General features: G+C 48.3%; 1 protein-coding gene across 1 annotated transcript; it reads right to left on the bottom strand.

The window, feature by feature from the left end:
* Positions 1-22,669: 22,669 nt before the first annotated feature.
* LOC140400064 (histone H2B-like) lies at positions 22,670-61,758 on the bottom strand. Its single transcript, XM_072489544.1, has 3 exons — positions 61,589-61,758; positions 61,316-61,400; positions 22,670-23,427 (listed from the first exon to the last, which is right to left on the bottom strand). The coding sequence occupies exon 3, from the start codon at positions 23,353-23,355 to the stop codon at positions 22,969-22,971; it is 387 nt and encodes a 128-aa protein (XP_072345645.1). The 5' UTR covers positions 23,356-23,427; positions 61,316-61,400; positions 61,589-61,758; the 3' UTR covers positions 22,670-22,968.
* Positions 61,759-72,089: the final 10,331 nt, after the last annotated feature.

The following is a 72,089-nucleotide window of genomic DNA, read 5'->3' as shown; positions in this document are numbered from 1 at the left end:
GTGTGCGCGCGAGAGAGAGTGGGTGTGCGCGCGAGAGAGAGTGGGTGTGCGCGCGAGAGAGAGTGGGTGTGCGCGCGAGAGAGAGTGGGTGTGCGCGCGAGAGAGAGTGGGTGTGCGCGCGAGAGAGAGTGGGTGTGCGCGCGAGAGAGAGTGGGTGTGCGCGCGAGAGAGAGTGGGTGTGCGCGCGAGAGAGAGTGGGTGTGCGCGCGAGAGAGAGTGGGTGTGCGCGCGAGAGAGAGTGGGTGTGCGCGCGAGAGAGAGTGGGTGTGCGCGCGAGAGAGAGTGGGTGTGCGCGCGAGAGAGAGTGGGTGTGCGCGCGAGAGAGAGTGGGTGTGCGCGCGAGAGAGAGTGGGTGTGCGCGAGAGAGAGTGGGTGTGCGCGAGAGAGAGTGGGTGTGCGCGAGAGAGAGTGGGTGTGCGCGAGAGAGAGTGGGTGTGCGCGAGAGAGAGTGGGTGTGCGCGAGAGAGAGTGGGTGTGCGCGAGAGAGAGGATGTGTGAGTGAGTGAGTGGGTGGATGTGTGTGTGTGTGTGGGGGGGTGAGAGAGTGGGTGTGAGAGAATGTGTGTGTGTGTGTGTGAGAGTGGGTGGATGTGTGAGAGAGTGGGTGGATGTGTGAGAGAGTGGGTGGATGTGTGTGAGAGTGGGTGGATGTGTGTGAGAGTGGGTGGATGTGTGTGAGAGTGGGTGGATGTGTGTGAGAGTGGGTGGATGTGTGTGAGAGTGGGTGGATGTGTGTGAGAGTGGGTGGATGTGTGTGAGAGTGGGTGGATGTGTGTGAGAGTGGGTGGATGTGTGTGAGAGTGGGTGGATGTGTGTGAGAGTGGGTGGATGTGTGTGAGAGTGGGTGGATGTGTGTGAGAGTGGGTGGATGTGTGTGAGAGTGGGTGGATGTGTGTGAGAGTGGGTGGATGTGTGTGAGAGTGGGTGGATGTGTGTGTGAGTGGGTGTGTGAGAGAGTGCGTGTGTGAGCGAGTGAGCCTCTGTATTTTACATTGTCACTCTTTGATATGTAACACATATTTTACTCTTGCTGCTGTCACTGGGGTGTGTGTGTCTGTGAGAGAGAGAGTGTGTTTTACCATCACGGTCTCTGTGATATATGATGCATATTTTACTGCTTACTGCTCAGTTACTGTTGTGTCAAAGAGTGTGTGAATATCAGAGTATGAGAATATGAGAGTGTGAGTGTGAGTGAGGAAGTGTGTGCGAGGGAATGTGTCACTATGTCTGCAAGAGTGTATGAGTGTGAGAAATAGTCTGCGTGAGTGTGTGTGTGTTTTACCTTCATTGTCTCTGTGATATTTCACACATATTTTACTGCTCAGTTACTGGTGTGCGAGTGTGTTTATCCTCACTATCTGGCTATCATATATAATATATTTTACTGCTTACTGCTCAGTTACTGAAGTGTGAGAGTGGCGAGAGTGTGTTTTACCCTCACTGTCCCTCTGCGATATATAACACATATTGAACTGCTTACTGCTCAGTGACTGGTGTGTCCATGTGTGAGGCAGTCTGAGAGAGAGGGACTAGGAGTGTGAGAGAGTGAGTGTGCAAGTGTGTGTGAGAGTTAGTGTTTGCCAGAGAAATAGTGAGTGTGTGTCACACTGTCTCTCATTATCCCTGTGATATATAAAGCATATTTTACCACTCAGTTACTGATGTGTGTGTGTGAATGAGAGAGTGTATGAATGTGTGTGAGAGAGAATGTGTGAGAGAGAGTGAAATACGAGTTATATAGCACAGAGACAGTGAGGGTTAACACACACTCACACTCTCTCTCTCTCACACCAGTAACTGAGCAATAAGCAGTAGAATATTCAATATATATCACAGAGAGACAGTGGTTACTATCACAGAGGTTACTACACACACTCATAGGTCGATTGTCCCGAAAGACGTGCTGTTAGGTAATTTGGACATTCTGAATTCTCCCTCACTGTAACTAAACAGGCGCCAGAATGTGGCGACTGGGGGCTTTTCCAGGAACTTCATTGCAGTGTTAATGTAAGTCTACTTGTGACAATAAAGATTATTATAAGATAGAGTCATAGTCTATCTCCGACTCTATCTATGTGTGTGTATGTGTTAACCTCACTGTCTCTCTGTGATAGAAAATGAATATTTTACTGCTTACTGCTCAGGTACTGGTGAGTGAGAGTGTGTAAGTGAGAGAGTGTGAGTTTTACCCTCATTGTTTCTATGATGTATAACATATTTTACTGCTTCCTGCTCAGTTATTGTTGGGAGAGCACAGTACGAAGTCTTACAACACCAGGTTAAAGTCCAACAGGTTTGTTTCGATGTCACCAGCTTTCGGAGCGCTGCTCCTTCCTCAGGTGAATGAAGAGGTATGTTCCAGAAACACATATATAGACAAATTCAAAGATGCCAAACAATGCTAGGAATGCGACCATTAGCAGGTGATTAAATCTTTACAGATCCAGAGATGGGGTAACCCCAGGTTAAAGAGGTGTGAATTGTGTCAAGCCAGGACAGTTGGTAGGATTTCGCAGGCCAGATGGTGGGGGATGAATGTAATGCGACATGAATCCCAGGTCCCGGTTGAGGCCGTACTCATGTGTGCGGAACTTGGCTATAAGTTTCTGCTCGGCGATTCTGCATAGTCGCGGGTCCTGAAGGCCGCCTTGGAGAACGCTTACCCGGAGATCAGAGGCTGAATCCCCTTGACTGCTGAAGTGTTCCCCGACTGGAAGGGAACATTCCTGCCTGGTGATTGTTGCGCGATGTCCGTTCATTCGTTGTCGCAGCGTCTGCATGGTCTCGCCATTGTACCACGCTTCGGGACATCCTTTCCTGCAGCGTATGAGGTAGACAACGTTGGCCGAGTCGCACGAGTATGTACCGCGTACCTGGTGGGTGGTGTTCTCACGTGTAATGGTGGTATCCATGTCGATGATCTGGCACGTCTTGCAGAGATTGCCATGACAGGGTTCTGTGGTGTCGTGGTCACTGTTCTGAAGACTGGGTAGTTTGCTGCAAACAATGGTTTGTTTGAGGTTCATCCCCCACCATCTGGCCTGCGAAATCCTACCAACTGTCCTGGCTTGACACAATTCAGACCTCTTTAACCTGGGGTTACCCCATCTCTGGATCTGTAAAGATTTAATCACCTGCTAATGGTCGCATTCCTAGCATTGTTTGGCATCTTTGAATTTGTCTATATATGTGTTTCTGGAACATACCTCTTCATTCACCTGAGGAAGGAGCAGCGCTCCGAAAGCTAGTGACATCGAAACAAACCTGTTGGACTTTAACCTGGTGTTGTCAGACTTCGTACTGTGCTCACCCCAGTCCAACGCCGGCATCTCCACATCATTGTTGGGAGAGTGAGTGGTGTGTGTGTGTGAGAGAGAGTGAGTTTGGCTGTCAGTTTTACCCTCACTGTCTTTGATATACAACACATATTTTACTCAGGTGTGTGTGTGTGTTTTACCCTCACTATGTATCTGTAATATATAACACATATTTTACTCTTACAGGTGTGTGTGAGTTTTACCCTCCTATGTATCTGTGATATATAACACATATTTTACTCTTACAGGTGTGTGTGTGTTTTACCCTCACTATGTATCTGTGATATATAACACATATTTTACTCTTACAGGTGTGTGTGTGAGTTTTACCCTCACTATGTATCTGTGATTATATAACACATATTTTACTCTTACAGGTGTGTGTGAGTTTTACCCTCACTATGTATCTGTGATATATAACACATATTTTACTCTTACAGGTGTGTGTGTGTGTGTTTTACCCTCACTATGTTTCTGTGATATATAACACATATTTTACTCTTACAGGTGTGTGTGTGTTTTACCCTCACTATGTATCTGTGATATATAACACATATTTTACTCTTACAGGTGTGTGTGTTTTACCCTCACTATGTATCTGTGATTATATAACACATATTTTACTCTTACAGATGTGTGTGAGTTTTACCCTCACTATGTATCTGTGATTATATAAACACATATTTTACTCTTACAGGTGTGTGTGTGTTTTACCCTCGCTATGTATCTGTGATATATAACACATATTTTACTCTTACAGGTGTGTGTGTGTTTTACCCTCACTATGTATCTGTGATATATAACACATATTTTACTCTTACAGGTGTGTGTGTGTTTTACCCTCACTATGTATCTGTGATATAGAACACATATTTTACTCTTACAGGTGTGTGTGTGTTTTACCCTCACTATGTATCTGTGATATAGAACACATTTTTAACTGCTTACTGCTCAGTGACTGGTATGTGTGTGAGTGAGAGTGACTGAGTGTGTGTGAGAGAGAGTGTGTGTGAGAGGCAGTGACTGTGAGTGTGTGAGTGAGATAGTGAGTGTTAGTGTGTGTGTGAAAGCGAGGGAGTGTGAGTGAGAGTGTGTGAGTGAGGGAATGTGAGTGAGTGAAAGTATGTGAGTGAGATGGGGAGTGTTTGTGTGAGGGAGTGAGTGTGAGTGAGAGTGTGTGAGGGAGTGAGTGTGTGTGAGTGAGTGAGAGTCTGTGTGAGGGAGTGAGTGTCTGTATGTGTGCGGGATAGTGAGTGTTTGTGTATGTGTGTGAGAGAGCAACAGGGTGAAAAGTGGATGTGCTGCTGATGGGCAGCAGGGTGGCACAGTGGTTAGCACTGCTGCCTGACAGTGTCAGAGACCTGGGTTCGATTCCGACTTCGGGCGACTGTGTGGAGTTTGTACATTCTTCCGTGTCTGTTTGGGTTTCCTCCGGTTTCCTCCCACAGTCCAAAGATATGCAGGTTACGGGGTTTGGATATGCTAAACTGACCCTCGGTGGGGTTACAAGGAGAAGGTGGGAGATTGGTCTTAGCGTGGCGTGCTCATTCAGAGGGTCAATGCAGACATGATGGGTTGAATGGTCTCCTTCTGCACTGTAGGGTTTCTATGAGAGAGAGAGTGTTTGTGAGTGTGTGTGACTGTGTCTGAGAGAGTGTGCAAGAGACAGAGTGTGTGTGTGCCTGTTACCCTCACTGTTTCTCTCTGATATGTAACAAATATTTTACTGCTCAATATGCAGTAAAATGTGAGACAGTGTGTGAGAGACAGCGTGAGCGTGTGATTTACCCTCACTGTCTCTCTATGGTGTATAACACATTTTACAGCTTACTGCTCAGTTACTGCTGTCTGACTGAGTGAGAGAGTGTGAGTGAGAGAGTGCATGTTTTACCCTCACTGTATCTCTGTGGTATATATTGCATACTTTATTGCTTCCTGCTCAGTGACTGGTGTGTGTGTGTGAGAGAGAGAGAGAGAGAGAGTGTGAGTGAGTGAGTGAGTATTAACCTCACAGTCTCTCTGTGATATATAAATAATATTTTATTGATTATTACCATGTTCTGGATTTCTGAGTGTCTGTGGGAGACACAGTGCATGGGTGTGTGTGTGAGAGAGAGAGTGTATGAGAGAAAGAGTGTGAGTGAGTGTGTATAAACCTCACTGTTACTCTGTGCTCTATATAACATATTTTGCTGCTTAATGCTCAGTGATTGGTATGTGTGTGTTTCACCCTCAGACTCTGCGCTATATAATGCTTATGTAGTGCTTACTGCTAAGTTACTTGTGAGTGAACATGTGCATAAGAAAACATGAGTGTGTGTTTTACCCTCACTGTCTCTCTGTGATAGAATGCACTGCCTGTGGAAGTAGTTGAGTCGGAAACATTAGGGACCTTCAAGCAGCTATTGGATAGGTACATGGATTACGGTAAAATGATATAGTGTAGATTTATTTGTTCTTAAGGGCAGCACGGTAGCATTGTGGATAGCACAATTACTTCACAGCTCCAGGGTCCCATGTTCGATTCTGGCTTGGGTCACTGTCTGTGTGGAGTCTGCACATCCTCCCCGTGTATGCGTGGGTTTCCTCCGGGTGCTCCGGTTTCCTCCCACAGTCCAAAGAACATAGAACATAGAAAATACAGCACAGAACAGGCCCTTCGGCCCACAATGTTGTGCCGAACCTTTGTCCTAGATTAATCATAGATTATCATTGAATTTACAGTGCAGAAGGAGGCCATTCGGCCCTTTGAGTCTGCACCGGCTCTTGGAAAGAGCACCATACCCAAACTCAACACCTCCACCCAACACCAAGGGCAATTTGGACATTAAGGGCAATTTATCATTGGCCAATTCACCTAACCCGCACATCTTTGGACTGTGGGAGGAAACCGGAGCACCCGGAGGAAACCCACGCAGACACGGGGAGGACGTGCAGACTCCGCACAGACAATGACCCAAGCCGGAATCGAACCTGGGACCATGGAGCTGTGAAGCAATTGTGCTATCCACAATGCTACCGTGCTGCCCTTAAGAACAAATAAATCTACACTATATCATTTTACCGTCATCCATGTACCTATCCAATAGCTGCTTGAAGGTCCCTAATGTTTCCGACTCAACTACTTCCACAGGCAGTGCATTCCATGCCCCCACTACTCTCTGGGTAAAGAACCTACCTCTGATATCCCTCATATATCTTCCACCTTTCACCTTAAATTTATGTCCCCTTGTAATGGTTTGTTCCACCCGGGGAAAAAGTCTCTGACTGTCTACTCTATCTATTCCCCTGATCATCTTATAAACCTCTATCAAGTCGCCCCTCATCCTTCTCCGCTCTAATGAGAAAAGGCCTAGCACCCTCAACCTTTCCTCGTAAGACCTACTCTCCATTCCAGGCAACATCCTGGTAAATCTTCTTTGCACCTTTTCCAGAGCTTCCACATCCTTCCTAAAATGAGGCGACCAGAACTGTACACAGTACTCCAAATGTGGCCTTACCAAAGTTTTGTACAGCTGCATCATCACCTCACGGCTCTTAAATTCAATCCCTCTGTTAATGAACGCGAGCACACCATAGGCCTTCTTCACAGCTCTATCCACTTGAGTGGCAACTTTCAAAGATGTATGAACATAGACCCCAAGATCTCTCTGCTCCTCCACATTGCCAAGAACTCTACCGTTAACCCTATATTCCGCATTCATATTTGTCCTTCCAAAATGGACAACCTCATACTTTTCAGGGTTAAACTCCATCTGCCACTTCTCAGCCCAGCTCTGCATCCTATCTATGTCTCTTTGCAGCCGACAACAGCCCTCCTTACTATCCACAACTCCACCAATCTTCGTATCATCTGCAAATTTACTGACCCACCCTTCAACTCCCTCATCCAAGTCATTAATGAAAATCACAAACAGCAGAGGACCCAGAACTGATCCCTGCGGTACGCCACTGGTAACTGGGATCCAGGCTGAATATTTGCCATCCACCACCACTCTCTGACTTCTATCGGTTAGCCAGTTCGTTATCCAACTGGCCAAATTTCCCACTATCCCATGCCTCCTTACTTTCTGCATAAGCCTACCATGGGGAACTTTATCAAATGCCTTACTAAAATCCATGTACACTACATCCACTGCTTTACCTTCATCCACATGCTTGGTCACCTCCTCAAAGAATTCAATAAGATTTGTAAGGCAAGACCTACCCCTCACAAATCCGTGCTGACTATCCCTAATCAAGCAGTGTCTTTCCAGATGCTCAGAAATCCTATCCTTCAGTACCCTTTCCATTACTTTGCCTACCACCGAAGTAAGACTAACTGGCCTGTAATTCCCAGGGTTATCCCTAGTTCCTTTTTTGAACAGGGGCACGACATTCGCCACTCTCCAATCCCCTGGTACCACCCCTGTTGACAGTGAGGACGAAAATATCATTGCCAACGGCTCTCCAATTTCATCTCTTGCTTCCCATAGAATCCTTGGATATATCCCGTCAGGCCCGGGGGACTTGTCTATCCTCAAGTTTTTCAAAATGCCCAACACATCTTCCTTCCTGACAAGTATTTCCTCGAGCTTACCAATCTGTTTCACACTCCAACAATATCGCCCCTCTCATTTGTAAATACAGAAGAAAAATACTCATTCAAGACCTCTCCTATCTCTTCAGACTCAATACACAATCTCCCGCTACTGTCCTTGATCGGACCTACCCTCGCTCTAGTCATTCTCATATTTCTCACATTTCTCACATATGTGTAAAAGGCCTTGGGGTTTTCCTTGATCCTACATGCCAAAGATTGTTCATGCCCTCTCTTAGCTCTCCTAATCCCTTTCTTCAGTTCCCTCCTGGCTATCTTGTATCCCTCCAATGCCCTGTCTGAACCTTGTTTCCTCACATTGGCCACCAAAGATGTGCAGGTTAGGTGGATTGGCCATTATAAATTGCCCTTAGTGTCAAAAATTGCCCTTAGTGTTGGGTGGGGTTACTGGGTTATGGGGATAGGGTGAAGGTGTTGACCTTGGGGAGGGTGCTCTTTCCAAGAGCCAGTGCAGACTCGATGGGCCGAATGGCCTCCTTCTGCACTGTAAATTCTATGATAATGCATATTTTACTGCTTACTGTGAGAGGATGTGTGAGTGTGTTTTACCCTAACTGTCTGTGTATGATCTATGGCATATTTTACTGTTTTCTGCTCAGTTGTTGGTGTCTGAATGTGTGTGAGAGTGTGTGTTTTCCACTGTAGCTGTCTGTCTCTGTTTTGGGTCAAGTGTTAGCGAAAAATCAATTTGATTCTATAACTCTCTGCCTCAGTTCTGTGTGCTTGCATTTGTAGCTGTCTATCTCTGTTAGAGGATTCTGGGTTTAATCTCTATCTGTCCACCTCTCTGATGTGCGTGATTTTATTGTGTTTTCTGTTCTTGTCAATATCTGTTCTGTGAGTTAATGGGGAACTTTCTGTTCAATATTGATCTTCCATTATTACTTTTAGTGATAATATTGATATAACAAATGATCTGTATCCACGTCTCATGAAAATGACACTGTACCGTTATATCGGAGATCGTTAGAGATAAACCAGGGACTGGTTTAGCACAGTGGGCTAAACAACTGGCTTTTAATGCATAAGAAGGCCAGAAGCGCGGGTTCAATCCCGTAACTGCCACCCTGAACAGGTGCCAGAATGTGGCGACTAGGGGCTTTTCACAGTAACTTTATTGAAGCTTACTTGTGACAAGAAGCGATTATTATTATGTATTTTGCACTAAGAAAGTTGCAAGAAAAGTGCAAATCGATTACATCCACATTGATTGCTGAATCTATACCTAATTATTACTTTACAGATGAAAAGCTGTTATCACAAGTTGATCCAACGTTCCATGATATGGAGGGAGGACGAATTGTGGAAAATTATCCCACCTGCCCTCTCGTGTATCACTGTTGGATTGGACATGTTTATCTGGGACTTGAGGTCAATGTGAGTGTGACTGCTTCTGTTCTCTGTGACGGTGGAGATGATGTTGTGTCTGTGTCTCTGCAATGTTGGATTAATATTGTACTTACTGTCAGTTAGAAGGAGACGGCGACACATACATTTTGCTGAGGAATCATCATCTTGTTCTTGGAACTCATTTCTTCATCTGTTGAACTAGGGGGAAGAAAGCATATCTCTTGTAAATCAGGGTCAGATGAGACCAATGATAGATCAGTCTATTCTTTCAACTGATAATCACAGAATTTATAGGGCAAAAGGAGGCCATTCGGTCCATCGAGCCCATCTTTGTAAAGAGCGTTCCACGCCTCCACCCGTACCCAGTAACCCCACCTAACCATGTGAAATGGAATGAAAATCGCTTATTGTCACAAGTCGGCTTCAAATGAAGTTACTGTGAAAAACCCCTAGTCGCCACATTCCAGCGCCTGTTCGGGGAGGCTGGTACGGGAAGTGAACCGTGCTGCTGGCCTGCACTTGGTCTGCTTTAAAAGCCAGCGATTTAGCCCAGTGTGCTAAACCAGCCCATGTGCGCTGTTGGACAGTGTTGGACACTAAGTGCAATTTATCATGGCCATTCCACCTAACCCGCACATCTGACTGTGGGAGGAAACTGGAGCACCCGGAGGAAACCCACGCAGATACGGGGAGAACGTGCAGACTCCGCACAGACAGTGACCAAGCCGGGATTCGAACCTGGGACCCTAGAGCTGTTAAGCAACCGTGCTGCCCCCAATCAGTAAAAGAAAGAAAATACTCTCCAAATCCTAACCCAGAATCAGACAATAAGCCAGGCCCAGAAAGAGCTCTCCCTCCACGCCCCCCACCCACTCCAAGTCCCGGAACAAGTCCCGCTGCGCCTCTTGCAAACTGCCCCCGATTTTCCCTGAACTCCCCCCCCCAAGTCAGTAATGATCTCTGAGCCTCTTTGCTCACACTCCCAGATGGAGGTGCTGCTGCAATGAGAACGCTGTTTCCTCGCTGACCTGGGCGCTGACATTGACATTTCCCTCAGTTTCAACAAACCGTTTCCACTCACTGACCAAATGGAGAGTGTGTGGGGGAGGGGCTGCGCAGGCGCTCCCAATCTCAGAATGACGACCAGCAGGGGCGGGGTTACACCGGGCATGCGCACATCCCTGCCGCAATTCAGCATTGAGAATCAAGGGGAACATTCCCCATTTCATAGTCATCACATGTGGAGCAAAACCTCCTATAGAGCCCGTGTTGGGGGACTGTGTGTGTGGCTGCAAGTGGCCCTGTGCCCTAGGGCTCAACCAATCACCTTTGTAACTGTGTGTTTGTCCCAATGAGAGATTCAATTTGCAGTCATTGCCTGCAGCTTGTTTGTTATTGCACTGTCACTCTCAATGTTTTATTGTGGTCACAGTTACAACAAAGACAATTTACAAGGCTCCAGGCCTCATTACACTTCAAATTGACGATCAAACAGTCACTAAACACAAACAGCTGCAAGGCACAGGCCCTAAGCATAGTTCGAAGTAACAATCGAACAGCCACATCACAAACAGTCGCGAGGCACAAGGCCTCGATACCATACGACCATTCCAAAAAGAAAAGGAACAAAAAAACCACAAGACACAAGTACATTTCGAGGTAACAACCTCGAAACACATAAGACAAGCAGTCGCGAGGCACAAGGCCCCGATACAATACGGCCGCTTCCGAACAAATATGACCCACAAAGCTTCAGTACATCTTAACAGTGACATATCAAAACCAATCACCAGGCACCATTCCTTAATTCACCTTTAAAAGATTAACAGGGTAAAATCAATCACCGAACCCAATGTGACACATTTCAACCATGATATAACAAGAAAAGAACCGTTACGAGATATTTAAAACACTGCCAGAAATCCACCCACTCACAAAGACAAAACAAACAAAACGGACAGAAAAGAAACATTTACTGATTGCGAAGTCTTGAAACACACTCAACCACCCCCTGTTCGTCACCCCCTAAGGAAGGGGGTCCCCAGTTCAACGCAAACGACGGCCCCAAGCCGCCCGCCAGAAAGGTCCAGCAAGTGGCTGCTTCATTCTACCCCCCACCCCCCAGCCCGGCAGTCTACACATCGGATGAAAGGCTCCCTCCGCAAGGAGCACAGACCGCCGGAAAGAGTCACATCCAGGCATGGTAGAGGAGAGAGGCGCTCTCAATCATGGGACAGTGGAAACCCACTCAACCGGCAAGGGGCCGTTGTTAGGCTGGGCGGTCCAACTACACAATCAGAGCGAACGAGAATAACCCAACCGAATCTTACAACACTAAAACAATTCGACAACAGTGCAGTCATACAACAATAACCAATATCATGTCGAAAACACCCACTAAACACAGGAAACCACTCGGACGGAAAGGTGTGTAATCACCCCGTTACCCAAGGGGTTCGTAGTCAAAACTTGTAACAACCGTGCTAAGCCACTTGCCAGAAAGCCAGCAAGCAGCTAGTCCATTCCCCGCTCACACCCCCCCCTCCACCCCGCCCGGCAGCCGACACAGCGGAGGAAAGGCCCCTCCTCGCTAAAAGAGCACAGACCACCGGAGAGAGCCAGACCCGGGTACGGCAGAGGAGAGAGAGTCCCCCTTCCTGGACCCCGCCAAGAGGCACGGAACCATTCGGAGGCAGAGCAGTTTCACATTAGTTTAACATTCTAAACAACAGAATTAAATAACATTTCAAAGAAAACCAAAAAGAGTTGTCTGTCCTAGACTCAAAAATAAAACAACTCCATTAGTACACCAAAAAGTCCATCAATTTACACGTTCCATGTCGTGACCCCGGCCCAGGAGCTTTAGCCGAAATTCACAAGAAGCAACATGTCCTCAAAGTCCTGCAATGGCAACGGCCAGAGTCGCTCCCATGTAGGCAACAACCAGCAATGGGAAAGAAAGTCCCAGAGTCAGTCCCAACCGTCCAAGGGGCGTCCAATGGGGCCGAACCCTCAGAAACACCAGGAACGGCAGCAACCCACCGCGGGCGCCCGCCGGGCCTCCAATCCTGGCTCCAACCCGCCGCTTCCAGCAGCATATCCAGCTGCCCTCCTTCCTCCATTCCTTCGTCCTCTATTCCGCAAACTCAAACCGCCGACAGCAAACTTTGCAGTCCGAAGCACCGTCTCCGCAGCTCAAAGCACCGTCTCCGCAGCTCGGCCGCTGTCTTGAAACGCGACTGGTCGCAGTACTCCGAAACCAGTCATCTCCAATGCCCTCGGGGACTGGGAGCGATGGGCACCGTGTTGCTGTTCCACCCCATCCAGGAAGCTCCCAGACGCGGCCTGCCTTTCGAATCGGCCCGGGGGCGGACACCAAGCTCACCCACAACGTCTTCGCACAGAGAGCAAAACCTCCTATAGAGCCCGTGTTGGGGGGACTGTGTGTGTGGCTGCAAGTGGCCCTGTGCCCTCGGGCTCAACCAATCAGCTTTGTAGCTGTTTGTTTGTCCCAATGAGAGATTCAATTTGCAGTCATTGCCTGCAGCTTGTTTGTTATTACACTGTCACTCAGCCCCTCAAACTCACACTTTCTGCAAACTACCATTTCACTGAACCACAGAATTACTACAGTGTGAAGGAGGCAATTCGGCCCATCGAGTCTGCAGCGACCCTCTGAAAGAGCGCCCCAGCCCCGCCCACTCGCCGCCTTATCCCCATAAACCCGTAACCCCACTGAACCGACACACCCTTGGACACAGCGGGAATTCAGCATTGCCGATCCACCAAACCTGCACATCTATGGCCTGTGGGAAGAAAGAGGAGCACCTGGAGGGAACCCACCCACACACACGGGGCGAACATGCAAACAACATACAGGCAGTCACCCAATGCTGGAATTGAACCCAGGTCCCTGGCACAGTGAGGCAGCAGGGCGAACCATTGTTCCACCTCTGGGTTCACTCCCCTGGTTCACTCACTCCCCTGGTTCACTCACTCCCCTGGTTCACTCACTCTCCTGGTTCACTCACTCCCCTGGTTCACTCACTCCCCTGGTTCACTCATTCCCCTGGTTCACTCACTCCCCTGGTTCACTCACTCCCCACGTTTACTCACTCTCCTGGTTCGCTCAACACCCCCGGGTCACTCACTCCCCCGGTTCACTCACTCCCCCGGTTCACTCACTCCCCCGGTTCACTCAACCCCCCCCCCCCCCGGTTCACTCAACTCCCCCCCCCCCCCGGTTCACTCAACTTCCCCGGTTCACTCAACTCCCCCGGTTCACTCAACTCCCCCGGTTCACTCAACTCCCCCGGTTCACTCAACTCCCCCGGTTCACTCAACTCCCCCGGTTCACTCACTCCCCCGGTTCACTCACTCTCCCGGTTCACTCACTCTCCCGGTTCACTCACTCTCCCGGTTCACTCACTCCCCCGGTTCACTCACTCCCCCGGTTCACTCATTCCCCTGCTTCAATCAATCTCCTGGTTCGCTCCATCTCCTGGTTTACTCACTCTCCTGCTTTACTCACTCTCCTCGTTTACTCTCTATCCAAATGTACATATTAGTGATTGGCAGCATGGTTTTGTGAAGGGGAGTTTGTGTCTCATTAACTTGATAGAGTTTTCCGAAGAGGTCACAAAGATGAGTGCTGCAGGTAGAGCAGTGGATGTTGTCTATATAGACTGCAGTAAGGCCTTGTCAAAGGTCCCTCATGGTAGACTGGTACAAAAGGTGAAGTCACACGGGATCATGGGTGAGCTGGCAAGGTGGATACAGAACTGGCTAGGTCATAGAAGGCAGAGAGTAGCAATGGAAGGATGCTTTTCTAATTGGTGCGCTGTGACTAGTGGTGTTCCACAGGGATCAGTGCTGGGACCTTTGCTGTTTGTAGTATATATAAATGATTTCGAGGAAAATGTAACTGTTCTGATTAGTAAGTTTGCAGATGACACAAAGGTTGGTGGAATTGCGGATAGTGATGAGGACTGTCAGAGGATACAGCAGGATTTAGGTTGTTTGGAGACTTGGGCGGAGAGATGGCAGATGGAGTTTAATCCAGACAAATGTGAGATAATGCATTTTGTAAGGTCTAATGCAGGTAGGGAACAGACATTGAATATTAGAACCCTCAAGAGTATTGAAAGTCAGAGAGATCTTGGTGTACAGGTCCACAGGTCACTGAAAGGGGCAACACAGGTGGAGAAGGTAGTTAAGAAGGCACACGGCATGCTTGCCTTCATTGGCCGGGGCATTGTGTATAAGAATTGGCAAGTCATGTTGCAGCTGTACAGAACCTTAGTTAGGCCACACTTGGAGTATAGTGTTCAATTCTGGTCGCCACACTACCAGAAGGATGTGGAGGCTTTAGAGAGGGTGCAGAAGAGATTAACCAGGATGTTGCCTGGTATGGAGGGCATTAGCTATGAGGAGCGGTTGAATAAACTTGGTTTGTTCTCACTGGAACGACGGAGGTTGAGGGGCGACCTGACAAGATCGACAAAATTATGAGGGGCACAGACAGAGTCGATAGTCAGAGGCTTATCCCCAGGGTAGAGGGGTCAATTACTGGGGGACATCGGTTTAAGGTGCGAGGGGCAAAGTTTAGAGTAGATGTACGAGGCAAGTTTTTTTACACAGAGGGTAATGGGTGCCTGGAACTAGCTGCCAGAGGACGTGGTGGGAGCAGGGCCGATAGTGACATTTAAGGGCCATCTTGACAAATACATGAATAGGATGGGAATAGAGGGATACGGACCCAGGAAGTGTAGAAGGTTGTAGTTTAGTCTGGCAGCATGGTCGGCACAGGCTTGGAGGGCCGAAGGGCCTGTTCCTGTGCTGTCCTTTTCTTTGTTCTCCTTTAGATTTACACACTTCTCTGGTATCACCATTCTCATGATTCACACAATCTTCTGGTGAATACACTCCCTGCTTTATAAATTCCCCTGTTAAACACACTACCCTGGTTTACACACTACCCTGGTTTACACGCTCTCTGGTTTACACACTTTTTATTGTGCACATTCTCATGGTTTTGCACACTCTCCTGGTTTACACTCACTATTTTAAACACTCTCCTGGATGGAAACTCCCCTGGTTGTGAACATTCCTCTGATTTCCAGGTGCCCGGATTGTGGAAGTGTCTCCCCTCCACACAGAAAGTCCAGCTCTATGAGTTCATCCTTATCCTTGTTTCTATGTCACTCTCTATATTTCTCTGTCTCAAATGTTCAATATTTCATCAGGAGTGTTGTGGACACAGTGACAACTGGTGTAACACTGGCCCTCACTGTGAACACTGGACACAGTGATAACACGTGTAACACTGGCTCTCACTGTGCACACTGGACACAGTGATAACACGAGAAACACTGGCCCTCACTGTGAACACAGCTGCCGTGTTGTGGGTGAGACAGTCACTGTCCCTCCTCTACACAGAACGTCCGGCTCTGCGAGTCCATCTCTATTTATTAAATTTCCTACTGGGATCAGAATGGTCAGAATCTGTGTCACTGTGAAAATCTCCACTCCCAGAGGGGGTGGGATTATTCTTTAACTGGGTGTCCTTGCTTGTTGAGTTTGGGGTTCAGTGTTACCGGGCAGTGCAGGAGGATCACATCAAGCTGGAAAATCTCCACTGAGAGAGAGATCAATTGTATTTTCACCTTCAAAGAAGGTGTGTCATCAATGAATTTAGATTTTAAAATATGACTGGCTGCTGCCGGGTATTTAGGTAAACAGAAAACTCAGAGAATTGATCAGTAAGTGAGATGAAAATCTATAATTAAGACAGGGATTGGGAAACAAGTGTTGAGAAGAGGGAGAATTCTGCCCTGGGAAATGTCATTTCCAAACCTTGTGTGTGGATGTGAATATTGTGGAAGAGAGAGTGTGTGAAAGGGGCGGACCAAACAGGAGAAACCAACTGTGTTTGTGTGTCCGCTCTGACCAGGAGATCTCCCAATCCCTCTGGGACTAAATGGAAATATTTTTCATTCAAACAATCCCCCTGTTCCCCCCCTACTTTTCCAAGTTGGATTTCAGGGCAGTTTCGATGCTGCTTTCCAGTTTTCTGTGGAAAGGTTGGGAAAATGAGAGCGATCGGGTGAGAGAGCGCGAACAGTGCATCAGTAAAACGGGTTTAAATGCAAAATGGAGCCTTTAAATCGCGTGAAACCTTTTCTACAGCAAACATGAGAGTGTGAGAGACAGGAAGGAATTATCCTGGGACACTGTGGAGCTGGAATTTGAGTGGAATTGGAGAGTTTGGGACGAGAGAAAAACACAGAGAGCAGCAGCAGCCTGGAGCTGAGAGCAGGTTGTCTCCGCCCCGTCCGCTCGCTGCCTTTAAGTTGCTCAGTGCCGCCACCAGAGGCTTCATTTCTCACCCACATTGACGGAGAGATTTTGTGCAGAGTCTCGGACATGAGCGATAGTGCAGCCGCCGAAACGGCTCCTCCAGCCGCCGCCCCAGTCAAGGCTGTCAAGAAGCAGAAGGCGGTTCCCCGGAAGAAACAAGAAGGTCCCGGGCTGGGCGAGCTGATCCTCCAGATTGTGGCGGAAAGCGGCGATCGCAAGGGGATTTCCTTACAGGCCATAAAGAAGGCGCTGCGCAGCAAAGGGGTCGATGTGGATAAACGGGGGGCCCAGATCAAGCAAAGTGTCAGGAGGAGTGTGGACAACGGCAGCTTGGCTCAGGTCAAGGGCACGGGCGCCTCCGGCTCCTTCAAGATCGTTAAGAAGACAACCGGGGGGAAAGTGAGAAAGACCGGAGCAGGCGAGAAACCTTCAGTGAAGAAACCAGCAGCCAAGAAATCTTCCAAAAAAACAGCAGCCAAGAAATCTCCCAAGAAACCAGCAGCCAAGAAATCTCCCAAGAAACCAGCAGCCAAGAAATCCCCCAAGAAACCAGCGGCCAAGAAATCTCCCAAGAAACCAGCAGCCAAGAAATCTCCCAAGAAACCAGCAGCCAAGAAGGCGGCTACTCCCCAAAAGAGCGCGAAGAAAGCAGCCCCGAAGAAAAGGTCTCCCGTGAAAAAGACCAAGGGTGTAAAAAATCCGACCCAAGCGAGGGCCAAGCCCAAAGTGAAATCAGTAACGGCTAAGAAACCAGCAAAGAAGTGAAAGAAGGCGAGCAAATAGTAAACCTGAACCCAAAGGCTCTTCTCAGAGCCACCCACATCTCTCAGGAAAGAGCTGATCCCCCGACCAATGAATCGCTGTCCCGGTGCTGGGAGCAGATTTCAGACAGAAATGTCAATCGAGTATTGCCGCTCACTCGCTGACATGCTCTGCACCGGGCCTCGCCCCCCGCTCTGCACTAAGACACTGCCTGCTCCAACACACATTTTATATTCCAAACAGAAGTGAAAAGAGGGCGCTGAACAACACGTACAAACTGCAACATCAGACAGCAGCTTGTTAGAAACGCGGATCTATTAAATCCAGACTTGTCAGTAATATTCCCGCCTCAGTTCACTCCTTACTAGAACCTCTTCCTAACCGGGGATGTGTCCGGGGGAACAGTCACAGTTTGTGTTAGTTTCATTATTCACAGATTCAGGGGAGAGTCTGTAAAAGAGTTAACATGCCGGAGAAATCCCGCCTCACAACTTAAACACTTTATATCAGCTGGAAGGGATGTTACTAAAATTCCCAACCCGTCTGGGAGAGGAGTTGTGTGGGGATGGAATCGGAGCTGGGGTTGAAATGGGAGCAGATAGTTGGGCTGGTTCTAGAAAGGAGTGAACTGAGGCGGGAATATTACTGACAAGTCTGGATTTAATAGATCCGCGTTTCTAACTAGCTGCTGTCTGATGTTGCAGTTTGTACGTGTTGTTCAGCGCGCTCTTTTCACTTCTGTTTGGAAAACAAAATGTGGGTTGGAGCAGGCAGGAGGAGGAGCTGGATGATCAAAGACTTCACTGCTCTGTCTGTCACTCAGTCTGCTCCCCGCCTCTCTCTCTCAGTCAGGTCGGGGCGGGCTGTATAAAAATGGAAAGTGCAGCAGCTCGTCTCTCATTCAGCAGCGATTTGACTGAACAAGCATCATGTCTGGCAGAGGGAAAGGAGGCAAAGGACTGGGTAAAGGCGGAGCAAAGCGGCACCGCAAAGTGCTTCGTGATAACATCCAGGGCATCACCAAACCAGCAATTCGCCGCCTGGCTCGTCGTGGCGGCGTCAAGCGCATCTCGGGTTTGATCTATGAGGAGACTCGCGGGGTGCTGAAGGTTTTCCTGGAGAATGTGATCAGGGACGCCGTCACCTACACTGAACACGCCAAGCGCAAGACCGTCACCGCCATGGATGTGGTTTACGCTCTCAAACGCCAGGGCCGCACTCTCTATGGATTCGGCGGCTGAGGAAATCCATTTGACAATTTAACAAAACCCAAAGGCTCTTTTAAGAGCCGCCCAAATCCTCACATTGAGAGCACTGACCTTAGAATGGCAGCAGAATAACTCATCGAGCTGCTTTAGCGAGTCAGCTTGGAAACCGCGGTTTTCTGTTAAGACGGGTAGCGTTAGAGCATCCTTTCCCATCATTGATTTGTTTTCTCATTACAAGGCGACATAGATGCGTTGTACAGTCTGAAACAACCATTCCCCAAAGTCAAACCTGTAACCGCACATAGTGAACACTGACATTATAATGCGAGCGGGAATTATGTACCTGCTCAATTTTATTCATCTTCTCTCGGTTGCGTCCAATCCGTGACAAAAATTGGAGAAGGAATCATTGAGAAGTTTTTGATATTTACAACTTGAGATTGATTTTTTCAGTTTTCTCAAATATCCGTTCCTGGTCCCTGTGAAATTGGCGGGCTTTTTGAAATTGATGGTTTGTCAGTTGCAGGTCCACCAATCAGAGCCCTGATATCCTTGCCGCTCATCGCTCTTTTCAAACTTGTCCACGGGATCGGGCTGCATCCAATGAGGAGAAGTGGGCGGTCACTTATAATGTCTTAAATAGGCAGCGAGAGAGCGGCGCCAGCATTCTCAGCGTGTGCGTTTCCCCCAGTTTCACATCATGGCCAGGACCAAGCAGACAGCGCGCAAATCGACCGGAGGTAAAGCTCCTCGCAAACAGCTGGCTACCAAAGCGGCCCGCAAGAGCGCTCCAGCCACGGGCGGAGTGAAGAAGCCCCATCGCTACAGACCCGGCACTGTGGCTCTGAGGGAGATCCGCCGCTACCAGAAATCCACTGAGCTGCTGATCCGCAAACTGCCCTTCCAGCGCCTGGTGCGAGAGATCGCTCAGGACTTCAAGACAGACCTGCGCTTCCAGAGCTCCGCCGTCATGGCCCTGCAGGAGGCCAGCGAGGCTTACCTGGTGGGGCTCTTTGAGGACACCAACCTGTGCGCCATCCACGCCAAGCGAGTCACCATCATGCCCAAAGACATCCAGCTGGCCCGCCGCATCCGCGGGGAACGCGCCTAAAGCCCGGCTTCATCACCAACAGCAACAAAGGCTCTTTTAAGAGCCACCAAGTCTGTCAGGAAAAGAGCTTCCACATCCAGTGTTTCGATTCAGGAATTTATTTTATTGCCTTTATTTTTTTCTCCCTGCTATCTGTGTCCTCATTCCCCTGGATCCGTTCTCAGTTGTGGGCCAGCCTGTATTTAATTTCAGCCCAATTCACTAGACTTGCGGTGATTGCTAATACAAACATCAACAATATCTCATGTAATCATCGGGACTGCACCGACCCTTCGAAAGAGTAACTTAGATTAATGGGTAGAAAGACGGACCGACAGATATGGAGGGATAAATACGAAAGAGATAATGCTGGAAAATCTCAGCACGTTTGGCAGCATGTGTAGGGACAGAAGAGCTAACGTTTCGAGTCCAATGATAGATATGTAGATAGTGAGGTAGAAACTTGCATAGATAAATGGATGGTTCGATAGAAAGGCAGAAAGACCGTAAAGGCCAACTCACTCACAGAAAAGTTGCCATCACAGCAGGAGGAGGTTTGAGGGGAATTCTCACAATTTACTCTGCATCATAATGACGTTTCTCGTCTCCATATCTCAAAGAAAATTCATAGTTTATAAACTATGGTGTCAGTTTGGCCGCACAGTATGTAATATCAAAACATTTTTATTGCATCTACAATTTCAGTTACCCAGGATTTCTTACCCCAATAAACTGCTTCCATAAAAACTTTCCTGCAAATTGAGCCAGGGGTTGAGGTTAATCTGAGGCTCCGAGTATGAAGCGAGTCACACAGTAACCCACTTACAGATATAGTCATCGCAGTAACATCTACACAGTAAATAGAGCGGAATCAATTGCGGATAGATTACAAGTTACAGGCTTCCTTCTTTGAGGAATATTATTGAAACTAAGATCAATTCAGTTCACAGACTTTTATCCTCAATAAACACCGTCAATTCACATGTATCATAAATACTGAATATGTAAATAATCTGCACAGAATGCGCTGCGGATTGATGTCATAAAGCGTGAAACATTTGCACATTAAGTAGCAGAGCAGAATCTGAGGGACAGACAATAGTTGGCCCTTTTTCAGATAAAATGAGTGGCTCTGAAAAGAGCCTTTGTGTTATTAGATTAAAGAATGGTCGCTTCACTTCTTGCCGGCGCCAGCGCTGGTTTTCTTGGGCAGCAGCACGGCCTGGATATTGGGCAGCACCCCGCCCTGAGCGATGGTCACCCCTCCCATCAACTTGTTGAGCTCTTCGTCGTTGCGGACGGCCAGCTGCAGGTGCCTGGGGATGATGCGGGTCTTCTTGTTGTCCCGGGCCGCGTTGCCGGCCAGCTCGAGGATTTCAGCGGTCAGATACTCGAGCACAGCAGCCAGATAGACCGGGGCTCCGGCCCCCACACGCTGGGCATAGTTCCCCTTTCTCAGGAGCCTGTGAACACGGCCCACCGGGAACTGCAGTCCAGCCCGGGAGGAGCGAGACTTGGCCTTGGCCCGAGCTTTACCGCCGGTCTTTCCTCTTCCAGACATTGTCTCACTGTCACAAACACTTTCACACAATGAACAATTTCTGCAGCATTTACTGTTTTATAAACTGACGGCTCCTCTGATTGGTCGCTGCTCAGTTCACCTCATTTGCCTATATTCTGCACCAATCAGCTCACAGGAAACAGAAGAGGGCGGGATTTACCCACAACAACCGGCAGAAGCTGAGAATTTGTCCATTTCAAAAAGCCGCCAATTTCATTGTGGCAAAGGAGCGAATTCAAATAAATGTCGTCCTTCGTCAGAGATTTCAAATCCCTTCTATTTATTTGGTTTGATTCAGCGCTTCCCGTCACCAATCACAGGCGCGGGTTTAACATTTAGTTTAAATGTGATTCATTCTCCTCTCGCTTTCTAACTGTCCCGGGCGGGAATCAATCCCTGTTCACAGCATTCCCGGAAGGAAAACGCTCCGTTTAGTCTTCAGTCAGGACCGAGTGTCCTTCACTGAAAACAGGGAGAGGGATTGAGTCCTCAGACTCTCCTTATTCCGCTCTGGAATCATCCCACTCCGGACTGTTACCCTGCGGGAATTACTGGGAATAAAATGATGGATCAATGAACATTTCAGGAATTGGGAGAAGGCTCCGTTCCCGCTAAAAACAGCTGCTAATGAGGTGATTTGGGGGCTGTGAAAATAACAGAATAATAACAGCTTTCAGCACAAAGCCAAGGCGGCGGAGTGAATTCTGCCTGAACCAATCGGAGAGCTGGAGAGAAGGAGCTACAGGTTTTGATTGGCTGACATTTTCAAATTCCAAACTCCCGCCAATTTCAGTGCAGGAAAATCCCAAATAACGGACCGGCTCAATGTTCAGGAAACTATTTGAATCTCACACTTTGTGATCTGTTTATTGATTTTTCCATCCCAGAATCCGGGCGCTATTTTAGTAACAGATTGAATTTGTCAATCTTTTCTCTGTAACCGGCGGTAATAAGACCCCGTTCAGCAATTTAAAACGGAGCAAATCTCAGCTCACTGCAAAAGCAGAAACATAGAGATTACCAACCAATTCCTTCACACAGGCTTCACAGGGACAGGGAGAAAGGGCTGATTTCTGAGCCTCTCTCCTGAAAGCGGCCGGGAATGTTACACTGGGAAGTGTGGAGAGAATCCCCGACTCTATCCAGCCGGTGGAACAGGCAGCTTTGTGTCCGGAGAATAGGGAGGGCCGGGGAGAGGCAGATCTTAAAGCGCTGCAATGGACTCAGGTCCTGTGTGTGCTCAAATCTCGCTGATTCCGTCCCCTGGGAAAACTGCGGAACAAACAGATCAGCCCGAAAATAACCTCTTCATTCCCGCCTTTACTGTGTCCCGGGAGCGGGAAACACATCACCCGAGAGAAAAAATAATAATTTCCTTATGAATTTAACTCACCAGTTGTTAAACTCTGAATATAGTTATAATTAAATTTAAATAATTCCCTCCTGAAATTGTGTTTCTCCTCATTGTCCGTCACAAATACCAGACTGGGTTTAAAATCCGCTCTCAATTCAGATTGTCTCTTCTGTGTGAAAGTGTCTGTGACGGGCGGGTATGAAGCCACATTCACAACATTCTGGAACGGGACAAATCTCCATCCGCCACAAAGAGATTTCTCATCAAGTCAATGCGGGAAAAGATGGTGCAGCTTTTTCACAGAGATTGTGGGTGGCTCTTAAAAGAGCCGTTGTGTTTGGGGTGGTTTTCAGTCCATTGTGGAGTTTTACTTGGAGCTGGTGTACTTGGTCACCGCCTTTGTCCCTTCCGACACGGCGTGCTTGGCCAGTTCCCCGGGCAGCAGCAGGCGCACGGCGGTCTGGATCTCCCGGGAGCTGATGGTGCTGCGCTTGTTGTAATGGGCCAGGCGGGAAGCCTCACCCGCGATGCGCTCGAAAATATCGTTGACGAAGGAGTTCATGATGCTCATGGCCTTGGAGGAGATGCCGGTGTCGGGGTGAACCTGCTTCATCACTTTGTAGATGTAGATGGAGTAACTCTCCTTCCTCGACCTTCGCCGCTTCCTGCCGCCCTTTACTGCAGGTTTCTTAATGACTTTCTTGGCTCCCTTCTTGGAAGCTGGTTTCGATGTTGGTTTCTTCTCGTCAGCCATCGTCAATATCACCCAGAAATAAAGCAAACCCCTTCCGAGCGCTGATTAAATAGACAGAGCCTCACATCTATGCTAATGAGGAATGGGGAAAGGAATGATTGTGATTGGACCTTGTGAGAATGAGGACAGCCAGTTATGTTCTGCTTAATTGACTGGATATAAAAACAGACCAATCAGAATTAGGATTTTCCACCAATCATAAACCTCAGATTACAATCATATGACAAACAGGAAATACATTTCAGAAAGAATGTCTCCAGTCCCAGTTTGTCAGTGTGTAAAGATTCACCGGGAAAAGTCACCTGGCTGTCGGTAAGAGGGACCCTTCACCACAGAGAGATTGTGCGGGAGTGTGGGATTCATTCAGGAACTGTGAGTGTCTTGATATGTGCGAGTGTGGGATTTACTCATGGATAGTGTGAGAATGTGGGATTTACTCACTCTCTGATACAGTGTGTGAGTGTGGGATTTACTCACTCTCTGATACAGTGTGTGAGTGTGGGATTTACTCACTCTCTGATACAGTGTGTGAGTGTGGGATTTACTCACTCTCTGATACAGTGTGTGACTGTGGGATTTACTCACTCTCTGATACAGTGTGTGAGTGTGGGATTTACTCACTCTCTGATACAGTGTGTGAGTGTGGGATTTACTCACTCTCTGATACAGTGTGTGACTGTGGGATTTACTCACTCTCTGATACAGTGTGTGAGTGTGGGATTTACTCACTCTCTGATACAGTGTGTGAGTGAGAGATTTACTCACTCTCTGATAGTGTGTGTGTGGGATTTACTCACTCTCTGATAGTGTGTGTGGGATTTACTCACTCTCTGATACAGTGTGTGTGGGATTTACTCACTCTCGGATACAGTGTGTGAGTGTGGGATTTACTCACTCTCTGATACAGTCTGTGAGTGTGGGATTTACTCACTCTCTGATACAGTGTGTGTGTGGGATTTACTCACTCTCTGATACAGTGTGTGAGTGTGGGATTTACTCACTCTGATACAGTGTGTGAGTGTGGGATTTACTCTCTCTGATACAGCGTGTGAGTGTGGGATTTACTCACTCTCTGATACAGTGTGTGACTGTGGGATTTACTCTCTCTGATACAGTGAGAGAGTGGGATTTACTCACTCTCAGATACAGTGTGAGAGTGCGGGATTTTCTCACTCTCTGATAAGTGGGATTTACTCACTCTCTGATACAGTGTGAGTGTGGGATTTACTCACTTTCTGATAGTGTGTGAGTGTGGGATTTACTCACTCACTGACATAGTGTGTGTGGGATTTACTCACTGATACAGTGTGTGTGGGGGATTTACTCACTCTCTGATACAGTGTGGGATATACTCACTCTCTGACACTCACTCTCTGATACAGTGTGACTGTGGGATTTACTCACTCTCTGATACAGTGTGTGAGTGTGGGATTTCTTCACTCTCTGATGTAGTGTGAGTGTGAAATACACTTACTCTCCGATACAGTGTGTGAGTGTGGGATTTACTCACTCTCTGATAGTGTGTGAGTGTGGGATTTACTCACTCTCTGATACAGTGTGTGTGTGTGTGGGATTTACTCACACTCTGATAGTGTGTGAGTGTGGGAATTACTCACTCTCTGATACAGTGTGTGAGTGTGGGATTAACTCACTCTCTGATACAGTGTGTGAGTGTGGGATTTATTCACTCTCTGATACAGTGTGTGAGTGTGGGATTTACTCACTCTCTGATACATTGTGTGACTGTGAGATTTTCTCTCTCTGATACAGTGTGTGAGTGTGGGATTAACTCACTCTCTGATACATTGTGTGACTGTGGGATGTACTCTCTCCGATACAGTGTGTGAGTGTAGGATTTACTCATTCTCTGATACAGTGTGTGAGTGTGGGATTTACTCACTCTCTGATAGTGTGAGAGTGTGGGATTTACTCACTCTCTGATACAGTGTGTGTGTGGGATTTACTCACTCTCTGATACAGTGTGTGAGTGTGGGATTTACTCACTCTCTGATAGTGTGAGAGTGTGGGATTTACTCACTCTCTGATACAGTGTGTGTGTGGGATTTACTCACTCTCTGATACAGTGTGTGAGTGTGGGATTTACTCACTCTGGTACAGTGTGTGTGTGGGGGATTTACTCACTCTCTGATACAGTGTGAGAGTGTGTGATTTACTCACTCTCTGATACAGGGTGTGTGTGTGGGATTTACTCACTCTCTGATACATTGTGTGACTGTGGGATTTACTCTCTCTGATACAGTGTGAGAGTGTGGGATTTACTCACTCTCTGATACAGTGTGTGTGTGTGGGATTTACGCTCTCTGATACAGTGTGGGATTTACTCACTCTCTGATACAGTGTGTGAGTGTGGGATTTACTCACTCTGGTACAGTGTGTGAGTGTGGGATTTACTCTCTCTCTGATACATTGTGTGACTGTGGGATTTACTCACTCTCTGATACAGTGTATGTGTGGGATTATCTCTCTCTGTGATACAGTGTGAGTGTGGGATTTACTCACTCTTTGATACAGTGTGTGAGTGTGGGATTTACTCACTCTTTGATACAGTGTGTGAGTGTGGGATTTACTCACTCTGATACAGTGTGTGAGTGTGGGATTTACTCACTCTGATACAGTGTGTGAGTGTGGGACTTACTCACTCTCTGATACAGTGTGTGAGTGTGGGATTTGCTCACTCTCTGATACAGCGTGTGAGTGTGGGATTTATTCACTCTTTGATACAGTGAGAGTGTGTGGCATTTACTCACTCTCTGATACAGTGTGTGAGTGTGGGATTTACTCACTCTCTGATACAGTGTGTGACTGTGGGATTTACTCACTCTCTGATACAGTGTGTGAGTGTGGGATTTACTCACTCTCTGATACAGTGTGTGAGTGAGAGATTTACTCACTCTCTGATAGTGTGTGTGTGGGATTTACTCACTCTCTGATACAGTGTGTGTGGGATTTACTCACTCTCGGATACAGTGTGTGAGTGTGGGATTTACTCACTCTCTGATACAGTCTGTGAGTGTGGGATTTACTCACTCTCTGATACAGTGTGTGTGTGGGATTTACTCACTCTCTGATACAGTGTGTGAGTGTGGGATTTACTCACTCTGATACAGTGTGTGAGTGTGGGATTTACTCTCTCTGATACAGTGTGTGACTGTGGGATTTACTCACTCTCTGATATTGTGTGAGAGTGTGGGATTTACTCACTCTCTGATACAGTGTGTGTGTGTGGGATTTACTCTCTCTGATAGTGTGGGATTTACTCACTCACTGACATAGTGTGTGAGTGTGGGATTTACTCTCTCTCTGATACATTGTGTGACTGTGGGATTTGCTCACTCTCTGATACAGTGTGAGTGTGGGATTTACTCACTCTCTGATACAGTGTGTGAATGTGGGATTTACTCACTCTCTGATACAGTGTGTGAGTGTGGGATTTACTCACTCTCTGATACAGTGTGTGAGTGTGGGATTTACTCACACTCTCTGATACAGTGTGTGTGTGTGGGGGGGGGATTTATTCTCTCTGATACAGTGTGGGATTTACTCACTCACTGACATTGTGTGAGTGTGGGATTTACTCTCTCTCTGATACATTGTGTGACTGGGAATTACTCACTCTCTGATACAGTGTGTGTGGGGGATTTACTCACTCTCTGATACAGTGTATGTGGGATTTACTCACTCTCTGATACAGTGTGTGAGTGTGGGATTTACTCACTGTCTGATACAGTGTGTGAGTGTGGGATTTACTCACTCTCTGATACAGTGTGAGAGTGTGGGATTTACTCACTCTGATACTGTGTGTGTGTGGGGGATTTACTCACTCTCTGATACAGTGTGAGAGTGTGTGATTTACTCACTCTCTGATACAGTGTGTGTGTGTGGGATTTACTCACTCTCTGATACATTGTGTGACTGTGGGATTTACTCTGTCTGATACAGTGTGAGAGTGTGGGATTTACTCACTCTCTGATACAGTGTGTGAGTGTGGGATTTACTCACTCTCTGATACAGTGTGAGAGTGTGGGATTTACTCACTCTCTGATACAGTGTGAGTGTGGGATTTTCTCTCTCTGTGATACAGTGTGAGTGTGGGATTTACTCACTCTTTGATACAGTGTGAGTGTGTGGGATTTACTGACTCTCTGATACAGTGTGTGACTGTGGGATTTACTCACTCTGATACAGTGTTTGAGTGTGGGAATTACTCACTCTCTGATACTGTGTGAGTGTGGGATTTGCTCACTCTCTGATACAGCGTGTGAGTGTGGGATTTATTCACTCTTTGATACAGTGAGAGTGTGGCATTTACTCACTCTCTGATACAGTGTGTGACTGTGGGATTTACTCACTCTGATACAGTATTTGAGTGTGGGAATTACTCACTCTCTGATACAGTGTGTGAGTGTGGAATTTACTCACTCTCTGATACAGTGTGTGTGGGGGATTTACTCACTCTCTGATACAGTGTGTGAGTGTGGGATTTACTTACTCTCTGATACAGTGTGTGTGGGATTTACTCACTGTCTGATACAGTGTGTGAGTGTGGGATTTACTCACTCTCTGATACAGTGTGTGAGTGTGGGATTTACTCACTCTCTGATACAGTGTGTGAGTGTGGGATTAACTCACTCTGATACAGTGTGAGAGTGTGTGATTTACTCACTCTCTGATACAGTGTGTGAGTGTGGGATTTACTCACTCCCTGATACAGTGTGTGAGTTTGGGATTTACTCACTCTCTGATACAGTGTGTGGGGGATTTACTCACTCTCTGATACAGTGTGTGAGTGTGGGATTTACTCACTCTCTGATACAGTGTGTGAGTGTGGGATTTACTCACTCTCTGATACAGCGTGTGAGTGTCGGATTTACTCACTCTCTGATACAGTGTGAGTGTGGGATTTACTCACTCTCTGATACATTGTGTGAGTGTGGGATTTACTCACTCTCTGATACAGTGTGTGAGTGTGGGATTTACACACTCTCTGATACAGTGTGTGAGTGTGGGGCTTACTCACTCTCTGATACAGTGTGTGAGTGTGGGATTTACTCACTCTTTGATACAGTGTGTGAGTGTGGGATTTACTCACTCTCTGATACAGTGTGTGTGTGTGGGATTTACTCACTCTCTGATACATTGTGTGACTGTGGGATTAACTCTCTCTGATACAGTGTGAGAGTGTGGGATTTACTCACTCTCTGATACTGTGTGAGAGTGTGGGATTTACTCACTCTCTGATACAGTGTGAGAGTGTGGGATTTACTCACTCTCTGATACAGTGTGTGAGTGTGGGATTTACTCACTCGCTGATACAGTGTGTGAGTTTGGGATTTACTCACTCTCTGATACAGTGTGTGAGTGTGGGATTTACTCACTCCCTGATACAGTGTGTGAGTTTGGGATTTACTCACTCTCTGATACAGTGTGTGTGTGTGGGATGTACTCACTCTGATACAGTGTGTGAGTGGGATTTACTCACTCTCTGATACAGTGTGTGTGTGTGGGATTTACTCTCTCTGATACAGTGTGGGATTTACTCACTCTCTGATACTTTGTGAGAGTGTGGGATTTACTCACTCTCTGATACAGTGTGTGTGTGTGGGATTTACTCTCTCTGATACAGTGTGGGATTTACTCACTCCCTGATACAGTGTGTGAGTGTGGGATTTACTCTCTCTCTGATACTGTGTGTGTTTGTGGGATTTACTCACTCTCTGATACAGTGTGAGAGTGTGGGATTTACTCACTCTCTGATACAGTGTGAGTGTGGGATTTTCTCTCTCTGTGATACAGTGTGAGTGTGGGATTTACTCACTCTTTGATACAGTGTGAGTGTGTGGGATTTACTGACTCTCTGATACAGTGTGTGACTGTGGGATTTACTCACTCTGATACAGTGTTTGAGTGTGGGAATTACTCACTCTCTGATACTGTGTGAGTGTGGGATTTGCTCACTCTCTGATACAGCGTGTGAGTGTGGGATTTATTCACTCTTTGATACAGTGAGAGTGTGGCATTTACTCACTCTCTGATACAGTGTGTGAGTGTGGAATTTACTCACTCTCTGATACAGTGTGTGTGGGGGATTTACTCACTCTCTGATACAGTGTGTGAGTGTGGGATTTACTTACTCTCTGATACAGTGTGTGTGGGATTTACTCACTGTCTGATACAGTGTGTGAGTGTGGGATTTACTCACTCTCTGATACAGTGTGTGAGTGTGGGATTTACTCACTCTCTGATACAGTGTGTGAGTGTGGGATTAACTCACTCTGATACAGTGTGAGAGTGTGTGATTTACTCACTCTCTGATACAGTGTGTGAGTGTGGGATTTACTCACTCCCTGATACAGTGTGTGAGTTTGGGATTTACTCACTCTCTGATACAGTGTGTGGGGGATTTACTCACTCTCTGATACAGTGTGTGAGTGTGGGATTTACTCACTCTCTGATACAGTGTGTGAGTGTGGGATTTACTCACTCTCTGATACAGCGTGTGAGTGTCGGATTTACTCACTCTCTGATACAGTGTGAGTGTGGGATTTACTCACTCTCTGATACATTGTGTGAGTGTGGGATTTACTCACTCTCTGATACAGTGTGTGAGTGTGGGATTTACACACTCTCTGATACAGTGTGTGAGTGTGGGGCTTACTCACTCTCTGATACAGTGTGTGAGTGTGGGATTTACTCACTCTTTGATACAGTGTGTGAGTGTGGGATTTACTCACTCTCTGATACAGTGTGTGTGTGTGGGATTTACTCACTCTCTGATACATTGTGTGACTGTGGGATTAACTCTCTCTGATACAGTGTGAGAGTGTGGGATTTACTCACTCTCTGATACTGTGTGAGAGTGTGGGATTTACTCACTCTCTGATACAGTGTGAGAGTGTGGGATTTACTCACTCTCTGATACAGTGTGTGAGTGTGGGATTTACTCACTCCCTGATACAGTGTGTGAGTTTGGGATTTACTCACTCTCTGATACAGTGTGTGAGTGTGGGATTTACTCACTCCCTGATACAGTGTGTGAGTTTGGGATTTACTCACTCTCTGATACAGTGTGTGTGTGTGGGATGTACTCACTCTGATACAGTGTGTGAGTGGGATTTACTCACTCTCTGATACAGTGTGTGTGTGTGGGATTTACTCTCTCTGATACAGTGTGGGATTTACTCACTCTCTGATACTTTGTGAGAGTGTGGGATTTACTCACTCTCTGATACAGTGTGTGTGTGTGGGATTTACTCTCTCTGATACAGTGTGGGATTTACTCACTCCCTGATACAGTGTGTGAGTGTGGGATTTACTCTCTCTCTGATACTGTGTGTGTTTGTGGGATTTGCTCACTCACTGATACAGTGTGAGAGTGTGTGATTTACTCACTCTCTGATACAGTGTGTGTGTGTGGGATTTACTCACTCTCTGATACATTGTGTGACTGTGGGATTTACTCTCTCTGATACAGTGTGAGAGTGTGGGATTTACTCACTCTCTGATACAGTGTGTGAGTGTGGGATTTACTCACTCTCTGATACAGTGTGAGTGTGGGATTTTCTCTCTGTGATACAGTGTGAGTGTGGGATTTACTCACTCTCAGATACAGTGTGAGAGTGTGGGATTTACTCACTCTCTGATACAGTGTGAGTGTGGGATTTCTTCACTCTCTGATGTAGTTTGAGTGTGGAATACACTTACTCTCCAATACAGTGTGTGAGTGTGGGATTTACTCACTCTCTGATACAGTGTGTGAGTGTGGGATTTACTCACTCTGATACAGTGTGTGAGTGTGGGATTTACTCACTCTGATACAGTGTGTGAGTGTGGGATTTACTCACTCTCTGATACAGTGTGTGAGTGTGGGATTTACTCACTCTCTGATACAGTGAGAGTGTGGGATTTACTCACTCTCTGATACAGTGTGTGACTGTGGGATTTACTCACTCTGATACAGTGTTTGAGTGTGGGAATTACTCACTCTCTGATACAGTGTGTGAGTGTGGGATTTACTCACTCTCTGATACAGTGTGTGTGGGGGATTTACTCAATCTCTGATACAGTGTGTGAGTGTGGGATTTACTCACTCTCTGATACAGTGTGTGTGGGGGATTTACTCACTCTCTGATACAGTGTGTGAGTGTGGGATTTACTCACTCTCTGATACAGTGTGTGAGTGTGGGATTTACACACTGTCTGATACAGTGTGTGAGTGTGGGATTTACTCACTCTCTGATACAGCGTGTGTGGGGGATTTACTCACTCTCTGATACAGTGTGTGAGTGTGGGATTTACTCACTCTCTGATACAGTGTGAGTGTGGGATTTACTCACTCTCTGATACAGTGTGAGAGTGTGAGATTTACTCACTCTCTGATACAGTGAGTGTGGGGCTTACTCATTCTCTGATACAGTGTGTGAGTGTGGGATTTACTCACTCTCTGATACAGTGTGTGAGTGTGGGATTTACTCACTCTCTGATACAGCGTGTGTGGGGGATCTACTCACTCTCTGATACAGTGTGTGAGTGTGGGATTTACTCACTCTCTGATACAGTGTGAGTGTGGGATTTACTCACTCTCTGATACAGTGTGTGAGTGTGAGATTTACTCACTCTCTGATACAGTGAGTGTGGGGCTTACTCACTCTCTGATACAGTGTGTGAGTGTGGGATTTACTCACTCTTTGATACAGTGTGTGAGTGTGGGATTTACTCACTCCCTGATACAGTGTGTGAGTGTGGGATTTACTCACTCTCTGGTACTGTGTGAGTGTGGGATTTACTCACTCTCTGATACATTGTGTGAGTGTGGGATTTACTCACTCTCTGATACAGTGTGTGAGTGTGGGATTTACACACTCTCTGATACAGTGTGTGAGTGTGGGATTTACTCACTCTCTGATACAGTGTGTGTGGGGGATTTACTCACTCTCTGATACAGTGTGTGAGTGTGGGATTTACTCACTCTCTGATACAGTGTGTGAGTGTGGGATTTACTCACTCTTTGATACAGTGTCTGAGTGTGGGATTTACTCACTCCCTGATACAGTGTGTGAGTGTGGGATTTACTCACTGCCTGATACAGTGTGAGTGTGGGATTTACTCACTCTCTGATACAGAGTGTGAGTGTGGGATTTACTCACTCTTTGATACAGTGTGTGAGTGTGGGATTTACTCACTCCCTGATACAGTGTGTGAGTGTGGGATTTACTCACTGCCTGATACAGTGTGAGTGTGGGATTTACTCACTCTCTGATACAGAGTGTGAGTGTGGGATTTACTCACTCTTTGATACAGTGTGTGAGTGTGGGATTTACTCACTCCCTGATACAGTGTGTGAGTGTGGGATTTACTCACTCTCTGATACAGGGTGTGTGTGTGGGATTTACTCACTCTCTGATACATTGTGTGACTGTGGGATTTACTCTCTCTGATACAGTGTGAGAGTGTGGGATTTACTCACTCTCTGATACTGTGTGTGAGTGTGGGATTTACTCACTCTCTGATACAGTGTGTGAGTGTGGGATTTACTCACTCCCTGATACAGTGTGTGAGATTGGGATTTACTCACTCTCTGATAGTGTGTGAGTGTGGGATTTACTCTCTCTGATACAGTGTGAGAGTGTGGGATTTACTCACTCTCTGATACAGTGTGTGAGTGTGGGATTTACTCACTCTCTGATACAGTGTGTGAGCGTGGGATTTACTCACTCCCTGATACAGTGTGTGAGATTGGGATTTACTCACTCTCTGATACAGTGTGTGAGTGTGGGATTTACTCACTCCCTGATACAGTGTGTGAGTGTGGGATTTACTCTCTCTCTGATACAGTGTGTGTGTGTGGGATTTACTCACTCCCTGATACAGTGTGTGAGTGTGGGATTTACTCTCTCTGATACAGTGTGCGATTTACTCACTCCCTGATACAGTGTGTGAGTGTGGGATTTACTCTCTCTCTGATACAGTGTGTGTGTGTGGGATTTACTCACTCCCTGATACAGTGTGTGTGTGTGGGATTTACCCTCTCTGATACAGTGTGCGATTTACTCACTCCCTGATACAGTGTGTGAGTGTGGGATTTACTCACTCTCTGATACAGTGTGTGAGTGTGGGATTTACTCACTCTCTGATACAGTGTGTGAATGTGGGATTTACTCACTCTCTGATAGTGTGTGTGTGGGATTTACTCACTCTCTGATACAGTGTGTGAGTGTGGGATTTACTCTCTCTCTGATACAGTGTGTGTGTGTGGGATTTACTCTCTCTGATACAGTGTGGGATTTACTCACTCTCTGAAACAGTGTGTCAGTGTGGGATTTACTCACTCTGATACAGTGTGTGAGTGTGGGGTTTACTCACTCTCTGATACAGTGTGTGTGTGTGGGATTTACTCACTGTCTGATACAGTGTGTGAGAGTGTGATTTACTCACTCACTGATACTGTGCGAGTGTGGGATTTACTCACTCTCTGATAGAGTGTGTGTGAGGTTTACTCACTCTCTGATACAGTGTGAGAGTGTGGGATTTCTTCACTCTCTGATGTAGTGTGAGTGTGGGATTTACTCACTCTCTGATACAGTGCCCGAGTGTGAGATTTACTCACTCCCTGATACAGTGTGTGTGTGGGATTTACTCACTCCCTGATACAGTGTGTGTGTGGGGTATTTACTCACTCCCTGATACAGTGTGAGAGTGTGGGATTTACTCACTCTCTGATACAGTGTGTGAGTGTGGGATTTCCTCACTCTCTGATACAGTGTGTGGGGGATTTACTCACTCTCTGATACAGTGTGTGAGTGAGGGATTTACTCACTCTCTGATACAGTGTGTGAGTGTGGGATTTACTCACTCCCTTTTACAGTGTGTGAGTGAGGGATTTATTCACTCTCTGATACAGTGTGTGAGTGTGGGATTTCCTCACTCTCTGATACAGTGTGTGGGGGATTTACTCACTCTCTGATACAGTGTGTGAGTGAGGGATTTACTCACTCTCTGATACAGTGTGTGAGTGTGGGATTTACTCACTCTCTGATACAGTGTGTGAGAGTGGGATTTACTCACTCTCTGATACAGTGTGTGAGTGTGGGATTTACTCACTCTCTGATACAGTGTGTGAGTGTGTGATTTACTCACTCGCTGATACAGTGTGAGTGTGGGATTTACTCACTCTCTGATACAGTGTATGTGTGGGATTTTCTCTCTCTGTGATACAGTGTGAGTGTGGGATTTACTCACTCTCTGATACAGTGTGTGACTGTGGGATTTACTCACTCTGATACAGTGTGTGTGTGGGATTTACTCACTCTGATACAGTGTGTGAGTGTGGGAGTTTACTCACTCTCTGATACAGTGTGTGAGTGTGGGATTTACTCACTCTCTGATACAGTGTGTGAGTGTGGGATTTACTCACTCTCTGATACAGTGTGTGAGTGTGGGATTTACTCACTCTCTGATACAGTGTGTGAGTGTGGGATTTACTCACTCTCTGATACAGTGTGTGTGTGTGTGGGGGGGATTTACTCTCTCTGATACAGTGTGGGATTTACTCACTCACTGACATTGTGTGAGTGTGGGATTTACTCTCTCTCTGATACATTGTGTGACTGTGGGAATTACTCACTCTCTGATACAGTGTGTGAGTGTGGGATTTACTCACTCTCTGATACAGTGTGTGAGTGTGGGATTTACTCACTCTCTGATACAGTGTGTGTGGGGGATTTACTCACTCTCTGATACAGTGTATGTGGGATTTACTCACTCTCTGATACAGTGTGTGAGTGTGGGATTTACTCACTCTCTGATAGTGTGTGAGTGTGGGATTTACTCACTCTCTGATACAGTGTGTGTGTGGGATTTACTCACTGTCTGATACAGTGTGTGAGTGTGGGATTTACTCACTCTCTGATACAGTGTGAGAGTGTGGGATTTACTCACTCTCTGATAGTGTGTGAGTGTGGGATTTACTCACTCTGATACAGTGTGTGTGTGGGGGATTTACTCACTCTCTGATACAGTGTGAGAGTGTGGGATTTACTCTCTCTGATACAGTGTGAGAGTGTGGGATTTACTCACTCTCTGATACAGTGTGTGAGTGTGGGATTTACTCACTCTCTGATACAGTGTGAGTGTGGGATTTTCTCTCTCTGTGATACAGTGTGAGTGTGGGATTTACTCACTCTCTGATACAGTTTGAGAGTGATGGATTTACTCACTCTCTGATACAGTGTGAGTGTGGGATTTTCTCTCTCTGTGATACAGTGTGAGTGTGAGATTTACTCACTCTTTGATACAGTGTGTGAGTGTGTGGGATTTACTGACTCTCTGATACAGTGTGTGACTGTGGGATTTACTCACTCTGATACAGTGTTTGAGTGTGGGAATTACTCACTCTCTGATACTGTGTGAGTGTGGGATTTCTTCACTCTCTGATGTAGTTTGAGTGTGGAATACACTTACTCTCCAATACAGTGTGTGAGTGTGGGATTTACTCACTCTCTGATACAGTGTGTGTGTGGGATTTACTCACTCTGATACAGTGTGTGAGTGTGGGATTTACTCACTCTCTGAGACAGTGTGTGAGTGTGGGATTTACTCACTCTCTGATACAGTGTTTGAGTGTGGGATTTACTCACTCTCTGATACAGTGTGTGAGTGTGGGATTTACTCACTCTCTGATACAGTGTGTGTGTGGGATTTGCTCACTCTCTGATACAGCGTGTGAGTGTGGGATTTATTCACTCTTTGATACAGTGGGAGTGTGTGGCATTTACTCACTCTCTGATACAGTGTGTGACTGTGGGATTTACTCACTCTGATACAGTATTTGAGTGTGGGAATTACTCACTCTCTGATACAGTGTGTGAGTGTGGAATTTACTCACTCTCTGATACAGTGTGTGTGGGGGATTTACTCACTCTCTGATACAGTGTGTGAGTGTGGGATTTACTCACTCTCTGATACAGTGTGTGTGGGATTTACTCACTGTCTGATACAGTGTGTGAGTGTGGGATTTACTCACTCTGATACAGTGTGAGAGTGTGTGATTTACTCACTCTCTGATACAGTGTGTGAGTGTGGGATTTACTCACTCTCTGATACAGTGTGTGAGTGTGGGATTTACTCACTCTCTGATACAGCGTGTGAGTGTCGGATTTACTCACTCTCTGATACAGTGTGAGTGTGGGATTTACTCACTCTCTGATACAGTGTGTGAGTGTGGGATTTACTCACTCTGATACAGTGTGTGAGTGTGGGATTTACTCACTCTCTGATACAGTGAGAGTGTGGGATTTACTCACTCTCTGATACAGTGTGTGACTGTGGGATTTACTCACTCTGATACAGTGTTTGAGTGTGGGAATTACTCACTGTCTGATACAGTGTGTGAGTGTGGGATTTACTCACTCTCTGATACAGTGTGTGTGGGGGATTTACTCACTCTCTGATACAGTGTGTGAGTGTGGGATTTACTCACTCTCTGATACAGTGTGTGTGGGGGATTTACTCACTCTCTGATACAGTGTGTGAGTGTGGGATTTACTCACTCTCTGATACAGTGTGTGAGTGTGGGATTTACTCACTCTCTGATACAGCGTGTGAGTGTGGGATTTACTCACTCTCTGATACAGCGTGTGTGGGGGATTTACTCACTCTCTGATACAGTGTGTGAGTGTGGGATTTATTCACTCTCTGATACAGTGTGAGTGTGGGATTTACTCACTCTCTGATACAGTGTGAGTGTGAGATTTACTCACTCTCTGATACAGTGAGTGTGGGGATTACTCATTCTCTGATACAGTGTGTGAGTGTGGGATTTACTAACTCTCTGATACAGTGTGTGAGTGTGAGATTTACTCACTCTCTGATACAGTGAGTGTGGGGATTACTCATTCTCTGATACAGTGTGTGAGTGTGGGATTTACTAACTCTCTGATACAGTGTGTGAGTGTGGGATTTACTCACTCTCTGATACAGCGTGTGTGGGGGATTTACTCACTCTCTGATACAGTGTGTGAGTGTGGGATTTACTCACTCTCTGATACAGTGTGTGAGTGTGAGATTTACTCACTCTCTGATACAGTGAGTGTGGGGCTTACTCACTCTCTGATACAGTGTGTGAGTGTGGGATTTACTCACTCTTTGATACAGTGTGTGAGTGTGGGATTTACTCACTCCCTGATACAGTGTGTGAGTGTGGGATTTACTCACTCTCTGATACTGTGTGAGTGTGGGATTTACTCACTCTCTGATACATTGTGTGAGTGTGGGATTTACTCACTCTCTGATACAGTGTGTGAGTGTGGGATTTACACACACTCTGATACAGTGTGTGTGGGGGATTTACTCACTCTCTGATACAGTGTGTGAGTGTGGGATTTACTCACTCTCTGATACAGTGTGTGAGTGTGGGGCTTACTCACTCTCTGATACAGTGTGTGAGTGTGGGATTTACTCACTCCCTGATACAGTGTGTGAGTGTGGGATTTACTCACTGCCTGATACAGTGTGAGTGTGGGATTTACTCACTCTCTGATACAGAGTGTGAGTGTGGGATTTACTCACTCTTTGATACAGTGTGTGAGTGTGGCATTTACTCACTCCCTGATACAGTGTGTGAGTGTGGGATTTACTCACTCTCTGATACAGAGTGTGAGTGTGGGATTTACTCACTCTTTGATACAGTGTGTGAGTGTGGGATTTACTCACTCCCTGATACAGTGTGTGAGTGTGGGATTTACTCACTCTCTGATACAGGGTGTGTGTGTGGGATTTACTCACTCTCTGATACATTGTGTGTGTGGGATTTACTCACTCTCTGATACAGTGTGTGAGATTGGGATTTACTCACTCTCTGATACAGTGTGTGAGTGTGGGATTTACTCACTCCCTGATACAGTGTGTGAGTGTGGGATTTACTCTCTCTCTGATACAGTGTGTGTGTGTGGGATTTACTCACTCCCTGATACAGTGTGTGAGTGTGGGATTTACTCTCTCTCTGATACAGTGTGTGTGTGTGGGATTTACCCTCTCTGATACAGTGTGGGATTTACTCACTCCCTGATACAGTGTGTGAGTGTGGGATTTCCTCACTCTCTGATACAATGTGTGAGTGTGGGATTTACTCACTCTCTGATACAGTGTGTGAATGTGGGATTTACTCACTCTCTGATACAGTGTGTGTGGGGGATTTACTCTCTCTGATACAGTGTGGAATTTACTCACTCTCTGAAACAGTGTGTCAGTGTGGGATTTACTCACTCTGATACAGTGTGTGAGTGTGGGGTTTACTCACTCTCTGATACAGTGTGTGTGTGTGGGATTTACTCACTGTCTGATACAGTGTGTGAGAGTGTGATTTACTCACTCACTGATACTGTGCGAGTGTGGGATTTCCTCACTCTCTGATAGTGTGTGTGTGAGGTTTACTCACTCTTTGATACAGTGTGAGAGTGTGGGATTTCTTCACTCTCTGATGTAGTGTGAGTGTGGGATTTACTCACTCTCTGATACAGTGTGTGAGTGTGGGATTTACTCACTCTCTGATACAGTGTCTGAGTGTGGGATTTACTCACTCTCTGATACAGCGTGTGAGTGTCGGATTTACTCACTCTCTGATACAGTGTGAGTGTGGGATTTACTCACTCTCTGATACAGTGTGTGAGTGTGGGATTTACACACTCTCTGATACAGTGTGTGAGTGTGGGATTTACTCTCTCTGATACAGTGTGAGAGTGTGGGATTTACTCACTCTCTGATACAGTATGTGAGTGTGGGATTTACTCACTCTCTGATACAGTGTGAGTGTGGGATTTTCTCTCTCTGTGATACAGTGTGAGTGTGGGATTTACTCACTCTCTGATACAGTGTGTGAGTGTGGGATTTACTCACTCTCTGATACAGTGTGTGAGTGTGGGATTTACTCACTCTCTGATACAGTGTGTGAGTGTGGGATTTGCTCACTCTCTGATACAGCGTGTGAGTGTGGGATTTATTCACTCTTTGATACAGTGAGAGTGTGTGGCATTTACTCACTCTCTGATACAGTGTGTGACTGTGGGATTTACTCACTCTGATACAGTATTTGAGTGTGGGAATTACTCACTCTCTGATACTGTGTGTGAGTGTGGAATTTACTCACTCTCTGATACAGTGTGTGTGGGATTTACTCACTGTCTGATACAGTGTGTGAGTGTGGGATTTACTCACTCTCTGATACAGTGTGTGAGTGTGGGATTTACTCACTCTCTGATACAGCGTGTGAGTGTCGGATTTACTCACTCTCTGATACAGTGTGAGTGTGGGATTTACTCACTCTCTGATACATTGTGTGAGTGTGGGATTTACTCACTCTCTGATACAGTGTGTGAGTGTGGGGCTTACTCACTCTCTGATACAGTGTGTGAGTGTGGGATTTACTCTCTCTCTGATACTGTGTGTGTGTGTGGGATTTACTCACTCACTGATACAGTGTGAGAGTGTGTGATTTACTCACTCTCTGATACAGTGTGGTTGTGTGGGATTTACTCACTCTCTGATACATTGTGTGGCTGTGGGATTTACTCTCTCTGATACAGTGTGAGAGTGTGGGATTTACTCACTCTCTGATACAGTGTGTGAGTGTGGGATTTACTCACTCTCTGATACAGTGTGAGTGTGGGATTTTCTCTCTGTGATACAGTGTGAGTGTGAGATTTACTCACTCTTTGATACAGTGTGTGAGTGTGTGGGATTTACTGACTCTCTGATACTGTGTGAGTGTGGGATTTCTTCACTCTCTGATGTAGTTTGAGTGTGGAATACACTTACTCTCCAATACAGTGTGTGAGTGTGGGATTTACTCACTCTCTGATACAGTGTGTGTGTGGGATTTACTCACTCTGATACAGTGTGTGAGTGTGGGATTTACTCACTCTCTGAGACAGTGTGTGAGTGTGGGATTTACTCACTCTCTGATACAGTGTTTGAGTGTGGGATTTACTCACTCTCTGATACAGTGTGTGAGTGTGGGATTTACTCACTCTCTGATACAGTGTGTGTGTGGGATTTGCTCACTCTCTGATACAGCGTGTGAGTGTGGGATTTATTCACTCTTTGATACAGTGGGAGTGTGTGGCATTTACTCACTCTCTGATACAGTGTGTGACTGTGGGATTTACTCACTCTGATACAGTATTTGAGTGTGGGAATTACTCACTCTCTGATACAGTGTGTGAGTGTGGAATTTACTCACTCTCTGATACAGTGTGTGTGGGGGATTTACTCACTCTCTGATACAGTGTGTGAGTGTGGGATTTACTCACTCTCTGATACAGTGTGTGTGGGATTTACTCACTGTCTGATACAGTGTGTGAGTGTGGGATTTACTCACTCTGATACAGTGTGAGAGTGTGTGATTTACTCACTCTCTGATACAGTGTGTGAGTGTGGGATTTACTCACTCTCTGATACAGTGTGTGTGGGGGATTTACTCACTCTCTGATACAGTGTGTGAGTGTGGGATTTACTCACTCTCTGATACAGTGTGTGAGTGTGGGATTTACTCACTCTCTGATACAGCGTGTGAGTGTCGGATTTACTCACTCTCTGATACAGTGTGAGTGTGGGATTTACTCACTCTCTGATACAGTGTGTGAGTGTGGGATTTACACACTCTCTGATACAGTGTGTGACTGTGGGATTTACTCTCTCTGATACAGTGTGAGAGTGTGGGATTTACTCACTCTCTGATACAGTTTGTGAGTGTGGGATTTACTCACTCTCTGATACAGTGTGAGTGTGGGATTTTCTCTCTCTGTGATACAGTGTGAGTGTGGGATTTACTCACTCTCTGATACAGTGTGAGAGTGTGGGATTTACTCACTCTCTGATACAGTGTGTGTGTGGGATTTACTCACTCTGATACAGTGTGTGAGTGTGGGATTTACTCACTCTCTGATACAGTGTGTGAGTGTGGGATTTACTCACTCTCTGATACAGTGTGTGAGTGTGGGATTTACTCACTCTCTGATACAGTGTGTGAGTGTGGGATTTACTCACTCTCTGATACAGTGTGTGAGTGTGGGATTTGCTCACTCTCTGATACAGCGTGTGAGTGTGGGATTTATTCACTCTTTGATACAGTGAGAGTGTGTGGCATTTACTCACTCTCTGATACAGTGTGTGACTGTGGGATTTACTCACTCTGATACAGTATTTGAGTGTGGGAATTACTCACTCTCTGATACTGTGTGTGAGTGTGGAATTTACTCACTCTCTGATACAGTGGGAGTGTGTGGGATTTACTCACTCTCTGATACAGTGTGTGAGTGTGGGATTTACTCACTGTCTGATACAGTGTGTGAGTGTGGGATTTACTCACTCTCTGATACAGTGTGTGAGTGTGGGATTTACTCACTCTCTGATACAGCGTGTGAGTGTCGGATTTACTCACTCTCTGATACAGTGTGAGTGTGGGATTTACTCACTCTCTGATACATTGTGTGAGTGTGGGATTTACTCACTCTCTGATACAGTGTGTGAGTGTGGGGCTTACTCACTCTCTGATACAGTGTGTGAGTGTGGGATTTACTCTCTCTCTGATACTGTGTGAGAGTGTGGGATTTACTCACTCTCTGATACAGTGTGTGAGTGTGGGACTTACTCACTCCCTGATACAGTGTGTGAGATTGGGATTTACTCACTCTCTGATACAGTGTGTGAATGTGGGATTTACTCACTCTCTGATACTGTGTGTGTGTGGGATTTACTCACTCTCTGATACAGTGTGAGTGTGTGATTTACTCACTCTCTGATACATTGTGAGTGTTGTTGTATTACTCCAGCTGAGGCCTAACTAACGTTTTTATAGTTCCAGCAGAACCTGCCTGTTCTTAAACTCTGTGCATTGGCTATTAGAGACAAGGGTACCATAGGCCTTGCATTTTAAAGCTCACGGTCGTGACCTATGGGTGGATCTCGGGAAGGTTACAGGAGGGTGGCGATAATCCAGATTGCAGGAGGAATGGCCAATGGTCATGACCAGCTTTTAAAAATGCCGGCCGTGATGACTGTTTGAGATTAACGGCCATCCCGCGCGTTCCTGCCTTATCAAGTAGTGCGCAAGGTGGTCCGGCTCCTCCTGATGTCAGTGCACAATCCCAGGCCAGTTATTTTCAGCAAATTCTGGAGTCCTCCCACCGGAGGCGGCGCCAGCGAGCAGGTCACACGCCCCGTACGCTGACATCACGTGTTCTGGGCCCGAGAGAGATTCCTCCATTTTGCAGCTGCCAGCAGTGCTGGAGTGAACTCCAGGGCCTCTGGTGAACAACCCATGAAGAAGCTGAAAACAGGAACAAAGCAGCACAATGATGATTATTTGAGGGGTGGGTTTATAAATTGTGCCACTGCAATCAGGAGTCAAATTTCATGGGTGTTACATGCAGGGAATTACTGGCAAATGAAAGTTTAAACCTCAAATTGTCAAAGACATTCTGGCGAGTTCGAGGACAAACGTCTGTAATTTTTTCAACGGATGCAGTGAGATCTTCAATCATCAGCTGAAGTCATTATCAGAAATGTAACATTGAATAACAAAGCAAGTGAGATCGTGGGGACCAAGCAGGCCCACCTGTCACATTAAAGTCAAGTGAAAATGGTGGGTCGCGAAGATCAGCCGGCGATGGTCGCAAAGGCCGCCCAGCGAGGGTCCCGAAGGATGGCCGGTTGGTAAAAATGGGACCCGAGTTAAAAAGTTTGATCCACACTGCCATAGGCTTCCTTAACCATTGTATCCAGCTGCTCTGCTACCTTAAGGTACTGGTGTACATGCACACCAAGATCCCTCCGGTCCTTCGTGCCTCCCAGCGTCCTGCCATTTATCATGTATTCTCTTGTCTTGTTTGTCCTGCCCAAGTGCATCTCTTCCAGATTGAATTCCGTTTGCCACTGATCAGTCCATCTGTGTCGTCCTGTATTCGGAGGCTATCCTCCTCAACATTTACCACCCCACCAAATTTCATATTTGCAGCAAACTTACTGATCAACCCTCCTATATTCATATCTAAAGCATTTGTATCAACCACAAACAGCAAGGGCCTCAACACTGATCCCTGTGGGAAACCACTGGACATGATCTTCCAATCAGAGGCTAGGGGCTGGTTTAGCACAGTGGACTAAACAGCAGAACAATGCCAGCAGCGCGGGTTCAATTCCCGTACCGGCCTCCCCGAACTGGTGCCGGAATGTGGCGACTTGGTGCTTTTCACAGTAACTTCATTGAAGCCTACTTGTGACAATAAGCAATTATTATTATTATTAGAAAGACACTCCTCCACCAACTGCCTCTGCTTCCTGCCACTCAGCAATTTTGGATCCAATTTGCCAAATGTCCTTCAGTCCCTTGGGCATGTGTCTTCACATCAGTCACCCATGTGGGACCGGATGAAAAGCCTTGCTGAAGTCCAAGTAGATTACGTCAAATGCATTTCACTCATTGACACACCTGTTCATCGCTTCGAAAAATTCAATCAAGTTGGTCAGACATCTCCTCCCCTTAACCAAACCATGCTGACCTTTTAATATCTGCCTCTACAAATGCAGATTAATTCTGTGTCTCAGATTTGCTTCCAATAGTTTCCCCACCACACAGGTTAGACTGACTGGCCTGTAGTTTCCTGGTTTATCCTTTCCTCCCTTCTTCAATAATGGTACCACATTGGCGATCCTCCAGTCTGCCAGCGCCTCTCCTGTGGCCAGAGAGGAATTGAAAATTATTGCCAGTGTCCCTGCTATTTCCTCGCTTGCCTCACTCATCAGCCTGGGATACATTTCATCTGGCCCTGGAGCTTTGTCCACTTTGAAGCCTCCCACTCAGAGCCTCCTCTCTGTCTATATTAATCTCTTTAGTTTTATTACATTCCTTCTCCCTGCTTTCTATACCCACACTGTCCTTCTCACGGGGTAACACTGACACAAAGTACCCATTTCGAACCCCACCTACATCCCCCGGCTCCACACACATGTTACCACTGTGATCCATCATGGGCCTTACTCAGCCCCAAGTTATCATTTTACCTTTAATGTACTTTTAGAACAACTTAACAACTTTATTTTACCTGCCAGTATCCTTTCAGTATCTGGTGCGACCGCATTTGGAGTATTGAGTGCAATTTTAGTCGCCGCATTATCGGAAGGATGTGGAAGCATTGGAAAGGGTGCAGAGGAGATTCACCAGCATGTTGCCTGGTATGGAGGGAAGATCTTATGAGGAAAGGCTGAGGGACTGAGGCTGTTTTCGTTAGAGACAAGAAGGTTCAGAGGTGACTTAATTGAGGCATACAATAGGGCAGCACAGTGGCGCAGTGGGTTAGCCCTGCTGCCTCACGGCGCTGAGGTCCCAGGTTCGATCCTGGCACTGGGTCACTGTCCATGTGGAGTTTGCACATTCTCCCCATGTTTGCGTGGGTTTCGCGCCCACAACCCAAAGATGTGCAGGGTAGGTGGATTGGCCACACCAAATTACCCCTTAATTGGAAAAAATGAATAGGGTACACAAATTTTTTTTTTTTTTTTTTTTTTTTAAAATTGAGGCATACAGGATGATCAAAGGATTGGATAGGGTGGACAGTGAGAGCCTTTTTCCTTGGATGGTGATGTCTAGCACGAGGGGACTTAGATTTAAATTGAGGGGAGATAGATATAGGACAGAGGTAGGTTCTTTGCTAAGAGAGTAGTAAGGGCATGGAATGCCCTGCCTGCAACAGTAGTGGATTCGCCAACACTAAGGGCATTCAAATGGTCATTGGATAGACATATGGACAATAAGGGAATAGTGTAGATGGACTTTAGAGTGGTTTCACAGGTCGGCACAACATCGAGGGCCAAAGGGCCTGTACTGCGCCGTAATGTTCTATCTTCATGTCTCCTTTTTGCTCTCCTCATTTCCGTTTTAAGTCCCCTCTTGCACATTCGATACACCTCTAGCACTTCTGCTGTTTTGAGCCCTTGATATCTGCCACAAGCCTCCCCTTTTCTACTTATCCAACGCTGTATATCCCTCAATATACATGGTTGACTGGATTTGTTGGTCCCACCCTTTTCTTGATTGGAACATGTTGGCCGTGTACTCTCCCTATTTCCTTGTTGAATGTGTCCCACTGTTCTGTCACAGATTTACCTAATGGTGTCTGTTCCCTATCAACTCTGGCCAAATCATATCTGATCTTATTAAAATCAGCCTTCCTCCATTTGTGAACTTTGATCTCAGGTCCATCCATCTCCTTTTCCAGAACTATCTTGAATCTAATGAAGTTATGATCACTGTCTGCAAAATGCTCCCCCAACGATACTTCAACCACTTGTCCAGCTTCGTTACTGAAAATGAAGTCCAAGACCGCTCCTCTCTTGTCTGTCCTTCTACGTACTGGCTTAAAAAGTTCTCATGGATGCATTTTAAGAATTACGCTCCCTCTAAACCGTTCACACTATGACTACCCCAGTTCATATTGAGGAAGTTGCGATCCCCCACTGTTCCCACTATCACAACCCTATTACTTTTCCACTTCTCTGAAATTTGCCTCCATATTCACTCTTCTATTTCTCTCGGATGGTTAGGGGGCCAATGGAACACTCCAGCAATGTGATTGCTCCTTTTTGGTTTTTAAGTTCTTCCCATTTGGCTTCAGTATAGTTCTAATATCTGGGCCGCGCAAGGCTGCCTACTTAGCCCCTCACTATCCTCCTTGTACACACATGATTGCGTGGCAAAATTTGTTTCCAACCCCATCCACAAGTTTGCTGATGATACGATCATAGTGGGCCGAATCGCAAATAATGACGAGTCAGAATACAGGATGGAGATCGAGAACCTAGTGGAGTGGTGTAGCGACAACAACCTCTCCCTCAATGCCAGCAAATCTAAAGAGCCGGTCATTGACTTCAGAAAGCTAAGAACTGGACACACCACTGTCAGCATCGATGAGGCCGAGGTGGAGATTGTTCGCAGTTTCAAATTCCTAGTGGTTCACATCTCCAAAAATCTGTCCTGGTCCACCCACATCGACGTTACCACCAAGAAATCTCAACAGGGCCTTTACTTCCTCAGCAAACTAAGGAAATTCGGCATGTCCACATTAACTCTTACCAACTTTTACAGATGCACCATAGAAAGCATCCTAGCTGCTGCATCACGGCCTGGTATGGCAACCGCTCGGCCCAAACCCGCAAGACACTTCAGAGAGTCGTGATCACAGCCCAGTCCATCACACGAACCTGCCTCCCATCTATTGACTCCATCTACACCTCCCACTGCCTGGAGAAAGCGGCAAGCACAATCAAAGACCCCTCCCACCCGGCTTACTCACTCTTCCAACTTCTTCCATCGGGCAGGAGATACAAAAGTCTGGGAACACGCACAAACAAACTCAAACAGCTTCTTCCCCGCTGTTACCAGACTCCTAAACGACCCTCTTATGGACTGACCTCATTAACACTACACCCCTGTATGCTTCACCCGATGCCGGTGTCTATGTAGTTACATTGTGTACCTTGTGTTGCCCTATTATGTATTTTCTTTTATTTCCTTTTCATGTACTTGATGATCTGTTGAGCTGATCGCAGAAAAATATTTTTCACTGTACCTCGGTACACGTGACAATGAACAAAATGCAATCCAGTTGAAGAGCTTTCTAAGATGTCATCTCTCCTTACTGCTGTAATTCATTCTCTGATCAAAATTGTGACACTCCCTCCTCTTTTACCTCCTGCCCTATCTCTCCTGGAGATCCTGTATCCTGGAATATTGAGCTTCCAATCCTTCCCCTCTCCCAACCGTGATACAGTGACAGCAAATACATCATAACCCCATGTTCTCACTTCATCTGCCTTGTTCGTCTAACTCGCAATCTCGCTGTGATATAGAACGCATACTTACTGTTTACTGCTAAGTTAGTGTGTGTGAGTTTTATCCTCAATGTCTCTGTGATATATAATGCATATTTTACTCCTTCCTGCTCAGTTACTGGTGTGTCAGAGTGAGAGAATGTGAGTGTGTGTGCGTGTGTTTTATTTTCAATATCACTCTATGATATATAACACGTATTTTACTGCTTCCTGATCAGTTATTGATGAGTGAGTGTGTGTTTATGTGTGTGAGAGAGTGTGAGTGATCGCATTAATGCGTGTGAGAGCGCGCGCGCGTGAGAGCGAGCGCGCGTGTGAGAGCGAGCGCGCGTGTGAGAGCGAACGCGCGTGTGAGAGCGAACGCGCGCGTGAGAGCGAGCGCGCGCGTGAGAGCGAGCGCGTGCGAGAGCATGTGTGTGAGTGTGAGCATGTGTGTGAGTGTGAGCATGTGTGAGTGTGAGTGTGAGCATGTGTGTGTGAGCATGTGTGTGTGCATGTGTGTGTGTGAGCATGTGTGTGTGTGAGCATGTGTGTGTGTGAGCATGTGTGCATTTTACCCTCTATCTCTCTTTGATATATTGCACATATTTTCCTGTTCCTGCCCAGTTACTGGTGTGTGTATGAGAGAGTGAGCGTGTGTTTTACCATCATTGTCTCTCTGTGATAGATGATGCATATTTTACTGCTTTTTACTCAGTAACTGTTGTGTCAGAGAGTGTGAGTATCAGAAAGTGTGAATATGAAAGAGTGTGTGTGTGAGGGAGTATGTGCAAGTGAGTGTGTCAGTCTGTGTGAGGGAGTGTGTGAGTGTGAGAAATAGTCTGCAGGAGTGTGAGTGTGTGGGGGGAGAGAGTGTGTGTTTTACCTTCATTGTCTCTCTGTGATATATAACATATTTTACTGCTCAGTCACAGGTGTGTGAGTGTTTTATCCTCACTGTCTGTCTATCAAAAATAACATATTTCACTGCTCAGTAACTGGCGTGTGTGTGAGAGAGAGTGTGTGTGTGGGGAGAGCGCGTGTGAGCATGTGTTGTACCCTCACTGTCCCTCTGTGAAAACAGCAAGAAGTCTTGCTGGAGAGGGATAGGGCCATACGACAGGGCAAGGTTTATAATTGGGGGAGGGGGGAACTTCCGGTTGCGGCTATGCGGAGCTAAGTTGCACATTCAGCGGCTCCCGCTAAAACGGACTTTTGGGCTCTTTTCAATGCCCCCAACGGCACTTTTTCGACGTTTCCCGGTGTGGGAAGGAGTCTACAACAGCTCCCCGTCAGTATATGGCTTCAACTAGGAGCGGGGTGAAAAAAAAGGTGGTGGTGGACCCGAAGAAGGTGCGAGGGAAGAAGGACAAAATGGCGGCGGGCGGAGACCAGGCAGCGTGGATGCAGTGGGCGGAAGAGCAGCAGGAGGGTATCCAGCGCTGCTTCAGAGAGAATAAAATGGACCTGCTAGAGACGATGAAGGCTTCTATTGATAAGCTGCTGGAGACACAGACGGCCCAGGGAGTGGCGATCTGCGAGGCTCGACAAAAGATCTCTGACAATGAGGACGAGATCTTAGGCCTGGCAGGAAAGGTGGAGGCGCACGAGGCGCTCCACAAGAAATGGCAGGAGCGGTTCGAGGAGATGGAGAATCGGTCGAGGTGGAAGAATCTGCGGATTCTGGGCCTCCCGGAGGGGCCGGACGTGGGGGCCTATGTGGTCACCATGTTGAACTCGCTGATGGGAGCGGGGTCCTTCCAGGAGCCCCTGGAGCTGGAAGGGGCCCATCGAGTGCAGGCGAGGAGGCCCAAGGCTAACGAGCCTCCGCGGGCGGTGCTGGTGAGGTTCCATCGGTTCGTCGATCGGGAGTGTGTGTTCAGGTGGGCCAAGAAGGAGAGGAGCAGCAGGTGGGAGAACGTGGAGGTTCGGATATATCAGGACTGGAGAGCGGAGGTGGCGAAGAGGAGGGCCGGGTACAATCGAGCGAAGGCGGTGCTGCACAGGAAGGGGGTGAAGTTTGGCATGTTACAGCCGGAGCGACTGTGGGTCACCTACAAGGACCGGCACCACTATTTTGAGTCTCCGGAGGAGGTGTGGGCCTTTGTTCAGGCCGAGAAGTTGGACACAGATTGAGGGTCGGGACGGGCGATTGGGGACTATGGTTGATATGCTATGTTTCTTTTTGTTTCGAGGGGGGCGCTTTTGTATTGCTCCGGGTTTCTTTTTCTTTGTGTTTTTTCTCTTTTGGGTCGGAGAAGGTGGCTGGGGCGGGTTGGGCACTGTTTTGGTTGGGTTGGTCAGGGGGGGCTCTTGAAGATGAGATGGGGCCTTGCGGGGGAGGGGGAGGCCCGAGTCAGGGGTGAGGGGACAGGGCCTGTAAAAGGAGCTGCGTCAGAGGTGGCGGGGCCTGGTAGGTGGAAAGCGCGGGCTTTTTCCCACGCTGAAGACTGGAGGGGGCGGGGCCGGGGCGGGGAAGCGAGGGTTGTTTCCCGCGCTTAGAACAGAAGGGGGAGGGGGAGAGCCTATGGATGGGGACGGGAGAGGAGGGTGTGCCACACAATGGGAGGAGTCGAAGGAGAGGCGGGAGTGGCCGGGGTCAGCAGGAGACAGCTGACTTGCAGAAGTGCAATGGGGGGAGTAAATCAGCTAGGATGGGTCCTAACCGGGGGAGGGGGGTTGAGTGGGGGGGGAAATCGAGCTGCTGCTATGGTCAAGGAGGAGCTGGAGAGAGTGAGGGTGGGGGGGGGACTAGACGGGGGTATGCCGCTGTGGGGAACGGGCCGGGTGTGGGGTGTGGGCACGTGGCTGGCCAAGGAGGGGCCATGGCTAGTCGGCGGGAGAGGGGGGCGGGTAGCCCCCTGATCCGGCTGATAACCTGGAATGTAAGGGGACTGAATGGGCCGATTAAGCGGGCCCCCGTGTTCGCTCACCTGAAGGGGCTCAAGGCGGATGTGGTTATGCTTCAGGAGACACACCTGAAGGTGGCAGACCAAGTAAGATTGAGGAAAGGGTGGGTAGGTCAGGTGTTTCACTCGGGGCTGCATGCCAAAAATCGAGGGGTGGCGATCTTGGAGGGAAGGAAGGTGTCGTTTGAGGCGTCAAGCATTGTGGCAGATAATGGCGGCAGGTACATGATGGTAAGTGGTAAGTTGCAGGGAGAGAGGGTGGTACTGGTCAATGTGTATGCCCCAAACTGGGACGATGCGGGTTTTATGCGGCGTATGTTGGGTCGGATCCCAGACTTGGAAGTGGGGGGCCTGATAATGGGGGGAGACTTTAACACGGTGCTGGACCCGACACTGGATCGCTCCAGGTCTAGGACGGGTAGGAAGCCGGCGGCGGCTAGAGTGCTGAGGGGGGTTTATGGACCAGATGGGAGGGGTGGACCCTTGGGGATTTGCAAGGCCGGGGGCGAGGGAATTTTCATTCTTCTCACATGTCCATAAGGGTTATTCCCGAATCGACTTTTTCATCTTGAGTTGGGCGTTGATAGCGAGAGTAGAGGATACTCAGTATTCGGCAATAGCCATTTAGGACCACGCCCCGAATTGGGTGGACTTGGAGATGGGGGAGGAGAGGTACCAGCGCCCGCTGTGGCGCTCGGAGGTGGGGCTGTTGGCGGACGAGGAGGTGAGCGAGTGGGTCCGAGGAAGTATAGAGAGGTACCTGGAAGTATAGAGAGGTACCTCCCGCCAACGGGGAGGTCCGAGTGGGGATGCTATGGGAGGCACTGAAGGCGGTGGTGAGGGGAGAGCTGAACTCCATTAGGGCCCACAAGGAGCGGAGGGAGTGGGGACAGAGGCTGGTGGGGGAGATGGTGAGGGTAGACAGGAGGTATGCGGAGGAGCCCGAGGAAGGATTGTTGAGGAAAAGGCGCAGCCTCCAGGCCAAATTCAACCTGGTGACCACCAGGAAGGCGGAGGTGCTGTGGAGGAAGGCCCAGGGGGCGATTTACGAGTATGGGGAAAAGGCAAGCCGGATGCTGGCACATCAGCTTCAGAAGCAGGACGCAGCTAAGTTAAGGACAGTGGGGGGGGGGGGGGGGGGGGCGCGGAGTGGAGCGGGCATCAATGGGGTCTTCAGGGACTTCTACGAGGAATTGTACCGATCCGAGCCCACGGGAGGAGGGAGGGATGGGCCGCTTCCTGGACCAATTGAGGTTTCCAAAGGTGGAAGAGGGACTGGTGGCGGGATTTGGGGCCCCAATTGGGCTGGAGGAGCTGATCAAAGGGATAGGAAGCATGCAGGCAAGGTAGGAACCGGGGCCGGATGGTTTCCCGGTCCAATTCTTGAAAACATATCTGGACCTGTTGGGCCCGCTGTTAGTTAGGACCTTCAATGAGGCAAGGGAGGAGGGGGCTTTGCCCCCGACGATGTCCCGGGCACTGATCTCCTTGATCCTGAAGCGGGACAAAGATCCCCTGCAGTGTGGGTCTTACAGACCGATTTCCTTGCTAAATGTAGATGCCAAGGTGCTGGCGAAGGTCTTAGCCTTGAGGATTGTGTGCCGCAGATCATCCATGAAGACCAGATGGGGTTTGTGAAGGGGAGGCAGTTGAACGCGAATGTGCGGAGGCTTTTGAACGTTACCATGATGCCGGCGAGGGAGTGGGAGGCGGAAATAGTGGTAGCGATGGACGCTGAGAAAGCCTTCGATAGAGTAGAGTGGGGGTATCTGTGGGAGGTGCTGAAGAGGTTTGGGTTTGGGGAGGGGTTTGTCAGGTGTGTTAGGCTGTTGTATGAGGTCCCGATGGCGAGTGTGGCCACAAACAGGAAGAGGTCAGGGTACTTTCCGTTGCACCGAGGGATGAGACAGGGGTGTCCCCTATCCCCCCTGCTCTTCGCACTGGCGATTGAAGCCCTGGCTGTGGCACTGAGGGAGTCAAGGAACTGGAGGGGGTTGGTGCGTGGTGGGGAGGAGCATAGGGTGTCACTTTATGCGGACGACCTGCTGCTGTATGTGATGGACCCGGTGGGAGGAATGCCAGAAGTAATGAGGATTCTTAGGGAATTCAGGGACTTTTCGGGGTACATCCTCAACATGGGGAAGAGCGAGCTGTTCGTAGTTCATCCAGGGGACCAGGAGAGGGGGATTGGCGAGCTCCCACTAAAAAAGGCGGAGAGGAGCTTCATGTATCTGGGAGTCCAGGTGGCCAGGAGCTGGGGGGCCCTGCATAGGCTTCACCTTACAAGGCTGGTGGAGCAAATGGAGGAGGAGTTCAAGAGGTGGGACGCGTTGCCGCTGTCCTTGGCGGGTAGGGTGCAGTCAATCAAAATGACGGTGCTCCCAAGGTTTTTATTCCTGTTCCAGTGCCTCCCCGTGTTTATCCCGAAGGCTTTTTCAGGCGGGTTAACAGGAGTATAATGGGGTTTGTGTGGGCGCGACGGACCCCGAGGGTGAGAAGGGTGTTCCTGGAGCGGAGGAGAGATAGGGGGGCACTGGTGATGCCCAACCTCTGTGGATACTACTGGGCCGCCAATGCGACGATGGTGCGCAAGTCGGTGATGGAGGGGGAGGGGGCCGCATGGAAGAGGCTGGAGACGGCATCTTGTGTGGGTACGAGACTGGGGGCGCTGGCAACGGCACCGCTGCCGCTCCCTCCAAGGAGGTATACCACGAGCCCGGTGGTGGTGCCTGCCCTCAAAATTTGGGAGCAGAGGAGGCGAAAGAGGCCGGAATTCTGGCCTTTGCATCCCTGGTAGCCCGGCGAAGGATTCTTCTTCAGTGGAAGGATGCGAGGCGGCCAAGCGTGGAATCCTGGATCAACGATATAGCGGGGTTTATTAAGTTGGAGAGGGTGAAATTTGCCTTGAGAGGGTCGGTACAAGGGTTCTTTAGGCAGTGGCAACCGTTCTTAGACTTCCTGGCAGAGCGGTAGACATTGGTTAATGGCAGCAGCAACTCGGGCGGGGGGGGGGGGGGGGGGGGTCACTTTATTTTTTTTGGTTTTGTTATTTACACTGGAGGGTCTGAGGGGTTGGATATACTTGTTGTATTAAGTCAGGGTGTCAATGTTAATTTATTATTTATGTACAGGGCGGGAGGGGGATATGGAGGGTTGTTTTTCTGGACTGTGTTTTGTACTTAACCCTGTTGGGTTTCTTTTTCATTTTGTTATTGATATTTTATGAAAACCTTTAATAAAAATTATTTTTTTAAAAATAATAATAATTGTGGGAGGGGTAATGATGATGCGATTAGGCAAGAATTCGGAAGCATAAGATGGGAACAGAAACTGTCAGGGAAAAGCACAAATGAAAAGTGGAGCTTGGTCAAGGAACAAATACTGCGTGTCCTTGATAGGTATGTCCCTGTCTGGCAGGGAGCAAATGCCCATGTGAGGGGACCATGGTTCACAAAAGAGGTTGAATGTCATGTCAAGAGGAAAAAGGAAGCGTATGTAAGGATGAGAAAACAAGGTTCAGTAGGGTCGCTTGAGGGTTAGAAAGTAGCAAGGAATGAGCTTAAAAAAGGGCTTAGGAGAGCTAGGAGGGGGCATGAGAAGTCCTTGGCGGGTCGGATCAATGAAAACCCCAAGGCTTTTTCCTCTTATGTGAAAAATAAAAGAATGACCAGGGTGAGGTTAGGGCCGGTCAAGGACAGTAGTGGGAACTTCTGTGTGGCATCAGAAGAGACAGGAGAGGCGTTGAATGAATACTTTTCTTCAGTGTTCACCAAAGAGAGGGGCTAAGTTTTTGAGGATGAGTGTGTGAGACAGGCGGGTAGGCTGGAGGAGGTAGATGTTCTGAGGGAAGATTTATGAGGAATTTTGAAAAATCTGAGGGGCAACACGTCCCCTGAGCCAGATGGGAAATATCCTCGGTTTCTTTGGGAGGCATGGGATGAGATTGCAGAGCCTTTGGCTTTGATCTTTGGGTCCTCACTGTCCACGGGGATAGTGCCAGAGGACCGGAGTGTGGCGAATGTTGTTCCTCTGTTCAAAAAAGGCAATAGGAATGACCCTAGTAATTATAGGCCGGTTAGTCTTACTTCGGTGGTCGGTAGGTTAGTAGAAAGGGTCCTGAGGGATAGGTTTAATGACCATTTGGAAAGATTGCCCAATTAAGGGGCAATTTAGCTTGTCCAATCCACCTAACTTGCACATCTTTGGGTTGTGGGGGTGAAACCCCCGCAGACACTGGGAGAATGCGCAAACTCCACACGGACAGTGACCCAGGGCCAGGATTCGAACCCGGGTCCTCAGCGCCGTAGGCAGCAATGCTAACCACTGTGCCACCGTGCTGCCCTCGGTGGTCGATAAGTTCATGGAAAGTGTCCTGAGGGATAAGATTAATGACCATGTGGGAAGATGCAGCTTAATCCGGGATTGTCAACAAGGATTCGTGAAGGGTCTTGCCTCACAAATTTGATTGAATTCTTTGAGGAGCGAAGTGTGCAGATGAAAGTAGAGCAGTTGATGTACTATACATGGATTTCAGTAAGGTTTTTGATGAGGTTCCCCATGGTCAGCTCATGAAGAAAGTAAGGAGGTATGGGATCGAGGGAAATTTGGCCAATTCGATAAGTAACTGGCTATCACATAGAAGACAGAGGGTGGTGGTGGATGGAAAATTTTCAGACTGGAGACCAGTTACCAGCGGTGTACCACAGGGAGCAGTGCTGGGTCCTCTGCTATTTGTGATTTTTATCAATGACTTGGAGGAGGGGGCTGAAGGGTGGGTCAGTAAATTTGCTGATGACACCAAGATTGATGGAGTAGTGGATGAGGTGGAGGGCTGTTGTAGGCTGCAAAGAGACATTGATAAGATGCAGAGCTGGGCCGCAAATTGGCAGATGGAGTTTAACCCCTGATAAGTGCGAGATGATTCATTTTGGTCGGACAAATTTGAATGCGGATTACAGGGTCAACGGCAGGGTTCAGAGGAATGTGGAGGAACAGAGAGATCTTGGGGTTCATGTCCACAGATCTCTGAAGGTTGCCACTCAAGTGGACAGAGCCGTGAAGAAGATCTATAGCGTGTTAGTGTTTATTAACAGGGGCTTGTGTTTAAGAGCCGTGGGGTTATGCTGCAATTTACACGACCCTGATGAGACCACATTTGGAGTATTGTATGCAGTTCTGGTCACCTCATTATAGGAAGGATGGGGAAGCATTGGAAAGGGTGCAGAGGAGGTTTACCAGGATACTGCCTGGATTGGAGGGTAGGTCTTATGAGGAAAGGTTGATGGATCTAGAGCTTTTCTCATAGGAGTGAAGGAGGATGAGAGGCGACTTAATAGAGGTTTATAAGATGATGAGGGAGATAGATAGAGCGGACGTTCTGAGACTATTTCCTCGGGAGGATGTAGCTGTTACAAGGGGGCATAACTATAAGGTTTGGAGTGGGAGATATAGGAGGGATGTCCGAGGTAGTTTCTTTACTCAGAGAGTGGTTAGAGTGTGGAATGGACTGCGTGCTGTGATAGTGGAGTCGGACATTTAGGAACTTTCAAGCGGTTATTGGATAGGCACGTGGAGCACACCAGAATGACAGGGAGTGGGATAGTTTGATCTTGGTTTCGGACAAAGCCCGGCACAACATCGAGGGCCGAAGGGCCTGTTCTGTGCTGTACTGTTCTATGTTCTAACAACACCAGATTCAAGTCCCACAGGTGGTGCTTCGAAACAAACCTTTTGGACTTTAACCTGGTGTTGTAAGACTTCTTACTGTGCTCACCGTAGTCCAACGGCAGCATCTCCACATCATCTCTGTGATATATAACATATTTTACTGCTTAGTAACAGGTGTTGGAGAGTGTGCGAGTGTGTGTTTTACCCTGACTGTCTGTCTATCATATACAACATATTTTGCTGCTCCCTGCTCAGTTGCTGGAGTATGTGAGTATGTGAGAGTGGCGAGAGTGTGTTTTACCCTCACTATCCCCCTGAGACATACAATGCATATTTAACTGCTTACTGCTCAGTGACTGGTGTGTGAGAGAGCATGAGTGTGTGTGAGAGATAGTGCCTGTATGGAGAGTGTGAAGGTGTGATTTGCCCTCATTGTTTCTCCGTGATATATGATGCTCACTGGTGTGTGTGTGAGAGTGTGTGTGTATGAGTGGATGCTTTATCCTCACTGTCACTCTATGGTACATAACATATATTTTACTGCTTACTGCTCAGTTAATGGTTTATGAGTGTGTGCGTGAGTGAGAGAGTGTGTGTGAGATTCTCAGTGATGTCTAAAACCTTGTAATATTCAGTTAACGGTGTGTGTGTGTGAGAGAGAGAGTGCGAGCAGAAGAGTGTGTGTGGGTGTCAGTTTTAAGACCATAAGACATAGGAGCGGAAGTAAGGCCATTCGGCCCATCGAGTCCACTCCACCATTCAATCATGGCTGATTTCAACTCCATTTACCCGCTCTCTCTCCTTAGCCCTTAATTCCTCGAGAAATCAAGAATTGATCAACTTCTGTCTTAAAGACACTCAACATCCCAGCCTCCACCGCCCTCTGTGGCAATGAATTCCACAGACCCACCACTCTCTGACTGAAGACATTTCTCCTCACCTCTGTTCTAAAGTGACTCCCTTTTATTCTAAGGCTGTGCCCCCGGGTCCTAGTCTCCCCTGCTAATGGAAACAACTTCCTTACATCCACCCTATCTAAGCCATTCATTATCTTGTAAGTTTCTATTAGATCTCCCCTCAACCTCCTAAACTCCAATGAATATAATCCCAGGATCCTCAGACGTTCATCGTATGTTAGGCCTACCATTCCTGGGATCATCCGTGTGAATCTCCGCTGGACCCGCTCCAGCGCCAGTATGTCCTTCCTGAGGTGTGGGGCCCAAAATTGCTCACAGTATTCTAAATGGGGCCTAACTAATGCTTTATAAAGCTTCAGAACTACATCCCTGCTTTTATATTCCAAGTCTCTTGATGTGAAAGTGTACAAACTCAGCAATAGCATGATGGGAAAAATAGCCAATTTATGTAACCAAGTGTAGGACAGCTGTGTCAGCTAAGTGCCAAGATCAGACCCTGACAAACTAGACAAAGCTAAGAATCCACATAATTGTATCATACAAGGCCAGAAGAGGGAAAATAGTGCCTGACCTTATTAAAACCTGATAACAAAGCCACGATCTAGGAATGTCCTAATAACACAACCTCCTCATGTCCTAGGTTCATCTGCGTCAAGGCATCATGAGGGCAGAGGTAAAAACAAAATAGGACCACGTCTTAAACCCTCTAAAGACAAAATACTGCAAATAAGCCGAGTCAGGGTCTTTCCATGACAACATGTTTGATCAGAAGTTATGACTGTATTGACATTTTTGAACAAGGTCTGTTTTTGTAAAATGATACAGCTTTTGTATAAATATTGAACGTTTTCTCCATGTCTTTGCGAGCTTGAGAAAGAATGAGCAGGTTTACCTTAACAGCTCTCTCTCTCTCTAACCTGTAGCCATCTGCATGCAGACTTTGGTCAATAAAGACAAAGTTAGTTTTATCAAAACCAAGGTGTAAAGTTGTTTTTGTCACAGTCTTGAAGTAGGAAAGATTTTAAAAGACGACATTGCATTTGCATGAATGACAACATTGCATTTGCTTTCTTAATTACGGACTCAACCTGCAAGTTTACCTTTAGCGAATCCTGGACCAGGACTCCCAAGTCCCTTTGCACTTCAGCATTATGAATTTTGTCACCGTTTAGAAAATAGTCCATGCCTCTATTCTTTTTTCCAAAGTGCAAGACCTCGCACTTGCCACATTGAATTTCATCAGCCATTTCTTGGACCACTCTCCTAAACTGTCTAAATCTTTCTGCAGCCTCCCCACCTCCTCCATACTACCTCCCCTCCACCTATCTTTGTATCATCGGCAAACTTAGCCAGAATGCCCCCAGTCCCGTCATCTAGATCGTTAATATATAAAGAAAACAGCTGTGGCCCCAACACTGAACCCTGCGGGACACCACTCGTCACTGGTTGCCATTCCGAAAAAGAACCTTTTATCTCAACTCTCTGCCTTCTGCCTGACAGCCAATCATCAATCCATGTTAGTACCTTGCCTCGAATACCATGGGCCTTTATTTTACTCAGCAGTCTCCCGTGAGGCACCTTATCTAAGGCCTTTTGGAAGTCAAGATAGATAACATCCATTGGCTCTCCTTGGTCTAACCTATTTGTTATCTCTTCAAAGAACTCTAACAGGTTTGCGAGGCACGACCTCCCCTTACTAAATCCATGCTGACTTGTCCTAATCCGACCCTGCACTTCGAAGAATTTTTCTCCTCATTGTCTCGGAGATACATAAGGCATATATTAGTTTATGCTGCTCAGTTACTGATATGTTTGAGAGTGGGTGTGCGTGAGAGAGAGTTGGTGTGTGTGCAAGAGGGGAGTGGGCGTGCGTGTGTGAGAGAGAGTGGGCGTGTGTGTGTGAGAGAGATTGGGCGTGCGTGCGCGAGAGAGAGTGGGCGTGCGTGCGCGAGAGAGAGCGGGTGTGCGTGCGCGAGAGAGAGCGGGCGTGCGTGCGCGAGAGAGAGCGGGTGTGCGCGAGAGAGAGCGGGTGTGCGCGAGAGAGAGCGGGTGTGCGCGAGAGAGAGCGGGTGTGCGCGAGAGAGAGCGGGTGTGCGCGAGAGAGAGCGGGTGTGCGCGAGAGAGAGCGGGTGTGCGCGAGAGAGAGCGGGTGTGCGCGAGAGAGAGCGGGTGTGCGCGAGAGAGAGCGGGTGTGCGCGAGAGAGAGCGGGTGTGCGCGAGAGAGAGCGGGTGTGCGCGAGAGAGAGCGGGTGTGCGCGAGAGAGAGCGGGTGTGCGCGAGAGAGAGCGGGTGTGCGCGAGAGAGAGCGGGTGTGGGCGAGAGAGAGCGGGTGTGCGTGAGAGGGAGTGGGTGTGCGTGAGAGAGGATGGGCACGCATGAGAGAGTGTGGGTGTGTGTGTGTGAGAGAGTGGGTGTGCGTGAGAGAGAGTGAGCGAGCGTGAGAGAGAGTGGGTGTGCGAGCGAGTGAGCCTATGTGTATTTAACCCTCATTGTCTCTTTTTGATATATAACACATATTTTGCTGTTGCTGCTCAGTTACTGGGGTGTGTGGTGAGTGTGTGAGAGAGAGTGAGAATCTATTTGACCATCACTGTCTCTGTGATATATGATGCATATTTTACTGCTCACTGCTCAGTTACTGTTGTGAGAGTATGTGAATATGAGAGTATGTGAATATGAGAGTGTGTGTGTGAGAGAATGTGCCACTGTGTGTTTGGGAGTGTCTGAGTGTGAGAAATAGTCTGCGTGAGTGTGTGTGTTTTACCTTCATTGTCTCGGTGATAAAAAACACATATTTTACTGCTCAGTTACTGGTGTGCGAATGTGTGTTTTACCCCCACTGTCCCTCTGCGATATAAAACGCATATTTAACTGCTTACTGCTCAATGACTGGTGTGTATGTGTGTGTGTGTGAGAGAGAGTCTGTGAGAGAAGGAACAAGAGTGTGAGAGAGAGAGCGTGAGTGTGTGTGAGAGTTAAAATATGTGAGTGTGTGCGCTTTACCCTCACTGTCCATGATGCATAACACATATTTTACAGCTTACTGCTCAGTTACTGCTGTCTGACTGAGTGAGAGCGTGTGAGTGAGAGAGTGAGTGCATGTTTTACCCTCACTGTATCTCTGTGGTATATATCACATATTTAATTGATTACTGCTCAGTGACTGGTGTGTGTATCAGAGGGAGAGTGTGTGTGTGTGTGAGAGAGTGTGTGTGAGTGAGTGTGTATTAACCTCACAGTCTCTCTGTGATATACAATTAATATATTCTTGATTACTGCTCAGTTATTGATTTGTGAGTGTGTGGGAGAGACAGTGCGTGGGTGTGTGAGAGTGTATGAGAGACAGAGTGTGAGTGAGTGTGTATAAACCTCTCTGTTTATGTGTGCGATATGACATATTTTACTGCTTAATGCTCAGTTAATGGTGTGAGAGTCCCTGTGATATGCACTGCATATATAGTGCTTCCTGCTGAGTTACTTGTCAGTGAGCATGTGCATAAGAAAACGCGCGTGTGTGTTTTACCCTCACTGTCTATTTATGATATATGGCATATTTTACTGCTTCTTGCTTAGTTGTTGGTGTCTGAATGTGTGAGAGTGTGTTTTCCACGGTAGCTGTCTGTCTCTGTTATAAGTGAGGGGAAAAATTAATTTGATTCTCTAACTCCTGTCTCTGTGCTTGCATTTGTAGCTGTCTGTCTCTGTTATGGGATTCTGGGTTTAATCTCCATCTGTAATATTATTTACAGATACACGAGAGGACAGGTAATCTCAGTCTGTCCACCTCTCTGATGTGCATGATGTTACTGTGTTTTCTGTACTTGTCAATATCTGTTTTGTGAGTTAAGGGTGAACATTCTGTTCAGTATTGATCCTCCATTATTACTTTTAGTGATAACATTGATATGTTAAATGATCTATTGCCATGTCTGTTTCATGAGAATGACACTGTACCATTATATCTGAGATTGTGTGAGATATTTGGATTGGAATTTAATATTTTGTTTTGGGAGGTGTCTCGGTAGAAGTTTATGATTAATTCGGCCCTTTTCAATAAGCTGTACTATCCGACCTTCCACTTGTATCAAAGGTTCACAACTTGTGAGAATGAAGGATGGCCTTACAATTTGATAAGTGTCCCTTTGGAGAACTATTTCAACGTATCATTTTTCTGTTAATGCCTTATTCAAGTGTTTTGCTTCTGATATATTTTAAACTAAGAAAGTTACAAAAAAGTGCCAATGGATACTTGCACATTGATTGCTGAATCTATAGCCTAATTAATACTATACTGATTACTTTACAGATGAAACGCTGTTGTCAAAAGTTGATCCAACATTCCATGAGAGAGTAGGGGTGAATTGTGAAAAATTATGCCACCTGTCCTCTCGTGTATCTGTAAATAATATTTACATTTTCTCCAGAAGTCCAGATTTACTTGAAATTCTTCAATTGGATAAAGAGGACTGTTGGATTGGACATGTTCATCTGGGACTTGAGGTCTCTGCGAATCTGACTACTTCTGCTCAGTGACGGTGGAGCTGATGTTGTGTCTGTGTCTCTGCAATGTTGGATTAATATTGTACTTACAGTCAGTTAGAAGGAGACGGCTGCACATTCACGTTGCTGAGGAATCATCATAATCATCTTGGAACTCATCTTTTCATCTGTTGAACTAGGAAGAAGAAAACAAATTTCATGTAAGTTAGGGTCAGATGAGACCAATGATAGATCAATCCATTCTTTCAACTGATAATCAGTAAAAGAAAGAAAATACTCCACGAATCCTAACCCAGAATCAGACAAATAAGCCAGGCCCAGAAAGAGCTCTCCCTCCCCCCCGCCCCCCCCCCCCCCGCTCACTCCAAGTCCCGGAACAAGATCGTGCTCCGCTGCGCCTCTTGCAAACAGCGCCCGATTCTCCCTGAACTCCCCCCGAGTCAGTAATGATCTCTGAGCCTCTTTGCTCACACTCCCAGATGGATGTGCTGCTGCAATGAGAACGCTGTTTCCTCGCTGACCTGGGCCCTGACATTGACATTTAACTCAGTTTCAACAAAGCGATTCCACTCACTGACCAAATGGAGAGTGTGTGGTGGAGGGGCTGCGCATGCGCTTAATCTCAGAGTGACGTCTCTGGGGCGTGGTTCACCGGGCATGCGCAGATCTTCGCAGCAATTCCGCATTGAGAATCAATGGGAGTATTCCCCATTTCACTGTCATCACATGTGGAGCAAAACCTCCTATAGAGTCCGTGTTGGGGGGACTGTGTGTGTGGCTGCAAGTGGCCCTGCGCCCTCCGGCTCAACCAATCACCTTTGTAGCTGTGTGTTTGTCCCAATGAGAGATTCAATTTGCAGTCATTGCCTGCAGCTTGTTTGTTATTACTCTGTCACTCAGCCCCTCAAACTCACACTTTCTGCAAACTACCATTTCACTGAACCACAGAATTACTACAGTGTGAAGGAGGCAATTCGGCCCATCGAGTCTGCAGCGACCCTCTGAAAGAGCGCCCCAGCTCCGCCCACTCGCCGCCTTATCCCCATAAACCCGTAACCCCACTGAACCGACACACCCTTGGACACAGCAGGAATTCAGCATTGCCAACCCACCAAACCTGCACATCTATGGCCTGTGGGAGGAAATCGGAGCATCCGGAGGGAACCCACCCACGCACAGGGGGAGAACATGCAAACGCGAGACAGGCAGTCACTCAACGCGGGTCCCTGCCACAGTGAGGCAGCAGTGGAAATCACTGTTCCACCTCCGGGCTTACTCACTCCCCTGGTTTACACACTCCCCTGGTTTAATCCGGTTCACTCGCTCCCTCGGTTCACTCGCTCCCCCGGTCCACTCACTCCCCCGGGTTCACTCACTCCCCCGCTTCACTCACTCCCCCGCTTCACTCACTCCCCGGCTTCACTCACTCCCCCGATTCACTCACTCTCCCGGTTCACTCACTCTCCCGGTTCACTCACTCCCCCGCTTCACTCACACCCCCGCTTCACTCACTCCCCCGGTTCACTCACTCCCCTGATTTACTCACTCCCCTGATTTACTCACTCTCGCGGTTTACTCACTCCCCTAATTTACTCACTCTCCTGGTTCACTCACTCTCCTGATTCACTCACTCTCCTGGTTCACTCACTCCCCTGGTTCACTCACTCTCCTGGTTTACTCACTCCCCTGGTTCACTCACTCTCCCGGTTCACTCACTCTCCCGGTTCACTCACTCTCCCGGTTCACTCACTCCCCTGGTTCACTCACTCCCCTGGTTCACTCACTCCCCTGGTTCACTCACTCTCCTGGTTCACTCACTCTCCTGGTTCACTCACTCCCCTTGTTCACTCAATCTCCTGTTTCACTCACTCCCCTGGTTCATTCACTCTCCTGGTTTACTCACTCCCCTGGTTCACTCACTCTCCCGGTTCACTCACTCCCCTGATTTACTCACTCTCCCGGTTCACTCACTCTCCCGGTTCACTCTCTCCCCTGATATACTCACTCCCCTGGTTTACTCACTCTCCTGGTTTACTCACTCTCCTGGTTCACTCACTCCCCTGATTTACTCACTCTCCCGGTTCACTCACTCTCCCGGTTCACTCTCTCCCCTGATATACTCACTCCCCTGGTTCACTCACTCCCCTGGTTCACTCACTCACCTGGTTCACTCACTCTCCCGGTTCACTCTCTCCCCTGATATACTCACTCCCCTGGTTTACTCACTCTCCTGGTTTACTCACTCTCCTGGTTCACTCACTCCCCTGGTTCACTCATTCCAATGGTTCACTCACTCCCCTGGTTCACTCACACTCCTGGTTCACTCACTCCCCTGGTTCACTCACTCCCCTGGTTCACTCACTCCCCTGGTTCACTCACTCCCCTGGTTCACTCACTCTCCTGGTTCACTCACTCCCCTGGTTCACTCATTCCAATGGTTCACTCACTCCCCTGGTTCACTCACTCTCCTGGATCACTCTCTCCCCTTGTTCACTCACTCTCCTGGTTCACTCACTCTCCTGGTTCACTCACTCCCCTGGTTCACTCTCTCTCCTGGTTCACTCTCTCTCCTGGTTCACTCTCTCTCCTGGTTCACTCGCTCCCCTGATTCACTCGCTCTCCTGGTTCACTCGCTCTCCTGGTTCACTCGCTCTCCTGGTTCACTCGCTCTCCTGGTTCACTCGCTCTCCTGGTTCACTGACTCTCCTGGTTCACTGACTCTCCTGGTTCACTCACTCTCCTGGTTCACTCACTCTCCTGGTTCACTCACTCCCCTGGTTCACTCACTCCCCTGGTTCACTCACTCCCCTGGTTCACTCACTCCCCTGGTTCACTCACTCTCCTGGTTCACTCACTCCCCTGTTTCACTCACTCCCCTGGTTCACTCACTCTCCTGGTTCACTCACTCCCCTGGTTCACTCACTCCCCTGGTTCACTCGCTCTCGTGGTTTATTCACTCCCCTGGTTCACTCACTCTCCTGGTTTACTCACTCGCTCTGCTGGTTCACTCACTCTCCTGGTTCACTCACTCCCCTGGTTCACTCACTCACTCTCCTGGTTCATTCGCTCCCCTGGTTTGCTCACTCCGCTGGTTCACTCACTCTCCTGGTTCACTCACCCTCCTGGTTTGCTCACTCACTCCTGGTTCACTCACTCACTCTCCTGGTTCACTCACTCTCCTGGTTCACTCACTCTCCTGGTTCACTCACTCTCCTGGTTTGCTCACTCCCCTGGTTCACTCACTCTCCTGGTTCACTCACTCCGCTGGTTCACTCACTCACTCCGCTGGTTCACTCACTCACTCTCCTGGATCACTCACTCTCCTGGTTCACTCGCTCTCCTGGTTCACTCGCTCTCCTGGTTCACTCGCTCTCCTGGTTCACTCACTCTCCTGGTTTACTCACTCTCCTGGTTTGCTCACTCCGCTGGTTCACTCACTCACTCTCCTGGTTCACTCGCTCTCCTGGTTCACTCGCTCTCCTGGTTCACTCGCTCTCCTGGTTCACTCGCTCTCCTGGTTCACTCACTCTCCTGGTTTACTCACTCTCCTGGTTTGCTCACTCCGCTGGTTCACTCACTCACTCTCCTGGTTCACTCACTCCCCTGGTTCACTCACTCTCCTGGTTCACTCACTCCCCTGGTTCACTCACTCCCCTGGTTCACTCACTCCCCTGGTTCACTCACTCCCCTGGTTCACTCACTCTCCTGGTTCACTCATTCCCCTGGTTCACTCACTCTCCTGGTTCACTCACTCCCCTGGTTCACTCACTCTCCTGGTTCACTCACTCTCCTGGTTCACTCACTCCCCTGGTTCACTCACTCCCCTGGTTCACTCACTCCCCTGGTTCACTCACTCCCCTGGTTCACTCACTCCCCTGGTTCACTCACTCCCCTGGTTCACTCACTCTCCTGGTTCACTCATTCCCCTGGTTCACTCACTCTCCTGGTTCACTCACTCCCCTGGTTCACTCACTCTCCTGGTTCACTCACTCTCCTGGTTCACTCACTCCCCTGGTTCACTCACTCCCCTGGTTCACTCACTCCCCTGATTTACTCACTCTCCTGGTTCACTCACTCTCCTGGTTCACTCACTCTCCTGGTTCACTCACTCCCCTGGTTCACTCACTACCCTGATTCACTCACTCTCCTGGTTCACTCACTCTCCTGGTTCACTCACTCTCCTGGTTCACTCACTCTCCTGGTTCACTCACTCCCCTGGTTCACTCACTCCCCTGGTTCACTCACTCCCCTGGTTCACTCACTCTCCTGGTTCACTCACTCCCCTGGTTCACTCGCTCTCGTGGTTTATTCACTCCCCTGGTTCACTCACTCTCCTGGTTTACTCACTCCCCTGGTTTACTCACTCTCCTGGTTTAATCACTCGCTCTGCTGGTTCACTCACTCTCCTGGTTTACTCGCGCCCCTGGTTCACTCACTCTCCTGGTTCACTCACTCTCCTGGTTCACTCACTCCCCTGGTTCACTCACTCCCCTGGTTTACTCACCCTCCTGGTTCACTCGCTCTCCTGGTTCACTCACTCTCCTGGTTCACTCACTCTCCTGGTTCACTCACTCCCCAGGTTTACTCACTCTCCTGGTTTATTCGCTCCCCTGGTTTGCTCACTCCGCTGGTTCACTCACTGTCCTGGTTCACTCACTCTCCTGGTTTGCTCACTCCCCTGGTTCACTCACTCTCCTGGTTCACTCACTCACTCTCCTGGTTCACTCACTCTCCTGGTTTGCTCACTCCCCTGGTTCACTCACTCTCCTGGTTCACTCACTCTCCTGGTTTGCTCACTCCGCTGGTTCACTCACTCACTCTCCTGGTTCACTCACTCTCCTGGTTCACTCGCTCTCCTGGTTCACTCGCTCTCCTGGTTCACTCACTCTTCTGGTTTACTCACTCTCCTGGTTTGCACACTCCGCTGGTTCACTCACTCACTCCCCTGGTTCACTCACTCCCCTGGTTCACTCACTCTCCTGGTTCACTCACTCTCCTGGTTCACTCACTCCCCTGGTTCACTCACTCCCCTGGTTCACTCAATCTCCTGGTTCACTCACTCACCTGGATTAATCGCATCCTGCTTTACTCACTCCCCTGGTTCACTCACTCCCCTGGTTCACTCACTCTCCAGGTTCACTCACTCCCCTGGATTAATCGCATCCTGGTTTACTCACTCCCCTGGTTCACTCACTCTCCAGGTTCACTCACTCCCCTGGTTCACTCACTCACTCTCCTGGTTTACTCACTCCCCTGGTTCACTCACTCTCCTGGTTCACTCACTCTCCTGGTTTACTCATTCTCCTGGTTTACTCACTCCCCTGGTTCACTCACTCTCCAGGTTTACTCACTCTCCTGGTTTACTCACTCTCCTGGTTCACTCACTCTCTTGGTTCACTCACTCTCCTGGTTTACTCACTCTCCTGGTTTGCTCACTCCGCTGGGTCACTCACTCACTCCACTGGTTCACTCACTCCCCTGGTTCACTCACTCCCCTGGTTCACTCACTCTCCTGGTTCACTCACTCCCCTGGATTACTCGCATCCTGGTTTACTCACTCCCCTGGTTCACTCACTCTCCAGGTTCACTCACTCCCCTGGTTCACTCACTCACTCTCCTGGTTTACTCACTCCCCTGGTTCACTCACTCCCCTGGTTCACTCACTCACTCTCCTGGTTCACTCACTCCCCTGGTTCACTCACTCTCCTGGTTCACTCACTCCCCTGGTTCACTCACTCCCCTGGTTCACTCACTCTCCTGGTTCACTCACTCCCCTGGTTCACTCATTCCAATGGTTCACTCACTCCCCTGGTTTACTCACTCTTCTGGATCACTCTCTCCCCTTGTTCACTCACTCTCCTGGTTCACTCACTCTCCTGGTTCACTCACTCCCCTGGTTTACTCTCTCTCCTGGTTCACTCTCTCTCCTGGTTCACTCTCTCTCCTGGTTCACTCACTCCCCTGGTTCACTCACTCCCCTGATTCACTCACTCTCCTGGTTCACTCGCTCTCCTGGTTCACTCGCTCTCCTGGTTCACTCGCTCTCCTGGTTCACTCACTCTCCTGGTTCACTCACTCTCCTGGTTCACTCACTCTCCTGGTTCACTCACTCCCCTGGTTCACTCACTCCCCTGGTTCACTCACTCCCCTGGTTCACACACTCCCCTGGTTCACTCACTCTCCTGGTTCACTCACTCCCCTGTTTCACTCACTCCCCTGGTTCACTCACTCTCCTGGTTCACTCACTCCCCTGGTTCACTCACTCCCCTGGTTCACTCGCTCTCGTGGTTTATTCACTCCCCTGGTTCACTCACTCTCCTGGTTTACTCACTCGCTCTGCTGGTTCACTCACTCTCCTGGTTCACTCACTCCCCTGGTTCACTCACTCACTCTCCTGGTTCATTCGCTCCCCTGGTTTGCTCACTCCGCTGGTTCACTCACTCTCCTGGTTCACTCACCCTCCTGGTTTGCTCACTCGCTCCTGGTTCACTCACTCACTCTCCTGGTTCACTCACTCTCCTGGTTCACTCACTCTCCTGGTTCACTCACTCCCCTGGTTCACTCACTCCCCTGGTTTACTCACCCTCCTGGTTCACTCGCTCCCCTGGTTCACTCACTCTCCTGGTTCACTCACTCTCCTGGTTCACTCACTCTCCTGGTTCACTCACTCCCCTGGATTACTCGCATCCTGGTTTACTCACTCCCCTGGTTCACTCAATCTCCAGGTTCACTCACTCCCCTGGTTCACTCACTCACTCTCCTGGTTTACTCACTCCCCTGGTTCACTCACTCCCCTGGTTCACTCACTCACTCCCCTGGTTCACTCACTCTCCTGGTTCACTCACTCCCCTGGTTCACTCACTCCCCTGGTTCACTCACTCTCCTGGTTCACTCACTCCCCTGGTTCACTCATTCCAATGGTTCACTCACTCCCCTGGTTCACTCACTCTCCTGGATCACTCTCTCCCCTTGTTCACTCACTCTCCTGGTTCACTCACTCTCCTGGTTCACTCACTCCCCTGGTTTACTCTCTCTCCTGGTTCACTCTCTCTCCTGGTTCACTCTCTCTCCTGGTTCACTCACTCTCCTGGTTCACTCACTCTCCTGGTTTGCTCACTCCCCTGGTTCACTCACTCTCCTGGTTCACTCACTCTCCTGGTTTGCTCACTCCGCTGGTTCACTCACTCACTCCGCTGGTTCACTCACTCACTCTCCTGGTTCACTCACTCTCCTGGTTCACTCGCTCTCCTGGTTCACTCGCTCTCCTGGTTCACTCGCTCTCCTGGTTCACTCACTCTCCTGGTTTACTCACTCTCCTGGTTTGCTCACTCCGCTGGTTCACTCACTCACTCTCCTGGTTCACTCGCTCTCCTGGTTCACTCGCTCTCCTGGTTCACTCGCTCTCCTGGTTCACTCGCTCTCCTGGTTCACTCGCTCTCCTGGTTCACTCACTCTCCTGGTTTACTCACTCTCCTGGTTTGCTCACTCCGCTGGTTCACTCACTCACTCTCCTGGTTCATTCACTCCCCTGGTTCACTCACTCTCCTGGTTCACTCACTCCCCTGGTTCACTCACTCCCCTGGTTCACTCACTCCCCTGGTTCACTCACTCCCCTGGTTCACTCACTCTCCTGGTTCACTCATTCCCCTGGTTCACTCACTCTCCTGGTTCACTCACTCCCCTGGTTCACTCACTCTCCTGGTTCACTCACTCTCCTGGTTCACTCACTCTCCTGGTTCACTCACTCCCCTGGTTCACTCACTCTCCTGGTTCACTCACTCCCCTGGTTCACTCACTCCCCTGGTTCACTCACTCCCCTGGTTCACTCACTCCCCTGGTTCACTCACTCTCCTGGTTCACTCATTCCCCTGGTTCACTCACTCTCCTGGTTCACTCACTCCCCTGGTTCACTCACTCTCCTGGTTCACTCACTCTCCTGGTTCACTCACTCCCCTGGTTCACTCACTCCCCTGGTTCACTCACTCCCCTGATTTACTCACTCTCCTGGTTCACTCACTCTCCTGGTTCACTCACTCTCCTGGTTCACTCACTCCCCAGGTTCACTCACTACCCTGATTCACTCACTCTCCTGGTTCACTCACTCTCCTGGTTCACTCACTCTCCTGGTTCACTCACTCTCCTGGTTCACTCACTCCCCTGGTTCACTCACTCCCCTGGTTCACTCACTCCCCTGGTTCACTCACTCTCCTGGTTCACTCACTCCCCTGGTTCACTCGCTCTCGTGGTTTATTCACTCCCCTGGTTCACTCACTCTCCTGGTTTACTCACTCCCCTGGTTTACTCACTCTCCTGGTTTAATCACTCGCTCTGCTGGTTCACTCACTCTCCTGGTTTACTCGCGCCCCTGGTTCACTCACTCTCCTGGTTCACTCACTCTCCTGGTTCACTCACTCCCCTGGTTCACTCACTCCCCTGGTTTACTCACCCTCCTGGTTCACTCGCTCTCCTGGTTCACTCACTCTCCTGGTTCACTCACTCTCCTGGTTCACTCACTCTCCTGGTTCACTCACTCCCCAGGTTTACTCACTCTCCTGGTTTATTCGCTCCCCTGGTTTGCTCACTCCGCTGGTTCACTCACTCTCCTGGTTCACTCACTCTCCTGGTTTGCTCACTCCCCTGGTTCACTCACTCTCCTGGTTCACTCACTCACTCTCCTGGTTCACTCACTCTCCTGGTTTGCTCACTCCCCTGGTTCACTCACTCTCCTGGTTCACTCACTCTCCTGGTTTGCTCACTCCGCTGGTTCACTCACTCACTCTCCTGGTTCACTCACTCTCCTGGTTCACTCGCTCTCCTGGTTCACTCGCTCTCCTGGTTCACTCACTCTTCTGGTTTACTCACTCTCCTGGTTTGCACACTCCGCTGGTTCACTCACTCACTCCCCTGGTTCACTCACTCCCCTGGTTCACTCACTCTCCTGGTTCACTCACTCTCCTGGTTCACTCACTCCCCTGGTTCACTCACTCCCCTGGTTCACTCAATCTCCTGGTTCACTCACTCCCCTGGATTAATCGCATCCTGGTTTACTCACTCCCCTGGTTCACTCACTCTCCAGGTTCACTCACTCCCCTGGATTAATCGCATCCTGGTTTACTCACTCCCCTGGTTCACTCACTCTCCAGGTTCACTCACTCCCCTGGTTCACTCACTCACTCTCCTGGTTTACTCACTCCCCTGGTTCACTCACTCTCCTGGTTCACTCACTCTCCTGGTTTACTCATTCTCCTGGTTTACTCACTCCCCTGGTTCACTCACTCTCCAGGTTTACTCACTCTCCTGGTTTACTCACTCTCCTGGTTCACTCACTCTCTTGGTTCACTCACTCTCCTGGTTTACTCACTCTCCTGGTTTGCTCACTCCGCTGGGTCACTCACTCACTCCACTGGTTCACTCACTCCCCTGGTTCACTCACTCCCCTGGTTCACTCACTCTCCTGGTTCACTCACTCCCCTGGATTACTCGCATCCTGGTTTACTCACTCCCCTGGTTCACTCACTCTCCAGGTTCACTCACTCCCCTGGTTCACTCACTCACTCTCCTGGTTTACTCACTCCCCTGGTTCACTCACTCCCCTGGTTCACTCACTCACTCTCCTGGTTCACTCACTCCCCTGGTTCACTCACTCTCCTGGTTCACTCACTCCACTGGTTCACTCACTCCCCTGGTTCACTCACTCTCCTGGTTCACTCACTCTCCTGGTTCACTCATTCCAATGGTTCACTCACTCCCCTGGTTTACTCACTCTTCTGGATCACTCTCTCCCCTTGTTCACTCACTCTCCTGGTTCACTCACTCTCCTGGTTCACTCACTCTCCTGGTTTACTCTCTCTCCTGGTTCACTCTCTCTCCTGGTTCACTCTCTCTCCTGGTTCACTCACTCCCCTGGTTCACTCACTCCCCTGATTCACTCACTCTCCTGGTTCACTCGCTCTCCTGGTTCACTCGCTCTCCTGGTTCACTCGCTCTCCTGGTTCACTCACTCTCCTGGTTCACTCACTCTCCTGGTTCACTCACTCTCCTGGTTCACTCACTCTCCTGGTTCACTCACTCCCCTGGTTCACTCACTCCCCTGGTTCACTCACTCCCCTGGTTCACTCACTCCCCTGGTTCACTCACTCTCCTGGTTCACTCACTCCCCTGTTTCACTCACTCCCCTGGTTCACTCACTCTCCTGGTTCACTCACTCCCCTGGTTCACTCACTCCCCTGGTTCACTCGCTCTCGTGGTTTATTCACTCCCCTGGTTCACTCACTCTCCTGGTTTACTCACTCGCTCTGCTGGTTCACTCACTCTCCTGGTTCACTCACTCCCCTGGTTCACTCACTCACTCTCCTGGTTCATTCGCTCCCCTGGTTTGCTCACTCCGCTGGTTCACTCACTCTCCTGGTTCACTCACCCTCCTGGTTTGCTCACTCACTCCTGGTTCACTCACTCACTCTCCTGGTTCACTCACTCTCCTGGTTCACTCACTCTCCTGGTTCACTCACTCCCCTGGTTCACTCACTCCCCTGGTTTACTCACCCTCCTGGTTCACTCGCTCCCCTGGTTCACTCACTCTCCTGGTTCACTCACTCTCCTGGTTCACTCACTCTCCTGGTTCACTCACTCCCCTGGATTACTCGCATCCTGGTTTACTCACTCCCCTGGTTCACTCAATCTCCAGGTTCACTCACTCCCCTGGTTCACTCACTCACTCTCCTGGTTTACTCACTCCCCTGGTTCACTCACTCCCCTGGTTCACTCACTCACTCCCCTGGTTCACTCACTCTCCTGGTTCACTCACTCCCCTGGTTCACTCACTCCCCTGGTTCACTCACTCTCCTGGTTCACTCACTCCCCTGGT

The sequence above is a fragment of the Scyliorhinus torazame genome, chromosome 24, assembly GCF_047496885.1.
Source record: "Scyliorhinus torazame isolate Kashiwa2021f chromosome 24, sScyTor2.1, whole genome shotgun sequence".
NCBI lineage: Eukaryota > Metazoa > Chordata > Chondrichthyes > Carcharhiniformes > Scyliorhinidae > Scyliorhinus > Scyliorhinus torazame.
The sequence above is the reverse complement of the archived record's forward strand: the minus strand, read 5'-3'. Positions and strand labels throughout refer to the sequence as shown.

Bases quoted from the DNA above. Each gene is read 5' to 3' on its own strand.
- LOC140400064 (XM_072489544.1), bottom strand. From the start codon at position 23,355: ATGGCTGACGAGAAGAAACCAACATCGAAACCAGCTTCCAAGAAGGGA.